Here is a 60,549-nt window from a genome sequence, read left to right as displayed (position 1 = left end):
TCACATTGGACAATATAGATTATATTTAAAAATTCGAGAAAAATTTAAATGGCAAAATATGAAGGAAGACATAAAAAAGTTTGTTAATAATTGCGAAGCTTGCAAGAAGCATAAAATTACAAAACACACAAAAGAAAAAGAAACTATTACATCCACACCCGCCAAACCATTCCAAGTTATATCCATTGATACAGTTGGACCATTACCACGGACTAATAATAATAACAGGTATGCTGTTACAATACAGTGCGACCTGAGTAAATTTGTTGTCATAATACCAATACCCAACAAAGAAGCTAATACAATAGCTAGAGCATTGATTGAAAAATTTATATTGGTATACGGAAGTTTTATGGAATTGAGATCTGACCAAGGACTTGAGTACAATAACGAAATACTAACAAAAATATCGGAGATCCTCAAAATTAAACAAACTTTTGCCACAGCCTATCACCCTGAGACTATTGGATCACTTGAACGAAGCCATAGAAGCTTGAACGAATATTTGAGAACCTTCTCTAATGAGCACCATGATGATTGGGATGACTGGACACAGTTCTATCAATTTGTGTACAACACAACATGTCATACTAATACACAATTCACTCCATTCGAATTAATCTTTGGAAGGTCACCAAATATACCACAAGATGTTTACAATGGCAAAACAGACCCAGTGTATAACATAGAGCAATACTACTATGAGATGAAGTATAAACTACAGAAATCTAATGAGCTCGCACGTGAAAATTTAATAAAAGAAAAAATAAAAAGACAAAGCACTCAGAACCAAAATATAAATCCCATCAAGATAGGGCTAGGCGATCAAGTGTATTTAAAGAACGAAAATAGGAAAAAACTAGATCCTTGCTATATAGGACCATATACAGTTATACGAATAAATGACCCAAACTGTACAATTAAAAATAAAACTACCGCTAAAGAGGTTATAGTGCATAAAAATAGATTAATTAAGAAATGAAAAGTATACGTAATTACACTCATAATCTTCGTTCCATTCCATACACTTTTCATTTTTTTTAAGGGGAAGGATGTAATATACTTTAAGTAATAAATCATAATAGAATTTATTTTTAAATTATAGAAAATAGAAAACGATCAAAACTGTTTGAAATTATTTATAGCTAGATATTAATTATGGTAAAGGATCAGGTGTATAGATTAAAGGTGTAAGATTAATAGTTTCGTTAAGATAAGGATAGAAGTTAAATTGAACTAGGCAGTCTAGATAAGATAGAACGGTAATATATTAGAAAGAGACAGATAGTTGTTTCCCCGTAAATAATAAATTATCCATAAATTTCGATTCAAATAATATATTAATTAAATAGGAGACACTCTCAACAGATAGGTAATTTAAATTAGGTTAGTTTAAGATATGATTTAGGTAGGATAGTACTATTAGTAAACATTAAAAGTAAAAAGATAGGATCAAATTGCGCAGCATACTCAAGCGGTCACCTTGCGCGCAATTACGCGGTGCTACCAGGCTTTTGTTCAAATTTATATAAAAACGCGCTACGAACGATGTAAAAATTCATTCGCAATAAAGTTATCGGTGAAGCTCGAACAAGCTTCGAAGTTTAAAAATAAAGTGTTTCTCCTATCCGAGATAAATCATATTACACTTACTTTGCAAGGCACTTCTTTCGTATAATGAAAAAGGCTCAGCGTGAATACAAAATTCGAAAGCTTTTATCATTTAGCTTAACCAATGTGCATGTTCGAACTGAAGAAAACTGTTTAATGTTTTGAAGCAAGTAGTTTTTCAGCAATTTTTAGGAAACATTGTTGATAAATTCTTTAAATAGACGCTGGGATTTTATGAGAGTTGTTGGTGTGAGTAGCACGGTTGCTGTTGGTGTGAGTAGCAGAGCAGCAACTACATCGTAATTTTCTTCCAGAGCTGGTTCGACTAATTACAGTCGTAAATGGCGAGGAAAAACCAGTTGGATCATTTCCAATGCTCGAGTGTTTAGTTGACGTAGATTGGGCGATGTCAGAGTAGATGCTTCTTGCAGACGTCTTGTACCGGATGGCGCTTGTCGGGAGCTCATCAGTCATTAGCAAATGGGCTTTAGTTTGCGCTGGCAATGAACATCGGAAGTGTGGAGACCAGTGGAGCGTAATTTTGCACGCTCATTTGTAAGCCCTCTTAAAAACGCACGGAATTTCGCCCGGCTCCATTTAGTTGTTGTTTCAGCTAGAGTGTAAGATCTCGCTCATCTTCCTTGGTGTTGGTAAGCGATGGCTTGTCCATACGCTGGTTTGCTCGTCTCTGTATAGTTACAGATTCGGATAACCTTTTGCAGTTTACATTGCACCGACGAAGGAGAAGAACCATCAAGAAAAACGGCCATGATCAAACTCTCGAAAGCAAAATAACCGCTTGAGAAATGGCGAAGAATAAAAGAACTTAATTAAAACTAAAAAATGGAGCTAAAGTGAGCAAGCAGTGATACAGAGATGCAGTAGAATGCTGTGTAGAAACGTTAGGTTCATACTGTGACGGAGAGACCAGGGAAAAGTATTAATGATTTTTTGAAACGTGGATCGACGCGGCGTAGAAAACGGAACTAACTATTTTTGAAACAATTTGATTGTTTTGGGTATGCTGGAAACGCAAACAGAGCAGAAGACAAAAATTCAAATTATCCAAATAGTTTGTGCACTTAAGTAGCCTCGTTGCATTTGTTTTCCGCTAATGGAGGCGCCTAGTTGTTTTCATTTGAAAACCGTTCAATTTGCAGAAAGGCGATGGTGTAGCATGCCTTTACGTCAGTGACAAACTTTTTAACTTTAACCACACAAGCGCATCAAGCTATTTTTAATTAAATTATATCTAGTAGTGGTTGACATGGAAGGGAATATAAAATTTATCAGTTTTTGTAATATATATTAATTCATGATGTTTACTGTATTATGTTAATTACATAGAACCTTTCACCATATGAGAACACAGAATGCCTTCTCGAGCTGTCGATAAAGTTGACAAATGACTATGTTTTCGACGAGAAAGGAATCCCTTCCCACACAATATGGGTTCATTCAGCTTACTAATGAGCAATCCTTTCCAACCAGTGAAAATCAATAATATACCTTAACTCATTAATTTCCCAAACCAATTTGCAGCCAACCCCATCTTTCCCAATTACATCGTAAAATATATGGCACCTTCCTTTTGCAAAGAGAAACGTGATTGTATTTATTTTTTATACTACCCGTATTTTAGAGATTTTGCCGCAAACATCGTTACATCTCATGAGTTTTGTAGCGTGTCATGAAATGTGATTGCAGTGGAATAAGAAAGTCAGACGAACAAATACCATGGCAGTGAGAAAACATATAAAAGAACGGAAAAGGAAAACGCTCGCAATACTACGCACGGTTACGAAGGGGTGGGTAAATTTTATGTTTCATAATAACTTTTTAGATTGTCTACTTGGTAACTCACCTGGGACGCCTGAATTGAAGAGAGTATCTAAAACCATAGTAGTGTACAAATTGATTTCACAATGTATAATATTTAAAGGGCTTCGAGCTCTAACCCTCATTTGCCTTGTTAAGAGCAGATGTGGACTAAGGAGATTATTTCGGCTTCAAATAAAAAGACTAAACGAAAAATAAATGTAGAGACTGATAGAATAAATGAATAATATTATAGAGAGAACAGGTTGTTCAGTCATGCACAAGGAAAATGCGACCACAAGCACCAGTGGCGAATAGCATAGTGCCATCTGCATTACCTGGGTTGCACTTTGGTGCTTCACAGGGTTAGTGGAAAAAGAGTACTGGTTTATGCGGGCTCATTCGTTTCGTAGTCACCTTGCACGCCATGTTAATTAAATAGTGTTCCTAGGTCCGGTATCCCAATTTTTCATTTCTATCATTAAGTCCCAGTGGTTGGTGGTTACAATGTGCGCCCGCTGGGTTCACTGGCTGGGAACTGGGAATGTATGCGTTTTGTTTGAAAATCATGTATGAGATCGTAACAGCACTATGAATATGTGACACACTTTTTTTTTGTACATTTTACACAATTTTTGCATGATAAAAGAATAACATTCAAAGGTACCCACCATGTTCCTTCCAACACGAATGTACACTTTTAGAACCTTCATCGCCACGTTGCGTTTACGATGATAGAGCTGTTATATGAAAAGAAAATAATAATCTAGTCTGCTTAACGAGTTTTCGCAAGAATAAAAAATGCTTCCAAAATGTTCTCGATGAAACCGTTAATTGCAAACACTTTCGTATCATTCGTTGAATGATGGTGATTTCTTTTTTGTTGTGGAAAATTTTCAATTATAGAACAGAATTGAAGTTTTTTTCGCCTGAACCGTAGCAGCTTACAGAACATGGATAAACATACGCTCTAGGGATATGTTGTATCCTCCTTCTACTATTAGCTTGAACCGCAAGTATCATCACCCATTCGACCTGAGAAGAATGTGCGGCTGAGAAGGGATATAGCCAGGGCCTTAACTGGTCGGAAGTCTTGTGAAATATGGTAATGGAATATTCAAAATGAAGAATTGTTATGTATATTGCAAAGCATCGTGTTGTTTGCACTGTTTGCTTTCTATTATTCGCCTTTGCCTACGGTAAACAGCATCGCGCTAGGTTGATTAGAGTTGGACAAGTCGAAAGGAGGACATTTAAGCCGTGTGCATTGGACAGTGCAATATGCTGCGATATGTAATTTACCCTGCGTCAATAGCAGTTGCAATAATTATCAGGCTCGCTGCAATTAAATGCATCAGCGACATTTGCTTTCTGCAAGCATTGAACGATTAAGCAAAATCTGTTCACAGGCCATCCTGGCTATCGGATGAGCCAAATCACAAATACGTTTTCAACCCGATGGCGTTACGCTTAGGTTCTTCGGGATTGTGAAAATAGTCGAGTAATCTGGCCATAAAATCGAATATACCATTCCCAACCGTAGTTCTCGTTAGCGTATTTGTGTGCGCACCATTGGTAAAAAATGAATCAAGTTGAACCGATGCTCCATCTACTTCCATTTGCTGACATGAGATTCGTTGATCTTTTACACCATTTTAATTACATTTTTAAGCAGCGCATAGCGGCAGTCCTGAATACCAATCCATACCAGCACCATTTCGAGGGCTCTCGAAGATTGGAATGATTTAATGAAAAGCTCGATCAGGGACGGAATGAAACGATATTCCTGGTAAGAGTTTAAGTTTCAACTCCTTTAGCTGATTTTGGTGGAAAAAACGAAATATGTGGAATAAAGACATTTCAGCAGTTTGTATCAGCTGAAAATATCCGATGGTTGGAAATAACTCAAGAATCTGTTTTGATGATGTAGCGAAATATAGTAGAGCAGCCAAAGGAATGGAAAGTGTAATCAACGCTGCTGATCCAACATTGGAAAAATGAAATTCGACTGAAAGTAAGCTTTCAGGATGCTGGATTGCAAAAGTAAAGTCTGCAGGAATTTAAGTGTAATGGAAGATCTCTTCGGAGCAATGTTGCAGATTTTGAGCAAAAAACCGAAAACCCGTTAACACATGTATGATTGAACAGTATGTGTTTGGTGAAATTGTGGAAGAAGGATAATTGTTTTTATGTTGTAAAAGATATTATTTCTTAGTCACACTATGAAAAATAATGGCACCAACGAGTCAAAGAGGAAAAAAACACATGGGTAGGAATTAATATTTTACCGTGAACAGGTCATAAGCGTATTCTAACTCGTATACACCTTTAGTCTCTTCCGTTTTGTAGATGATACTGTACTTCAGCGGGTCGTTTTGATGACACGTTACTAGTTTTCAATTTTGTCCTTATAGGTGGATTTTCTATCATCTTCACCTGCCTCTATTGCATCTAACTTCGCATCTGCTATTTAATAGCCTTAGGAAGGTCTGGTACAGGATCAAAGGTTTGGATATGCATGTTACCTCCTGTGTAAAGTCATACACATCATCATCAGCGACAAAGATGACAGTTTTAGTGATGGCTCTGTAAGAAGCAATCATGCTATATTGCATTTTCGCCTGATAGCTTGTGTGTGATGGGTTGAGAAATCGTATGAGCGTTATAGAACCTGGCACCGCTGAATAAGTCTGAAGTTGACAACAGGAACAGCGATTACGGATAGTGAGAAATTGTGAATGTTAAATTAGCTATCGAACAGCATTAAGCGATTTGAAAATGAAGCATACTGGTGCTCAACTTGATTGTTGAAATGAGCAATTGTTGAGCACCATTCCATAGGTTATTGCACTTGTTGCGTATGTGCCTCATTAGTTCCGGCCACTCCATTGTCTCGGACTCCCGAGAGTATCTTTTCAATTGAACATTCAGGAAGAAAGTCGAAGTGCGGTCCGGAAATCGTTTGGAAAACAATGTTCCAAAATTTTAAAGTTGGTCATGAATAAAGGCAACGTTGTTGAAAACTTTATTTGCTTCGATGTAGACGATGTGCAATTGAATGGTTTATGTGCTTTCGTGAGCATAGAAGCTTGTTTAAACTGGTTTTCCACTATTTGGTCACTATGGAGTGCTATGGTTGTTAGTGTCAGTGTTAGATGGTGGATCTGTGAATAATGGTTGCTTCTACATGGCTACTCGGCTTCCTCAACGTTGGAGTTCATGGCATGGAAACGCGTTTGGTCATGTCGTTATTTTATATTGTATGAAAACTAAATAAACAAGGTAGGTTGGACCGTTCACTCTAATGGGTTCGTGGTGAATTTATGCGGCAAAAGAAAATCCAATAGCTGTTCGTTGTTATTTTTCGGAATAATTTTATTATCGCTAGCTTGTTGATTTGTGGCTTGTTTCAATTAATTAATTAAGTTTACTGTTAGACATCGTTTGTTGCTGTCATACTTCGCTGTGATTATTAGAATATTTCGTCCGCAACCTAAGTGCGACTGTGATCGTTCATTTCAAAAACAAATGACACCCGCATGTTAGCGCCTTAAGTCATAGAATAACCGTAGCCAAAATGGAACTGGTGCACACGATACTACACATTGATTATGAAACTAATTATGCCTGCGACTGCGGCGCGATAAATCGCGCCAGAAACCCTATATTCGTGGTATTCGGATTCTGGGTAGTTGTTGTTGCTCTGTTTTGGTGCCTAGGGGTTGTTTGTCGAGTTGGCGTTCGTGTCGAGGGAAAGTGAGAAGTCGTACGATGAGGCACATGTCTTGCCTGCGAACTAGCATAGCTTCTGGCTGTCGTTGACGATGTCATGTGACATTCTATCGGCAGCAGCTGTGTGGATATTTAACAGGTTATTTATGGAACTAGCTGCGTTCCACGATAACATGTTCAGCATCTAGAATAATTTCCTCTAAACAGGAGAAAATGTACGCTGACTGATAGAAATGCTCTCTTTGTTGCTTACTTTCGATTATTGCTATTACCGATTAGCCTTCCTCTGAAGTATGATTCCACAAAATGTTTAACGGGATGTCTATATTTTTTCTTCTGTGTTAAGTTTTTGAAAATTAGAAATGAACAGAAGTAAAGCTGTAAGCTGAAAGTAGATTGGATAAAGTAAAGGATTGTATTATTCACAAACATATTTTCGTATGGTTCGAATAAAATGTATGATTCTAACGAATTATTTGTTGTGTGATTCGGGTTTGTTAATATTTCCGAGTATCTTTCATTGTAATTTAAAACTTAGCCAGTAAACTATAAATGTAGAGAGATACACATCAAACTTCAAGAATAATCATACGTTTAGAAGTGCAAATGAAAACGTCCATTCTTTCAAGCGTTTTATTGTACTAGCTCACATGACACACGGTAGTTCAATTAGATGCCCTCATGCGAAGTTTAATTAGTGAAGCACAAAGGAACGAATGTTGCATTAAAAATTCCCAGGAGGTACACCGCCATGGGCGTATGTAGACAGTCATGTGGGTAGTCGCAACATGTGAGAGAGTTTGTGTTAGCTCCCTACACTCGTCGACTGATAAGCTCCCAGCCCATGTGCGTTTCCTATGTTTGACTAAAGTCCCACCCGGTATTGTAACGATAGGCAACATAAGCCGAAATAGCTCAGTTGGGAGAGCGTTAGACTGAAGATCTAAAGGTCCCCGGTTCAATCCCGGGTTTCGGCAGTAGTAAAATAATATTTTAAACATATCACAAAATTATGGGATATTTTAAAGAATGCGAACAGTGTGTTCAAACTTATCACCACTATTCCATTAACCATATTTCTTATAGTTTCCACGTTGAGCATATGTTTTTTTTATTTTTATGGTGCTAGATGATTTTTAAATTGATGTATAACGAATCTGGTCATTCTAAATGCATAGAGAAATGCGCATGCAGCGTACGTGATAAAAATACCATTTAAATGGAATCAGCGTATCTGCTGCGCCATTGCGATCAGGACCAAAGCTAAAATCATCTGAAGTTTCACTCATCATTTTGAAAAATGTTTTAGTCCAAGAGCGAAGAACGGGGATGTGCAGAGGGTGCAAAGCGAAAGACAATCTTTCAACGTATCGAAAGTATCTTTGTTTTTACAGCATGACTCCAAGTATTCACAATTGAGTTGTTGCCAAGGGTAGCGTTTTTACTCGCTCTAACATTCTTTTTATTTCATTAAAATCAGCGATATCAGTTCCGCTTGAATGGGTTCGGGATTTTTCTATTACAAGAAAAGAGTTGGACGATGAGTTGTAAAAAATTCGCCATTTTTTATTTTACTACGGCGTTTGTGGCTAGTTCCAATAAATGGCCATGGGAGCCATGGCTTGATGGTAGGGAATTGGGGATGAACGAATTGCGACATGGCGTAGAGTTTGATAGCATATTTTGCTCTGATAGGTGCCAGCAACACCATCAAGGAAGTATGAGGGGGTATGTATCGGCGTATGGTGGTGTGCAGTGAACTCCTAGCACAGGAAATAGAAGCAGTGGATATAATAATGATGTTTTTCCAGCTCTTTATAACTATATTTCCAGCATGCACTTCCAGGCAGCGTCAAAACCCGAACGTGTAGAAATCGTTAGGCATTGAGAAGTTTAAGCTGCACTTTTCCTTCGTCGGGTCTCGCCTGACGATGCGAAGCGCACACTGTGGAAAGCGTTAATAGGAAAAACCAGATGAGCTTTTAGTACGCTATGCAGTTGGGTGAAAATATTTTCTCCATGATGGTGGCTTTCGACGTCCGGGTGTGTTTCCAAATCGATTACCGAGGGTTCATGATTTTTCTGGGATACGATTACGATTTGCCAGTGGGAGAACTTGGAATCTTTATTACAGAAAGGTGGAAACGATTTTCACAGTAACTGGCCGGCGAGCGCATAGTTAAGAGAAAACCGCCTGAAGCAGCAGATACTCCGTGTCATCAATTATCTTGCCTGCAAGGACCGAGAAACGACCCGGCTTTCCATCGACCAAACTGTTTGTGTCTTTTGCTGCCTGAAACTTAAGCGCTTTGTGGAACACGGATGCTTGTGGCCTGTCTTGAAACCGTCTTTTATTCGTTGGAAGCAACCGGCAAACGTGTGGTGACTGCATTTAAAAGTGCATCATCTTAGACACGTAAAATAACACTGTTTTTGGAGACGTTCCAATAGAGAGCCATAAATTATAGCTCTCCGTTTCGCATTAGGCAAGTAGTGCATTTTTTGTCGTTTTGTATGCAGTTCGAAAGAGGGGTGTGTGCGTTGTACCAATTTGGGGCTAAAAGGATTAGTATTATTTATTACAAGCATGCATCGATGTTTTGATCATAAGAGTGACGCAATAAATTCGAAAATATTTTTCAGTGTGCTACATTCATTAAAGGAAAAAATGCTTCGGTTTGTGCATTATGACTCTCAAACGTAGCTTAAAGTTTACCTCACGCTTGGCCAGGCATGCAAGCAACGGCTGTTTTCGTCGCAGTGCTGTCGTCGAACACATAATGGATGAACTTTCCGGAGGCAAGTGTTGCCAATATACGCTTGTTCAACATCAACATGCATAACCGATGCCACGCTTGGTGGAATCGCTCGTTACGCTGGATGATCGTTGGAGTGCCGGATGCGATAAAGGGGAGGGTATTTTTCTTCGAGCATATGGCCACAAGTCCTGACACTCGTTTTACATCGCCTAACGACGCAGAGGTATAATGGTCGAGTTCAAATCAATAATGTGCCATTTTGCGAATGCAACGCGGCCCCACTTCACTGTGCAACTGATATACTCTCCCGTTGGTTTCACTTGTGCACAATCACCAGAGCAATGCCGTTTTGCACCACGGACCGGTTCAGACTAGTGGCAGCGATGATGCGGCATAAGCAAAACGGCTACAAACTCATCGGTTTGGAGGATAAATGGATGGCACTTAAGAGGTTGCAGATCTTCAGCTTAAACTGGTAGCGGCTGCACACAGGAAATGCAAGAAGGTACAGAAAAAAACTCTATTTCAAATGCTTAAGGCCAGTGTCGTGCAACCTTCACTTTACACCTATCTGATGTTTATCACTTCTGGAAATGTCTTCGAGAAACCATGAAGTATGGAGTTAATAAAATTTACTCTTAATAGAAGCATGCGTTTTTTTGCATTGAGTTTCAACGATGATAAGAGTTGAAGACCACTGCATACGAGGTGATTTGTTGAACGATTGCAACCGAAGTTGGTGCCAAGGATGTTCTTCTGACTGCCATTATCCTTTGGTGTATTCCGCTAACAAGGAGGATTACCGGAAAAAGAATCACTTCTGTTAGCTTGAGATAGAAAAGTAGCGTAAACTGGAATCAGAGTTATCCGAGGTTACGTAAATTTATCATTGTGGGTCACATATAAATTATTTTTCATTGAACTTTTGAAGTATCCTGTTTTATATCAAAAACGGTTATAGTACATTCATTAGCTAAAAGGCTAACAACATTTTTAAACACGTCAGGGCTACTGTGGCTTACATAAAAAATGTTGTAAAAGAAATCAGGAATCACCAAGCAAAGACCATGTTTTGTGGGATGAAGATTGCGAGCTTTAGGAGTTAGTAGATGGAAGGATGCGCTGGGGGTCCATAAAGGTTAAAAGGTTTGCGCTGTAATTAAGAGTTTTCTGGCAATGTGTTTGCTGTTACTGGGCGGTCGTTCCATTGGCATTTGCTTTGTCGATCCGAAGCTCCTGCGATGGCCACCGGGTTTGTTTGTCTGGAGTTGGAAACGTTGCAGAAGTTTGTAGGATTTCTAGCAGAAGATGGTTGCCTCGGGGGTGATTTGGGGATGTAAGTGGGCAGAGTAATCAACCGTAAACATTGGGCCAACGCCCTTTATTAGTGCAGATTATACGATTAATTTTAATTCGATTATGGCCACACAACAGCAAAAGACTCATTCCCAGGCGATAAAATTTGCAGTACAATTCAGCAGAACTCGCTATCCGAAAAGGATTGAAAGAACTGACAAATTAATGGAACGTGTTTTAAAAAGATATCCATTTGATAAAGCACAAGTGTTTTAAATCCTGCTTGAAGGCGATAAAAAACTAGGGACAATATAAAATAGCATAGCATTACGTTTGATACCGCTTTTTAATTCACGAGGGATTTCTTAGTCATCTCGAGCAACCAATAGGGCAGAAAGTATACATCAAACGCATATTTTCGGGTGTGTTGGTGTACCTACGCTTTCGGTTTCATATTGCTTTGTAGCAGCAGAGTACGAAAAAGCACCCTAAAAAAGGGGTCTAGGAACGTACTTTTATGTTCCTTTCCTTTTTTCGATTTTGATGAGTAGCCTATTCACAGCTACTATAAGGAGCAGGTTTTGTGCGGGTCAGATAAGGGCTTGGCGCAAGGATCAAACGCAATGCGTCCTATTTTGATGGGGAGTGACGAAGGAAATTAATTCTAATTTCACGAGTACAGCGACCAGGGCTGACATGAGCACGGCAGCTTGTTGTTTTGCATCGGAGCTCGGTGAGTTTTCTCTGTAGTGAAATTAACACGACGGGCATGGGCGTGTTGTGGTTCTGTACCGGCATTCGAGGCCGTCCGTGTAGATTATTCTACCGGTAGGCCAACTTCGTGTTTGGCTGACGGATCCCGACGGCTTTTTGCATTTCTCTTGGGTCAGCCCGCGTTATCAGACGGCCGGAAAGTAATTCAATTCACTGGCTCTTCTTGAACGGAGGGTTGAGGTTGGCGTGTAAGGGAAGAGGATATTTCGGTGCTGATTATTGGAAAAGTAGCCTGAACGGACCGGTGCGCGGTCAGACTGGCAATGGAAAAGAAATGTCTGGAAGGATGAGGAATGGCCAACGGCTGACTAGACACGCCACACGGCTATGGAGTGAAAAATAATCAACCGTATCGTTCTAGGCATTCAACCGGAAAACTGGGCCTCCGTTTGCGGACACAAAGAAACCCTTGCGCTGCCACATGGAGACGGAAATAGATGGATCGTCGGACAACCGACAGCCGGATTGGCTACTTGGAACCGAGCGGTATGCAAATCGAGTCTCCAAAACTCGACAACTTGAGATCCTTTGGGATATGAAAAGAGATAGAGAGAGAAGAAGAGGGAGAGAGAAAGAGAGACAACGGAAGGAGTATGATAGTGAGAAAATTGTGGCGGGGGTAAATGGCTGGCGGCAGTGTATGAAAGAGCATGATGTACTTCCCAACGTGGAATTGAGGCGAGCCAGTATTCCGTTGGTGGTTTGTGCTTTCTCCATTTCCCTCACGAAGGTTCGTTGGTTCGAAGCTGGCCAAAGTGACGTGGTTGAACGAACAAGGAACGGTGGCAGCTGTAGGCGCTACCTCCTGACATTTCCGGGTACGCGCTTGGTCAACATGCGAACGGGCATATTCTTTCTGTCCATTTTGCAAAAGACACCGGTGCGGCGTGCATAACGCTCCGGTTGCTTTGGGACATGGTTGGGAGTGTCTCATGGTCGAATATCTCTAGGGAGCGCAAGAAGCAAATTCAGTTGGCAAGCCTTTTTAGTGTGCTTGCAAAGTGGACGGTCCCTTATGTTTTGGTGGACCAAAGCAATAGGACCGTGACCGTGCACATTGGCATAAACGTGGTATATACTTTCGCAGGTATCACCACGGAATCGTTAGTTCTATGTCATAAAAGTCTTAACTGCAGAGAACACACAACAAATGAACATTATTATTAAACAAATAAAATAGTTGAGAAATTTTTTTAGCAGTTTGTTCAACTGATGTTTTGTACATATACAATGTTTTTATAAATATAAGATAATAGTGATTTTGAATTTCTTGTAGCAAAGCGTGTCGATATCTTGTGTGAAATATGTTATTTAATTTCTCATCTTTGGCCAACCAACTGTCGTTATCGTTTGGTAAGGCAACGAACAGGGTTGATTCTATAAAAGATTAAACGTTCAAGAAAATAACCCTAGTAGGATGGATCGGCTTTGAGTAAACTGGTGCGCTTTAGGTATTGCAAAGTAAAGTAAAAACCACAGCACGTATCAGCACTTTCTCGTACATGCAAGGCACGACAAGCTTGGCCGGAATCCGTTGTGGTCGGTATTTTGCCAGTTGGTAAGTAATCTAGCAGTTCGGAAATGAGAACAGTTGATTTGTCGGCGTCGGAACGGTCTAGACACTCTAAAACGGGGCATATCTGTACGATTAGAAACAGGAAATCGGTCTGAGCTAGAGGTTGATCGAGGTGCAGAACGCAATGGGGCGAAAGATCGGTTTAGTTGGTTGAAAAAAACGGGTTGTAGGTTTTGAGATAACCACATTCGGGCCCAAAAACTCCATTTGAATTCGATTGGATGAAGCTATAATTGTTATTCACTTGGATTATTTGAGAGTATGTTCCTCTTCATAGGAAGGAAATACGTATGCTTCGACATACGGGACCATGATGGCGTAAAAATGATGAGGGAATTCCTTACCAATAACTGTCGTACCTTACTAATAAACTTACTAATAAAACACCTTGCTATCCGTTGAGAAAATGCAGCATCCATGGCCATCGACATCTTCAGCACCATTAGGTTGTCATGTCACTAGAAAGCATTTGAGCACGTAACCTGATGCAGCATAATCGTGTTTTCAACGCCATTAAACATGATAACAACCAGCATGTCAACAGAGTAAGCAGTGAAAATAGCATCACGAATGTTTTCAGCTGACAATCTAAGAATACGGTTGAAGTATATTTTTACTTTTTATTTGTTCTGCTTCCATGCTTTCCTGGATGGTTGATACAAAAAGACATTCAAAACAGACAAGAATGATATTGATTATTTTTGTTAACCAATTGTACGCCTTTCATTAAACGGGGTGGTTTTTGAAATATACTGATTTTAGTCTGCGAGAGCCTGTTAATGCTACAGCTGTTCTCTTTTGAGGTAGTTAAACAACGTTCAACGATTGTTTTACAAGTCAATTGAGTTAAACTGGGGATTTATATACACATATGATTTTTAGCATCATGGAACGCAACTATTTAGTTTCGTAAAGTCTGTTCTAATTAATGTCATGAAAAAATGATAAAACCATCCTGTTAATAGAACAAATCTCATTTGTGCAACTGTGCAAGAGCAAATTTATAAGTGCATCATGAAACTGTCCACGGGTAAATATTGTTTAACGTTCATGTTCGATCCTTTTTATATGCAATTTCAACAAAACTATATTGCTGAAACGTACACGTAAGTGGTGCAAGCAGTTGGAATCGATTATAGTAATTTATTTGAAAATTAATTAAAATTCAACACTCACGCGCCATTCGCGAGCTATTCGCATGCCAATTCGCGCCACTCTTCTTCTGCCGACACGTTTCAGGGGATGTGGAGATTTTCGACCAGTTCTCCTGCGCCTGTTCCGGTTGCAAATACCTCTGGGGATCGGGGTTTGCGGTATAACACTAGAATGGGTTGAGTTTGATTTCGTTACAGCGCAATTACGATGCGAGAAAAACTCCCTTTTTCCAACCCTTGTGCGATGGGAGGACTAACAAGATAAAATCCAAAGGGACCACCCGTTGAGCATTGGGACGGATTCCCGCACGACAAGGGGACCGACCGCATCCACTTGTGACGATGGAGCTCGTTGCACCGGATCCTTTGTTAAATCGTTTGGCAATGTAAATTACTGAGCGTTGAAAACAGTTTTTGCTCCCTTTACCGTAGTTATTTTTGCTCGTTTTTGCTACAGTGACCTCACCTTTATTGCGTAAAGCTTTTCAACACTTTATCGCCGCAAATTCGACACGTTTCTGGCATGCACACGCCATCTCGTCTGCCTGCCAATGATTCGACAGGATTTGGTGATGTTAGCAGCATTTTTGGAGCCAATCGATTATTCGAGTGCGAATCGAATTATGCAAATGTGAAAATGGACCCATCAGCGAGTTAAAAGTGATAATTCGCACACTGTAAGTAGGTTTTGTGATTGCAATATACTCACAGTTGGATACGAGTTAGATCTAAGTTAAATAATAACGCAGCGACACTTCATAGAAATTGCTAAACTTGTTACAAACCATGCGTTGTAGGTTTTTGTTCATGGTGGATCAGTAGAGAAAAGAATGTTAATCATATGTTTGCATGATTTTTATTTCCTTTGTATAATGCCACTCTACTACTTCTTGTTTATTTTCTTTCATGTAGTGTTTGACCAACGTTTTGAACCATATTCTTATCGCATCCAGTCACCACACTAATGGTCGTACTCATTATCGTTATCGTTCTAATTTCATTATCAAAGTAAACATGGTTTACATGGAGTTTGTTTCAGATTTCGTATTTGGATCGTGATATTGAAAATCAACCATCACTTTATGTGTTTCTTTATATTTTTCATACTAAACATGTGAATGAAAGTTAAGCATGCAAAAACACGAAAGTGAACTTTTAATGTTAGTTTTTATTTTCAACCCTTTTCATTTGAATAACCTTAGATTATTGGATTTGTAAATGATTTTACTTTGTTGAAAAACTGAATATTCCACAGTTAATCGTGGTAATGTTCATTCGTTAATGTTGCTTTCTTGGCCAGTTACTTTTGTTATCAAATAAAACAAGTTTATAAACAAGTCATGGCACCGTGATACACGTGATACAACCATAAAGGTTCAAAGTTTGTATTTCACATGCCACGTTAAATACATACATGTAGCGGTCTAAGCAGCAGAACGTGAGCCTAGAGTTGAGGTGAAATTGCCCCACTAGTTGGCAAATAACAACCAGTCACCGCAAAACCACAGAAAGATAATTTTCTCTATTTATTGTTGGGTGTGGAAATCGATACAAGATTGGTTGAAAGTTGTGCCAGCAGTTTATCAATGTGGTACAAAACCAAAGGAAATAACAGTTTACATCGCTGTTAGGAAACTTTGCACTGCGAGCTCGACAATTGGGGATTCCAGGATGTTCGGGTTCATGATATTCTCGTGGCAGTTTTGTGTAACGGATGGGGCATCTGTTGTAAATATTTGATGTTGCATAGTTTTAGACTTTTAAGGAACACATTTGATGCCGTCCACATTGGGTAGGTGTGAAATGAACTCATTCTGCTCCAAAACTAGTTTGAGATGACCCAACAGGTCAACCAGATCGTAGCAACGCACTAAGCTGTTCTGGATTCCAAAGTTTTGCAGGCTCTTGTTACGGATAAGTTGTTTGGCATTCACGTACGGTAATTTATTTCCATGCAGCAGCAACGTCTTGAGGTACTTCAGCGGCACAAACACGAGAAAGTTTAGCTCCGTGATCTGGTTGTAGGAAAGATCGATTTCATCAATCAGATCGTACTTTCGCATAGAAAAGGTACCGAACTCGATGTGTTTTATGAGATTGTGTCGCAGATTGATCGAGTTCAGTGATTGCAGCTCCGCAAAGATCCCAATTGGTACCTCAGGAATTTGATTGTGCGAAAGATCGAGAGAAGCTAGTGAAGCGAGATCGTCGAACATATTCCTTGGCAGGCCTTCAAAAGAAAAGTTCATGTGCGACATATCGAGGTCGTGCAGCGATGGGAGGTTGTGTAAAAAGTCAAAATTTTTCAGTTGCCTGTTTCCTGATAGAACAAGCGATTGTAGACCCGTCTGGTTGTCGAAGGCATACGGACCGATGCCTGATATTCGGTTTTGCCTCAGATTGATCCTCGATGCACTCAGGAAAGCATTATTTTCGATAATGCTTATATTGTTGTAGGACAAATCGAAATCTAACGGTGCATTTTTCACAATGGCTAGCGCTCCTGCAGCTATTTTGGTGATGGAGTTTCGACTCAAATCAAGATTCTTCAGGCATGTGAGGGGAGAAAACATCCCGACAGGTATTGATGTGATTCGATTGTCGCTCATATTTAAATTCTCAAGCGAGTCCATGTTTGCGAAGGTGTTAATATCGATGAGCTCCAGTTCCATCTTCATTTCAGTCATATCAAGCCTCGTTAGTCCAGTAAGCTTGTTGAGGAAGGTGAAGTCTTTCAGAGTAGGGTTTCCATTGAGGATGAGTACACCGAGCTCGGTAGGGTATTCAAATGCAGTGACGGAGATCTCTCGTAGACGGTTGTACGACACATCCAATTTGTTGATCGTACTGAAAGTGTTTTCTTCAATTCGTACTAGATTGATGGCATCTGCTTTAACCGAGCGTATGTACGGAATTGGTGGTAGCGTGTGAATGTGGCAGTCGAAAAACTCGATAGAGTCCCGATATCCTTCGTTACGGATTTCCTTGAATCGATCATCCTCGGTAGCATAAACATTTTTCAACACACAGTTTCCATCAAAATATTCGCAATTTAGACGAATTATTGCTGCTTCAGTTACTGTAAGAATCGCTGCAACCGCAATGCAGCTCGCTAGAAAATAGAACCACACTCGAAACATATTCCGGATGTACTGAATGAGCCAAAATGTATGAAAGACCACGAGTAGAGTGATCAGCGTTTGAGTTGATAGGTCTTATCAGCTAGAAAGTCAATAAGGTCGGCGACAAAGTCAATTCTCATTCTTGGCGTTTCTATGTGGATGATCTATTTCGCTTGTGTCGGACGATTCTAAGCAACTGCGAGATGTTTATAAATATAACATACAGCTATACTTACTTGTTAATCAATACTCATACATTTGTTTAAATAGAAAACAAGTTTAAATAAAACCCAGCTACTGGTGTACATTGGTAATCGTCAGTTTTCACTTTTATTATTTATTTTCAATCCGTCTGATTGAACTCAATTTGTTACACATCTGAGATACAAAGTGTTGTATAACTTGTTAGTAAGTTGAAGAATTACGTTCTTCACCAAGTAAATGAGTAGCATCATTTCTGTGGAAAGTGCTAATGTTATCGCTGTTATTCATTTTCGTTCTGATTTTGTTTCGCCCGAATATATTACTAACCAATGCTTTTCACCATCAGATATTGTTGATACAATCAACCTCCTCTCGTAGTTTAGTATTAAACAGATTTGAACATACGTTTCCATTTTATGGTTTTATCATTTCTAAATCGTACTTGCTCAAGTTTCGTCTCGAGCTGTATTATCTGAGCTACCTACTTATCTACAAGATCCTGTAGCGATATTGGGTTTAATTTTCGGTTTTGTTGAAAATCGCATGAAAAGTTCATTCAAATGGCAGTTGACGCTAGCGACGTGATCCTACTTCACCCTTTTATTTTCACAATGTACATGAAAGTGGGTGAGTTCCCTGGAATGGTCAACTAACCTGCGTGTTTCATTTTGTATCTTCTTTTATTCTTTTCTTCAATTTTGAACTCCAAGGGTGGAAAGTTTGGCGAACTTAATTTGAGCAGAACCGGCCAGTTTCGTTTACATCAATTGTTGTTCCGTGGCGCTGTCGATTACGTGCCAAACCCGTTTCCGCTAACTTTATTTATTACTTTAGTAAGGAAGTTTCTACCTTTTTTATAATCGTCTTGTCTTGTGACCATTTACCACCGAACTCCCCATTGCTTGTACTTTTAAAACAATAAAGTAGGTTGAAACGAGAATCGAAGTATCCTTTCCATACATTTTCAAATGAAACATTTGCTGTTTGGTTATTGATGCCGGTTTTTTTGTTGTAATTTATACTCTTGATGAAAATTCTTTGTTTCTCAAGCAAGCCTTCTTCTGTTTTTAATTTATTGTGCCATCTTTAAATTGATAGCCCGTCTGAAATCTAACTTGCATTTCACTGTTTGTTCTGCCTGTTGGAGTGTTAAGGTTTTCTTTGTGTTTCGGACTGTTACATCTATTTCACCCAGGGCAAAGTAATATTTCTGACTCTATTGCGTATCGATGCCATATGACATCTACCCTAATAGCCTAGGGAATCTAAACAGCACATATTGAATTGCCTTGTTCATGAGTAACATGCGTCACATTAATGCTCGGTTCGTTTTGCAAATAGTTCATGCTCACGCCTTGACGAATCTGGTATTCGGTTTGATATGTTAACAATTGTAGAGTAAAAAAACTAATCCGCTCATATTTCCCATGTGCTCACACAAGAACAATACTCTTGTCGGTCGGTTGGACACTCAGCTTATACCGTTTTATTGATAAGAATGACAATTTCTTAATTTACGTTTTACTTCTTAACGCTGAGTAAAATTCTTAAAATCTTCTTCCACAAGTGTGAAAGAATATAAAGAAATCGGTTTTCAAATTTTCTTTATACGGTATCAACTTTTCGAACACAAAAATTGGTTTTTTCTTGCCTATGGCCATGGTTATAATTTTCCTAATTTAATTATCTTCGAATGATATAACTTAGTAAATATACTTTTTACAGTCTGTTTTGTATTAAAACGAGATCTATTTACACATCTTACGCTGTACAAATAAGGTGAATGGGATACCACACTCTTTAAACTCTTTCCATAACTCGAACTATCATCGAGCTCAATTTTGCTCGTTGGCATGTAAAGAATGACTCAACAACTTGAGTGAAACTGAATTAAAAGTAAAAGGTTTCAGAGCAATAAGGAAGTTTAGATTAGTTTAAAACAAATGAATATTATGGTCTTATTTTTGATTTTTAATAACAAGCATAAGGTTTATTTGAAGATAGTAAATCATAAAAAATACATGAAACAATATCTAATAGTACAATGTCATTCTATGTAGATCCCCGTCAGTAGATAAGTTAAGTCGTACTGTTGCACCGAAAAGCAGTTTCATTTTTTTTTTTTTTAATGAATTGTAGTTTAAAGAACTGAGAGAGAAAAGGTGGGTTTGTATGCTTTCAATGGCGGTTCAAACGATCATATCATATGAACGTTTTGCATTATAATGATCTGAGATACAGTGAGAAATGGTATTGCATTACAAAAACGGAATCATAAGCACGCACTCTTACGCACGCCAACGCACTTTGTACAGGTAAAACAGAAAGAGGGGGTGAACGACACAACTAGATGGCTTTACTACGTCAGTCGGAAGTACTTCCACCGGATACTGTGATGGTAGAAGAGCAGGATGGTAGAGAGCACAAACGCGACCAAACTGGGCCCGGAGAGAATGGTAGAGATGCCGTGATGCATGGCCGCGGGGTGTTCTCCTGGAACGAACGGTGGCAAGGGGGAGTTTTCCACTAGCATATGTCACCGGAACAGGTATGAGCGGCATAGCGCCGATGGGGTCACACTTACCATTTAGTATGTGCACTCGCACGGAGGCCGGATTAGCGTTCGAGGGTTCGCAGGTGTATAGCCCGGAGTCACTCGCGATCGCCTTCTGCACGAGCAGTCGGCTGGTCGTCAGGATGCCCTTCTCGGTGACGAGTGAAATGCCTCCCCGGGGCGAGTCAAAATTAATGTCCTGCGAAGAGCGAAAAACGTGGTTGACGGGGGAAAACGGAGACCTTTCCAAGATCCCGCGGGGCGGCTGAGTACTTACATCACGGTTGTGCTTCCACACGACAGCTGGTGGCGGCTCGGGAGCGTACTTCACGATGCAGGTGAGATTTATCGTCGAGCCTTTATTGATAAATAAATCAGGGCCACCGTTAATCTCTGTCACTGGTTCTTGAAGGAAGAATTGTTGACCAGAAGAGTGTTGGGCGCGGGTCGGAAAAATGGTTGTATTTGATGAACGCGTAATGGTTCCCAATCAAACGACGGAGTTGACATTTCAAATTATGTTTTCGATGGAACGAAAAAAAAGCAATAAAAGAAAAGGGAAGTTTATTAAATATACATTTACAATCGCATTGGCCACGCAAATACAAAAGACCCACAGTTTGTCCGGAATAAGTAGGGCGGATAGCGGACGATGAAGTTGTTTACCGTTGCTTGATCATAAACGTAACGCTAGAGAAAATTGGACCATTACGTTGCATGAAGATTGATTTTACATGAAGGCAATTTGTGACACTGCATTCACAGTTTATTAAACGACATTGGCTCTACGGGAGGGTAGAATGTAGAGCACTTAACAACTTTTCTTAATGGCAGGAAAAGAAACATGCGTTTCAACCAACTTCAGCGTTTTGATAGAGGCGTAAGGTGTTTATTAATCATTAATGTGGCACTCACGTGACACATTTGCAGAACATTGAATAACCTATTTAGCATTTCACAATTATTTCCATGCAAAGCAATGCGAGCAATCATTGCTTCTTAATGAGCAGAGATTTCCTGCCAAGATGGTCGTTAAAATTTAACGAACCTCAAATGTGGATTATATTATGCCGTCCTTACTTTAATTTTTTTACTGAATTTACCACCAGAAAAAGGTCATTCTCATGCACCAAAATCAAAGAAAGCAATATACCATACTTTTGGCATATTGCTGAAATCTGGATTGCTTTGTTTATGTTAGTATGTGATGATTCTTGTAGCTGAAAGTATAGGCTTACCATACTCGATGGTTCTTGTGGTTCCGTTGTGGACGGGTGAGTGGTGAGTGAGTTGTTAAAATTTATTCCTTCCCTTTCCCGTAACGGGAACAAATCGTAAATCGTGTGGTTGTGGCATCCATAAAAGCAACAGCTACAACCACAGCAGCTGAGAGTTATGTGGTATTTGTGTGCTTTTCTGAGATGAATTTTGAGAAGTCTTGCATGAGTATGGGCACGAGAAGAGTGAATAAAAATACGCCAAGTCCCCGCGGGCTCTAGCTTGAGAACTGTCAGCTGCTTATAATATTGTACATGTTCTACATATTTCATAACATCCGGAAGCCGTATGTTTTCTACGACCTCCTCCCTACAAAAGCACCCGGGACGTCGTTTTACCGCGCCAAGGTTCCGGTTCCGGTGAACTGATTTGTCGATTGCTCCTGGGCCGCACGGGCTGTCAACAGATTCTGGCTCGTGGAAAATGTTATGTTTCATTTGGATCAGTAGAGTCGCTATGGTGGGAGCTGGGTTGCCCATTTTGCAACGACTGGCGCCGGAAACATATTAGAAGAAATGCTTTTAATGTAGCTTTCTCCTCTTCTATCCCGTTAGGCGGTTGGTAAACCACGTAGAAGATACGGAAGACGGCTTGGTCGAAGGACGGTATGTGTATCAAGCAAGCTGTTTTGTACAGGATATACTGAGAATAAAAAAACATTTAAAGGTGGAACATTCAAAGCAAACCGGACTGATTGAAATTAATTTCACCTAAACGAGTCACAAAAACACGGGACCCTCCGACATCTTTTCCCGTTTAGGATTGCTTTTCTTTCTGGCCGTGGGAAACATGTTTCGCTCGCGGAAAGTCACGTTGTTCGAAACGCTTGGAGCAAAAACACCAAAATGAAACATAGCTGCCACAACAAGGCGTTCTGCTATCGAAGGCGCAGGCAACAATGTTAAAGTTCGAAAGTTGGATGGTATTGCAGTTTTCCAACACAAAGACCAGATGATAATAGTTTTCTCTTGGCCAGTTGCTGGCGCAGCATTTGGTCGAGATTGCGCTGGCGATGGCGTCGAGACAAGTCGTGGCAAAAAGTGCACGATAAACAAGTTTGGGGCAAAGTATACAATAGTTGAAGGTTTGCCGCTTGCCGGCAAATGGAAGCAACATTTTTCCCGTTATTGAAAATTGTTTGACGGTATGTGCCCTGGACAGCGCGGGCAAAAGTGAAAAAAAAGCTAGGCCCTGGCCTCGCGGTTGAGTGGAAGGATTGGCGTCGTACGGTGTTACGTAGTACTCACCCACTATCGTGAGATAGACAAAGTGTCCGATTGGTGGCGTGGTCGATATTTGACACTCGTAAATGCCGGAGTCCTTGCGCTGCGCATACCGAATACGAAGGGTCCATTCCTCCGTATGGGGAGAGTGCATGGCCTCGAAGCGCTGGTCGGAGGTGTAAGTGTAGCGGCCGACGGTGAGCAAGTGGATGTCCCGATGTCGAACCCAGGAAACCTGCAAAAAGGAAAAGCGAAGATGGGTAAAGGGAGCGGATGCATCGGAGATCGAAATCGAAACGAATAGAAAGCGGCAACACTAGCACTTCCGTTCCTAAAGCGAAATGTCAGCCAGAAAAGCTAGATTTTTTCCAAAGATTGAGAATCATTGGCAGTGTGGGCTAAACGTTCGGCTAGACGGTGGGCTAACATTGAGCCAAACCCTGAACAGTACAGAGTAAAAGGGAAAAAAAACGACACAGAGCGAGTCGTGAGACAGAAATAGGAGCGAACCGGTCAAAGTAGCATAGGAAAGGTATTGCTTACGTCTCGGAGAAAGACTGGCGTCTGGTTTTCAAATATATTTTCCTGCTGCACAACGGCTCGATTGACGGATATGGGAAAGCATGAAAGTGAGCGGGTTCTTGATGTTGCTAAATCTCGGTTAGTTTCTGCACTTTGCGTTTGCAAACAGCTATTTTGGATACGATAGTGTGTGTATGTGTGTGTGTGTGTGTGTGTGTGTGTGTGTGTGTTTGTGTGTATGTGAGGCCATTGAGCCATCAGGAGGAGTTCGGAAAAGACCAGAAGCTCAAATATCTGCTTTTCGTTACCGTACGGGGGATTTATCCTACAACCGTTCTGAATGTTTGTGCCGGTCGATGAAAGCACAGCAAGTTGGCTCCATGCTTTGCAAGTTGTTTATCGTTCGTAATGTGTGCAGGATTTATTATTTGCATCAGTGAACTGTAGGGCATTTAGTTTTTAAAACAATTCCCCGAATAGCATGCTTTCGTTGAAAGCGGTAAGGGATGATTGAAAAGAAGAGTGATCAAGAGAATTGAATAATTTAATTGAAAATATATTTTGTTAGCTTTCGTATATCCTGTGAGGTAGACTTTTTTCAACCTGTTATGCAGTATTGCATTTCGAATACTTTTACAATTTTACTTTCAATGAATACATAATATTGAGCTTTGATGTTGTAATAAACCCGATTGGTAAGTTCTGTTATCAAACAATATTTTTAATGTTCAACTAAACTACTAACTAACTAAATCCAAAAATCCAATGCTTCTCTGTTTCTCTGATATGAGTTTTAAGAAATTAAATACAATTTTAGATTTATATGGCGGAGTCATGCCTTTTGATATCCTTGCTTGTTTATTTTAAATTCTGCAATCTTAACAACACAGCTACTCCATACCTTCTGTGCTGCTCGGTTATGCAAATATCTCTACCAACCATGACACGGCTTGTTTTCAAAGACTTAAAAACATGTGCCTCCTATTCAGAAAATAGTTAGCAGCCTTGTATGCGGTCATGAGGTTGAAAGCATAGCCGTCATATTCAACTCCTCCTGTGGCAAGTTGGGCCAGCCGCGCTGTGCGTTCTATACAAGGGTGCGGGAATGGGTTTCTGGGCTTGCTATGGGGCACTGTCGAAGCTGTTTAGAAATCTCAGTATCACATCGTTATACTTCGCACCTTCTTTGGCGGTTTCATCGCTCCTTGGCCTGGTGCCGGCTTATTTTTTCTCATTAAGTGTGTTAGACGATGAATTATGGCAGAATAAACTGTAGCACATACACATGTTCAGCGAACCGGTAGCAAGTGTCGACGGCGCACCGCCATAAAGGAAGACAATCACAATAACAATAATAATAATAGTAATAGTAGCTATGATAATAAGTGGGTAATTTTTGCTCTCGCCATGGTGCAACTTGAGGCTACAAGTAGCATCAGAGGAACAAGTGAAGGAACCGACACTCTGCGTTTCCCATAGGAGGGGAGTGAACCAGAACATGAGGCTCTAAGGTTTCTACTATACACTTTCCTGGTTTGTTGAAGCGTTTCCATACGGCCTGGAGCATTACTCGTTATTTAAGCGTACTGCATTAACATGGTGGCATAGGTTACGCATGTAAATGATGGCGATAAAAATACAATTTTCAATCGTATGTGAAATAATTATTTTCAGCAAATTGGTTAATAAGGAGCAGAGCAAAGGGTAAGGATGTTTTGAAACAGCATCAAGTAACATATACTTAGCATATCTACAGTTGGAATAAGACAATTTTACTTTCCTTTAAAAACAGTGAAGTCTTGTACAATCTGTGAAATGAAACAGTATTTATCTACAGTTCTAGGTTTGGCTTAAAGAGTAAACATTACTGCCTTATACAACCATGCTGAATATAATTAAAATTCTCTCTTTGCAGTTTTAAGCAGGGTGTCTGCACCATCTGGTGCTTCCGAATTAGGCTACCATTTTCAAAGAATATAACTGCATTCTGCGGCCAAGGGGAATCCAGTGCACCATCATTAACTAACGCTGATGTTTAGCCATTGCCTACGATTATCCTTAAGGGGTAGTGGGTTGATAATCCCAACAGGATGAAAGCAGACGGGGTGAGTTGGTGCCCCGGAAAATAGAGAGTTAACCTCAACAGGACATGACAAAATAAGATGGTTGCTCGTCTACCGTGGCGCAAGCAAGACACAATGCAGTCAGCGTTTTCATTCGCCAATTAGAGAAGATTCAAGCAGCTTTTGTCGAACGAAAGTAGAAGTCCAGCAAATAATTATCAGAACCCTAATCCAATCTCAAACAGCAAATGACGTTCCTTCATCCTTGAAATTCAAGAAGAATCAACAAACTGCTGTAAAAATGTTGCTTAGTCGTGAACCAAAGATTACACCACAAGCGCTGGATTGCGAATGGAGCCATCATGGTTGTGGTTGTTCTGGTGGATGGTGATTAGCACAATAATCCCGGACATTGACGAAAGTATGCGATTTATCCTGAGTCTAATTAGGATGGCATTTTTGCTTCCGTTAGCCAATTTGGACAGAAGAATATTTACACGGATTACGGAGTATGGCTATGTTTGGTACCTTTGAAAAGGATGTAAATAGACGTCCCAGAAAATGTTTGGTAAAACAGGACGCTTTGGAATGTATTGCAAATCAAGATTTTTTCGAATATATTGAAAAACAAATCTTCATTATCTTACCGTTCGATTGCCGAGGTTTTTCACCTTACAGTTGAGCATGACCGTTTTGCCCACGAGCCCCGTAATGTTTGTTGGGACGGAGGTATCAAAATAAGGCCCAGTTCCTGGCGTTGGCCACTCTTGGAGGAATTCGGTGCGAAACTTTCTCGATCCGCCGACGAGTTCGCCTGAAAAAGAAAACAAGGTAGAATTTCTTGCGTAAGTGCGTATAATCTAGGCAGTGTGTGTGTGTGTGTGTTGCTCAGCGCAAAAATTTGAGCAGTTACTTGAGGTGTTTTCGAGTGTTTCGAGGAAGAGGCAATTGTGTGAAATGCACATTGAGGTACGCGATGCTAACAAATTGAAACATTAAAGTTTTCCGCTTTCTACACCATAATCCCCCTCTACCACCTGCCTCTAGTGGCCGGATTGCTTTCCATAGGGTCGAGACAGTCTCTTGTGCCGTGTCTGGCTTATGTCGATAATTCTACGAGAAGTGGAATTTAAATATTAACAAGTACCATCATCCTGCAGGGCGTTGGAAGCATACATTCACACACATACACAACTCAGCATAAAATCGTACATTCTTGAAGGCGAAAGAGAACGTGCTCTTTCTGCGTCGTTGAGCCAAAGACAAATGAAATGACAGTACCATGAGGAGCTTCATTTTCTCGCCTTACTTTGGGCAGAAAGTTTCCTGAGAATATAGCTCGAGGAGCGCAGTTTCGAAAAGGGTATGGGGAAAGCCAGTCGAATTTTGCAGCTATGTTTTTAATTTCGTTACAGAGGTTCGCCAGAAGGAGACGCATACAAGATATTTAACATAACCATAACCTACATGTTTCATGGGCTGGATAAGACGCATGGCGATGTGTGTTAAGTGGGAATGTGGGGATAGAAGTTGTACTAAATTATTGTACACAAGCGAATGACTAAACCGATTTTAATCTGTTCCTGTTATTCGAGTTCTCGTATGGCATCTCAAGACTGCCAAAAAGTTGAAAAGCATTTTATAAGTTAGCTTTTTCCACCTCAGCGCAGGAAATTGCCCTGAATGTTTATTTCAAAGTTCATTATGGGACACGTTGTTAGCATGCTTGTTTTATGCGAGTCCGTTTGGGTTGGAGTCTAAAGAATGTGTTAGGTGAGTTTTTTTTCTTGCCCTTAGGGATCCTGTTTCGTATGTGAGTGTGAAGTATTTAGGGTTGGTAGGATTCCTTCCAGCATCGTAAGAATCCCGTACAAACAAGGGGTTCCGGCTGCCAGGTATTGGTTTAGAAAATGTTTATGGCTTGAGGAAGGGATGCAGGAATTATACAGATAGCTGCGGATGATCGCCCCTTATTTACGTATCTCTGCCACTTTGACCGGTTTGTATATATCGGTCAGAATTTTTAACTACGTCCTAGGAATGATTGATACGATTTGGTTACTGGAACGGCGTGACGTTGTTAGGTAAATCTCTCATCTGTTGGAACTGAAGGTTCTACCATTTCCGTGAACAGTGAATAGTTAAATGAAAATGCTGATTGCAATCATCGAAAATAGCAAAGTAAAAAAGCACAAAAACATCCCTCATTGTATGCGGAACATAATGGTTCGGTCATTTCGAGCTTGTTAGGCTTTTACAGGATTTGAAGTCGGTCGTTCTGCAGGAAAAGTCACAAGATTACCGTTAAATGAATAAACCGACCCGTTTCATGCAGGCACGGGGTAACCAAGCACTCGCCGAGATTAAATTCCCGACAACGAACGTGAAAGAGGGGATGCTTTCCAAAGGTTGCATGGTAAATTGGAAGAATAAAGGGTACATGGAGAGCGCGGATCAGTAATTGGAAAATCTCTCATTTTGACTTTAGCGACGCATTGACATTTCACCCAGTGCTCAACCCGCAGGTCCCGTCAGATGGTCGGCATTATTTATTTTATTTTAATCTCCATTACCTGCCCTCGCCTCGAGCGATAGCTTTAACATTTCCGGAGGAATTTTGATTCACTATCGATGGTGCTGAATGTAAATTCGGGCTTGTGTTTGGACCCGTATGATTTTGCACCGGCGTGCAAACAACACAAACATCGGCTTTTACGATCTGGCAAGAAACTAGGTCGAACCAGGGGCGAATGCAGTGTAAACAGGTCCCGTTGATAATGAGAATAAACTGCCGAGTGTTGGAGGGCAGGGGTTTTGTTGCTAAGCCAACATCCATTCAATCGCGGAAAATCTCAAATTTAAATCGGATTTAATTTGGGGAAATGCAACCACTCGCTGATTGCAACTCCATGTTTTCACCATCCCCAGGAGATTTTCGATTTTCGAGGCAGAGCTGTATGTGAGTACATTAAATATCTGACCGGTATTTGTGTATGTCCCTAGTGTGCACTTCGATGCTGTTGTCTTAATCCCGCTCGGGTGGAACAAAAAGCATGATATGTTATTTACATAAATTCAATTTTGCCGTTGCGTTTTTATCTGTTAGCGTTTCAAACGCATGTGTGGGAAAACAACATGATGAACAATAAATGTTTTTTCTGAGGCTTTTCCATTCTTAGTTCTTTTAGAAAGGAAAATTTCAATAAAATTTCGGTTTTTGTTGTGTTCAGTTTAACACAAGTTTTAAACGATTTGTTGATTTTTTGCGTTAGAAAGTGTATCACATCATCCTAAAATAGATTTCGGCTTTCAACAAAAGGTAAAACAAAATAAATGTATTTTAATTTGGCCTGTCAAAGAGAATAAAAAATGCCACTAAGTACAAAATATTACGTTATTTATATGATATAATTTGTTAACATAAAATGTAAATAATTGTTGAATGGATTAAAAAAATATTAATGTATACGATAGCAGGTCCTATACAATCCCTGTTAGGCTGACTGGGTATGTAAAATTATTTTCAGAATGCATGCTTACTTTACACGAAGACTGAAAATACACGCGCAAATATCAGTTTTGTTATCGCTTTTATTCGTTTCGTGTTGACGTTAACATTCTTGAGCCGATGCAGATGTAAGCGCATTCAGTGTTGATTTGAGTGTTTAACTGTAAAAAAACAGCACAGATTTAGTGTGTACACCAAAATCTTATCAACAACCATTGTACATTATCAGAAACATTTAACTATTTCCCATCCACTCGCACTCTATATCAGGTGCGCAATTTTTTTCCAAATCTAATTTCACTCATTGAGCAAAACACACATTTGTGCACATTTTGACAGTTGACTGACCAACTGACTGCATTTTGCCGTTTGCAAAAGTTATTTTGCACTACATATAAACTAAGTATTATATTTTTGAATAGTTTTATTGTTTATTAAACATTATAAATTATTCAGTTGGAGGATAACTGTTTAATCAGTCACGAGAGAGAGAGGTTAGGAATAATTGCGAATGCAAGGCACACAAAATTTAGCTTTTGTCACATAGTTTTAAATAAGTTGGTTAAGATGCCACACCACCTTACCAAATCAATAAAGGGCAAATACGACGTCCTTAATTGGTTATTTATTTCGCGCCATTTAACAAAATCGGAAGTTAAAACATCATGCAACAATCTGTAGCAAAGAGATTTGTCAAAATACCACGTTTTCAAAAACCTTTCTCACATTGAATAATAACAAATTAGATGTATTAGATTCAGGAGGATTTGTTAGATTGGATAATGCTGTTGGTACCCTTTTTCATACATTTCTTTGAAGTGACAATCCAACCATTCATTTGTTATACATCCAGGATTTTTTCTTCCATTGGTAGAAATATATGTATGTCACATGTTCATCCATGTGTGTTGGGATTGTGCTTTCACGCAAGGGATCTTTTTCGCTGTGCGATTTCTCCACAAAAGTAACTATGAGTCTGCTTATGCAAGCTTTCCGTTTTTCCAACCGGGTTTCTTTCAATTCCAGTAGCAAGATAAGTAGTGAAATGGAGCAATGCCTGTGTGTATCATGGCAACAACGAATTTGCTAGGATAAATATACACAGCGCTGCTTCTGTTTGCAACAGATAATAAAATATTTGCGATATAAATTCGGCGACATTTATTATTCCTGAGGCAACATGCTATGGCAAAAGCGATGATAGCACAACTACGAAATCCACTTTTTCGTTGCAGGATGAAGGTGTAGGTAGAATGAAGCACAGTGCTTGTCAGATACTCGCTTTGAGCAAGTTGCTACAAATTCACCCTCTTCAAGGCTTCAAAGGTCTAGGGCCCAAAGGGGAACATTGTATTTCTTTGTGACAGGTTCGCATCAAAGTACTAAAAGGTTCATTTTTAAGCAGTCTTTTTACTTCAAACGTTGACTACCCAAACGTTTGAATGCACATACATGGAACATAGATGGGACATGAATAAGAATTTGGTAGAAAACATTTACATTACCGAGAGTTCTAAAAAACTTGCTTTCTTTAATTTTGACTTGTGATTTTTATGTTCAACCCATTTGTCACTTTATGTTTTTTATATGATAAATCTTAAATCTTTTTCTCACGATCTATTTGCGGCTAACATGTTCATTCCGAATAGTAAAACTTGCCTTCAATGTTGTAAGAACATTGTGGACCCATTTTGTATCTTCAATGGAGCAGTTGAAAATGCTACAGCATGTCAAGCAACCCAATGTCGCACTTGAACAATCCCATCACATCCAATCCTGGGGATAATTTGTACTAACCCCGGCGATCTGCTCCAAAGAAAGCCTTTTAATGGCGAATGGCACGACACGTACTGAAAATAAACGATGTGGCAATAATCATAATCATATACAAATTCTCCCAGATCGTTTAGAGTGGGAAAAAATGAAAGGGTGAAGGGATCCTTAGTTACGCAATATGAAACTAGGCAATGCGATTCGGGCTAGCTGAATGGTTTATATTATTATTTTTCGTTCTAAAATTCAAAAGGACAAGAAGTTAAAACTAGAATAATAAAATGAAGCAGAAGATAGCTCCAATAATAAAATATAGACGTTAAGTCAGGGTAAGTCATGTTTCAAATCTATTTATAGATTCTATTAGAAGAACAATAGGTTAAGAAAACAAATTTACTTTTCGAATGATTCTAACAAAACTGTTTTTTTCATGATTCATATAATCACATGAGTTATTTTATTTTCTCATTGTGCTTAACGTGAGATGTAAACAACAAGTGATGCTGGCTTTTTCTGCGTCAGTTTGCGGTGAACGAGTGGAGGCGCCCGGTTGTTTTCGGATATGGACTCAAATGGGTTTTCAGCGTGTGGGTATGGGGAGAGCAGTTGTCAGTAGTCGACTGTTAGAAATGAATATGAAGACATGCTTAAACTGCTTGACTGGTTCTGCTACGTATACCGCATTGTCAAATCAGTGTTTAATTATGCTTTCATCAATTCGTCGTATATACGACGACTCGATACAATAATAGTTGTTTTTAATAATAGTTGACTTGGTCATAATGTTTGTTGCAAATATTTTATGCCAGGTCCATTTAGAGGTTTATTTGTTTTAGATAATATGTTTTTAATGTGAAATGTAATTTAAATCTATAATTGCCCTAAGTATGAAAATCTGTGTAACAGGACTGAGTTGGTTGAGAAATGCTTTGCACATACATTTTTCGGTTGGATAACGTGAGTGGAAATATGATAATATGGTGCATAGTACGGCCTCCTGTACAGGGAAACTTTGATCAAATGAAATGTGAGTGCTACGAAGGGAAAGTTTATTAATTTTGCATTCAATTTCTCACGAACAACCGTGAAGCGAGATTTCAATTAGCTTTCTTTCCCAGCTGGCGATATCGTTACAGATATCGCGGATACATTTAGCTCGGAGATAGCACAGCTGGCACAAGCAGTTCTTTCACATTTGCACTCGAACGATTGTGTATGGTTCACTGCAATTAGTCGATGCAACTATCAATCCTCTGTTCAGGAAAATCCATCCGAATCATGGAAACACAAAATTGCCGCCACTTTGCATGCGCTTGCCGTTTTCTTTTGTGCTTCTGATGAATGACATGCATTAGCGATACGTGCATAGAAATGGAGAATCAACTAAATTTGTTGAACTGATTGAACTTTGAACCATATGTTGATTGCAAGAGAGTATGAAACAAAATATGGAGCAGCTATAGCTGGCGTATCGAAATCGAAGAAGGAGTAGCAAGTAAGACAACGAGAAAGAAAGTAGAAATAAAGCTACTGTTACAGTTCGATGAATCGTTGAACTCTTGGCATAGTATTCAACAATGTTAAAGTTTGCCACTTTTCAGAGCGAAAGGTGACCCATTTATTCAATCTTTGATAAAAGTCAGGTCATGGCTTCGGAATTCTTGAAAAGTTTTTGAGTTTTCAGTTTAGTAAGATTGCACGGAACATTAAAACCATTAGTAGCCGAGCACAAGAGAATCACAACAACTTTGAAATATCGTCGAACGTTTCGGTCAATGGTTTGATAAAAGTTTTACTGGTTGGCAGTAATTAAAGCCACGGGTGACAAGCGAGGCGGTATGGCTTTCTACACATTCAACCAAAACTTTCTCATTCTTAATTCGTTTGGCGTCATCACAGCGAAAGTCACACAACAGTTACACGCGTTACTCTATATTGTTAAGAAAATTAAATATTATTGTAGTTGAGTGTTTTGAATGGTGGTAATTTTTTTATAATTAATTATATACATTTTGTTGCTGTGGATAATTCAATTGAAGCTTACTTAAAGAATTGTAATTGCTGCTATTAAACAGAGAATTTGTGGCTGGTCCAAAAAGGTTTTCATTGCCAGAAGCATGTAAAGCGAATACTATATAAATACTATTTTCGACTGGAAGCTGTATTAAAGAACATTTTGAATTTTAGATTTATGCTAAGGACAATTTGAAATTGATGACTTCCCTGAGCAGTGGATACTTTATAGACTACGTAAGGTGTTTTGAAAATGTGACTGGGACAAAAATGTAGAAAAAAGAAGAGTAAACATTCCTGTGCCAGAACCGAACAGATAAAATCGTATCCATGCAGTAATCGTGCGTAGTTGGCTGCTTTGAGAGGATAAAACAAAAAACTCTTTCGTTGGACTGATACCATAAGGATCAAAATAACTTGGGTTGCTTACGAGGTTCGTATTTTTTCCAGCTCCCTTCAAACCCTAATACCTCTTTGCTTACATCGACGACCGGGCGAGGTGCCTTCCAATGCAGGTTACGGAGATGGTAGCTATTTGATAAATTGCGTAATTCCGGGAGCGAGCCAAGTTTATTACGTTTATGTCTGAGACATTTTCATTTTGCCTGAAAGGTCCTGGAATGATGCGAGTGGTCGATGGTTGATGTGGTTTATTGCGTAAAAAAACAACCGGTCCCAAGCACGTCAACCAACAGTTGCGTTGAGACGAGTCTTTCAAGTTTCAGTACTGCTGTTGTCGATACGCACGAATGCGGTGTGTGGAAATGACGGGCTTAGCTTGAAAATAGGAAATGTCGAAAAGATGTTTTATCTCTATCAATTTTGTTTGTCTCCGTGGTATGTTGTATGCAAGAACTTTTTCCTGAAGCTAGCGTACCGATGTCTTTGGTAAAAATTGGCAAATTGTTGGTTGGTTGAAGCGAGGAAGGAAAACGAAAAAGCCGAATGAAAACAGTAATCAATATAGGAGTCGACCCTATTCGGCATGTTATTTATCTTTTTTTGTAGATGGCTACGAAGCAAAGATAACGGTTTTCTTTTGGCTTTTAGTACGGTTTTAAATAGCATTTCATTTATATGTTTCCAGTACCGGTCATAGTATTAAAGGATAGAACTTCCAGTATAAGATAGCGAGACGTTGACAATCTATTTTATTCTTCATATACTTTTTTCCTTGTTGATATTATGACTGCGGTATGGTGTGGGCTCGCCTGATCTCGTTTGATAGAGTGAAGGTGTTTTAATGATTGGATTTGTAAATATCTTATGCTATGAAAATTAATGAACTGGCTTAGCAGACAGACAGACAGTATTGGCAAAATAATTTTTCTTTAGTTGGTGTATTTTAAAAGTTCCGTCTTTTTTTTGCATGTCCCATGAGGCGCTTACTAGACATTTTCCCTTTGTGTACGTGAAGCGTCAGCCCTCTCGTGCAGGGCAGGGTCCAGTCTCGGTTGGGATACGAACCCAAGCTGACGGGTGAGCCTTGTCTTTGACGATCGTGGTCAGCTTTTCTAGCCGGTGTAAACGCTCGGCTGTCACGGACCCCCAAGCTTCACTTAAGTTGTGTGAAAATTTATTCACTTGTGTACTTGTAAAAGACAGGTGTTGTTTTAAAAGCTATTGGAGCATTGCATGATTAACAATTATTCTAATTAGCGAATTTTTGAGTGGCCAACTATATAATCCACATCATTGGAAACAACGATCGTGTGATTGATCTGGATATACTCGCGTGTGCGGACAGTCACTGTCGCCTTATCCAAACTGCTGTATTTTTTGTATTCCTTATTATAAAACTCTATAAAAATATGCTTTACACACTATAGATTAACCATATTTTACAAAAAAGTGTTGGAATTTGACTCGTTTGAATTTTCAATGACTCATTTAAAAATACTCATTCGTTCAAACCTTGTATGATATGAAAAAATATCCAGAAAATATGTACGTATTAAAAAATAAGTACTATATCGCAAAGTTTAGTATGATTTGTTTCTCTATACACCAGGCTTGAACAATTATTGTAGAATGTGATGAGTAACGAAATAAAAGAATCTCGTTTTGATATTCTCGTTTTGAATGCTAATCTGGTGATGATGTGGTGTGGTTCATTTGATTACTTTGTTTTGTCCTATCCATAGGGCCATCTCCGTACAGCTAGCGAAAAATGTGTGATGTGGTTTTCGTGGAGAACATTCCTCGGTCCCGTTAGGGACTTCAATGTTTCTAGTGTTCCGGGGGACTTCAACCTTTGTGGCTATTGTTGTTTCAGATGTGTAAACTGCTGAATGAGAGTAAATGTAGATCTTGTTTACAGTATGTACTTTATTGAATATAGTATAGTATGTCCCCTGTACGAGAGGACTGACTATCCACGTACAACAGGGAAAGTCTCGTAAGCCTTTAACGGGCAGGCATGACCAAGAGGTCGTTACGCCAAGAAGAAGAAGAAGTATGTGATATATTCAATAAATCGTAATTTTGTTTTTCTAGGGTCGCAGAAATTCACCACCTCGACGGCGTGGGTTCGAATCCTAACCGAGACCGGAGCTTCCCCTGTACGAGAGGACTGACTATCCACGTACACATAGGGTAAAAGTCTCGTAAGCCCTTAACGGGCAGGCATGACCAACAAGTTCGTTACGCCAAGAAGAAGAAGATGAAGAAGTGTTTTATTTAAGCTGCTGCAACCGCATAAAAATAGCTATAAATTAAGATAATCTTGGGTACGTGAGATGCAATCTTGAAAGTTTTGTTAATATAGGTTTTACTTTATTCGGACGATACGCAACATCTAAGCGCCCTGAGCAACTTATTGCAAGACGAACTTTTTAATGAGATTCAAGCGCCTTACATTTTAAATTTGTGGCCATTGAGATTTCTGAATTGAGCAAACCTGTGGGGATCCATCCGTTGGATCAATGACTATTTTTGGTAAGCTCGATTGTCGCTGTAAATTTCGTCGGTATCCCAATGGGAGCAACCGCAGGGATTTAGGAAGTTAGTAGCTGGTCGTAAATTAGGGATGCGATAAAAAATATTGATGTTTAGTAGACTTTTTAAAACACCCAAAATTTCTTACACTTCTTTCACTCATTCATCCGTAATATATTGAAGGAGAGAAAGGGAGCGTGATTGAAAATAGAACCGTGGTGCTAGTCGCATTAAGACTCAGCATGAACACTCAAATCCTTTTAACTTTTGTCGGGCAGAAAGATATTCCCCGTTGGGTGAAAATTGTATTAAGAAGTTTGCTTTAACACCTCGTTATCGAGTCTCTTCTGTAACACGGTCAGATCGAAGTCTACTAGCTAACGAGACAGAGTGAAAAGTGCGATCAATGTGTGCCATAAGAAGCGATAATAGATTGGTCTGGGAGTTGCATAAGTTATATTTAAGATTTTTTTCGTGATTTATATATAGCCGGCGCATATTTGGGTGAAGTAGATAAAAAGCAACGTTCCATTAGAAATTGCAAGCGTGGATAAAGTGGAGAGTATCTCAAACCTGTTACTTGACCATGAAAACTGTGATTTTCTACGCAACAACTAAAGTTATTATTATTTTTACACGTAAAACATGCTCGTCTAAGTAAACTCTTTAAGAAAAAAATCGATAAAAGTACATCAACGCGGAGCTAGCCACGTACGTACATATGTCTTGGATTTAGCAGTATAACAACGTTTACCAAAATGTTGAGGCGTGAAATATGTTTTACACAGATATGCACAGATTTTGATTTATCCGGAAACCGGTAAGAAGGGTGGAAACATTTTATCGTTTTACGGCTGCGATCTGTGTAAAGTTTGCTCTGGATTTACTCTTCAAAAATCCCATCTCCAAAAATTGACTCCGTAGGTATATTTTGATATTGAAAGGTGTACAATGAACTCAATAAAGATAAAAAGGATTTCCGTCTGCAGTTCCTCCCATCCGCCACTGGCGCTACCTCACTAGGCCTCGTTCGATAACAGACGGAGCTCTAGCAAAAGGTGAAAGATTCAAATGTAATAACACACCCGGAGTTAGAATGTAATTTTATTGATGCTTCGTCATCGTGCGAGTGTGGGAAGGTTCATTGTTATTTTATTTGTTCAAAGTTTGGCATGTGTGTATCCCTTGAGCGAAACGAGAGCAAAATGAGCAAAATGGAGGACCTGCTCTGTTTATGTTTATAGAAGGGACTTTCCCACGAATGTCAGCATTTTCCCTCAACCATGCTGAACTTGAGCCTCGTAAAATGAGCGAGAGCGGTGCATGATAAACACCATCACGTATATTTTTTACGCAGAAAATAAAATTTATTTCACAAAACTTCGGTCTAAAATTCAACACCGGCCTAAGCTGCTCTTTATCTAGAGGGTATCATCGTACTTTGGCAGCTTGCTTGCTAAGGTACACACATATGGAAAATTAAGCAAATTTTCGAACAAAGCCAGAGAAAATCATTGCACAGAAACCGTTCTGTTTTCGGTTTTTTCGTACGAGGGAAGTGGATATCGAAAAAAGGCATGTTCGCAGCATTATACTGAAGAGAAACGATAGAAATTTGCTTATCCATACAGAAAACGTTAAATTGTCAACGTTGATGCCAAGTCGGCATCTTTTCAGCCCCCTCCTGCGAAAGCATTTACGATGTCTCAGAGAATCGGCACGAGTGCACGTTTTGAGATTTGCACACATGCCATCACATTCCCTTGCTTCGTGTGAATTAGCATCGCTGTGGCAATAGCCTTCGGAAATTTTACCTCATGAAACGTGCCATTGCTGGTTCACTCATCATTAGCAGGCGTTTTCAAACAAGGAATGTGCATGACTACTAGTTTGAGATTATTTATTACGATAATTTGTTTTGTTTATATATTTCAGTCACATGAGGAGATAAAATGTTCGCAGGCAATAAAAAAAAGAATAATTAACGTTTTTTTAACGACGACGTAGTGCTGCGAACCGGGAAATTGTTTTTACAGCTTTAGAATTGACTGAATTGTTATGTATGGAGACAGAAAATAACATACAAGTGTGCTAATAGGTATATTGAAAGCGTAGCATTTTTATTTGATTGCTAAAAATGATGCGCTAATGAATACATCTTTTCTCTAGACTTTAGTAAAACAGAATGATCTAACACTTTGGTTTTATGCTGTTAGTAGGCAAATAATTTCTTGATGTTGTTATAAATTGTAATATCTCTGTGAAAGTAGTTTAGATTTCAATAGTTTTGATTATTTTAATTTTTGATAGCTTTGTACCATACAAAAGGCTTAAACCCATTAAGGTGTTTTGAAATATTTTCAATAGATATATAAATCACAATATAGTTGCAACAACACGTAGGCTACGTTATATTTGCTCTGAAATAAAATTTGATTCCATCATCATGCATAAACACAATCGAGCTTAGACAAATCGCCCAACATAGAGCAAGTGGATAAACGAAGCAAGAGCAGCATAAAAACGAACACGTAAAGTTTTGAGTTTTGAAAACATCCAGGTCCAGCTCATACCGTTCACAGTTTTTATTTTTCTCTGGTAGTGCAAATCCGGTCAGGGATTTGAGTTCGCGGGTAAGCGAACAGGGATAAATAATGGCTAAAAAATTATTAGCAAAATGTAGGAGTGACGGTTTTGCAGCTGCAGAATACGATTCGTTTGTTTTGAAATAGAACCGCAAACACATCATGTGAATGTATATCGTATTCCCTGTTTTTGGTAAATGTAGAACGACAGAGCGAATAGCGACGAACAACAACATAACAGAATATGTTTATACTACAACGCCAGCATTAAATTGTTCAACAATTTGTGTGAAATGGTATGACACGATAATTCATTAGTTTAACGCATCTCCGTCGAAATATTATTTTCATATTTAGTTTGTAAAGGATGAATAAAAAGTTCCAATTAGTAGTGAAAATGACACATTCACTGACTCATCATTTGGAATCAAAACATGAACCTAAATAAAAAAATAAAACAATTTTCTTAACTTTAATATCCATATGAGCTAGTAAAAACATTTTTGTTAGCGGTAAACAAAGCGACTAAAGCCCAGCTGAGTAAATACAGGAAATTTTTGTAGAATATGTCAAGTAATAGATTTCATATAATTTTACATGTTGTTCTAATACTAAATTCAACACTGTTGGTTCAAAGCAAGGAAACACAAGTTTATTTGATCGAAAGAACGCAGCTGTGCTACTCTAGCTTCACAATCACGTCCTGAGGACATTGTTGCTTATAATTTATCCTACCACTGATTATTTCCCTTTTGAAGGGCCCGCCGGACTCGCTAGGACGTGCCTTTGTGAGGACTCATTCTTCACACCGGTATCAGCTTAAGCCAATGTCTTTGGCCGGCCAATGATGAGGCAATACAAACGAAGAAGCTGGGCAGTACGTGAAACGTGCATTACAGGAAAAAGGAGCGTTGAGGAATGCTATGTGGGTGGGAATACATTTATCACGTCGCAAACAGTTAAGTCCGGTTAGCTAGACATTAGAAACGATGAAACGAAAAAAAACCAGAAGATACTGACGATGTTCTTTTACTTGGATTTGTACCATTCCCAAGTGTGATGATGTATTTAATTAATCGCATTATCTTGCCATGCTCGGTCAACCTAAATGGAAACTACAGTATTTCAATGAATGATACAGGCAGTTTTGTGCGGTGTGGAACAAACTAGCACTAAGAAAATGTCCCATCGATCTTTAGTGTCGAAATGTAAATAGATGTGTGGCTTTTACATGATGATATATTGTCTCCAATTATAATTGGTATAAATCTCATAATATGGCTTTTCGCAATGCCTTTGTCGAGTCAAATAAATGATCCGGTTGAAAATATAATGAAACACACAAACCCTACATATTGGAAAGTTGAATTTAGAACAAATTGAAAATGTATATATATAGAATATAATATTTTTTTCGAATTTTTCTTCGTCGAGAACAAAGTATCTGAGGGCGAACATAGAGTTTGAAGAGTAAGAAGTAAGTTCCGCCACAAATAGTAAGGCGGTTATCAATATCCTTGCCGTTTACGAATCTCGCCATCAATCATAATTTCAACTAAGCATCGTTAGTCGCAATCGGAAGTGTAGCAATCCAAACGAATACCAAAGAAATCTAAAAAACACATTTCAAATCAAAACCAAAAGCTATCTTGAGTTTTAATGCCACAAGGGCCAAAAACCCAACAACGGTCGATTCACGTGCTTGAACAGTTTCACATTTTGTTTTTGTGGCCACATTGTGAGTAGAACGAATGTCGTTGGATGTTGTTCTCTTTTCCTCCGTCCCCCACCATAGTAGAAAAGTTTTGTGTCCATCGGCTGGCAGCGGAAAGCGAGGAAGGAAGTCTCCAGCACTGAGGTTGGCCTTTTGCGGTTGAAACGTGGTTTCAGTATTTTTCAATTTTTCCCTCCTGCCATCGGCTTTTCCTGTCCGACTCCGGCGGACGTACGCTGTTGCAAGCTTTTCGCAACGAGCTTATCGGCCCGCGATGCTTATCGGATGGCATCATGCTGGATGTTATCCAATAAATCTTCCTGAAATCAATTCCGCAGGCTGCCAGCTACAAATGTTGGGTATCGCTCCCTTTTTTGCCGTTCTAGTAGTGGATAAGATTTTGAAACGACTTTTCAACGACCCCGTAACACGCCAAAAGCTCAGTTACATAGTACACATTTTACTGATATTTACCGGCAGGAAGGCGATTTCTGAAATACACGTTTGAAGAAAATGTAGGATCCTCTAGGTCAAGAGACCAAGTGACAGAATGAAGCCTCAGGTGACAAATGAGCTAATAGGAACAGAATGTAAAGATGTGTACATAAATAGTCACAATGTATGAAATTATCAAATCGATTGTATTGTCACCTTAGCGACCCGTACACTAAAGTTGCATTTTACAAGGATAATTAAGGAATCCTATCAGAAACAGTATTGAAAAGTAAGGGTGAATGAAATGACTTTTGTTCTATTTGCTTCTGTATTGTTTTAATCTGTATTTGAGGATGGGAAATTTTAGTAACACTTTTTACTACATGTTTATTACAGAATTAAATGCGCCACTGCCACCAGTGTAGTGCGGATCTTTGCGGAGTTTTATAGCTACACTGAAAAGTGGTTCATCACCCGTTTACCCAACCCCTACGTTTTTCCCCATCAGTTCGTTTAGAAGGATCTTGAAGGTCGTTTCATGAATGTTGTCGCTTCGGAAGGTTGTCGTGGGCGAAGCTCAAAATGTATTATATTTTTATGTAGGGCGTTGTAAATTTGCCTATTTTACTCCAGCAACAGCGACATCGCGAACCAGCTCCGCAATCAATGTTTTTCACTGAAAATCAACAGCCCGCGGCGTCATTGGCGACTGAGTTTTGTCCCCAGCTTAGAAAGCTACCCCGCCGGAAACGCGATTGTGACAGCAAAAGTAAACAATAAAAATAAAAATCCTCGCAAATACAGCACAGGGTCGAGTCAGCGAACGTGCCAGAAGCACCGTTTCACTCAGCGGGCGTCGGTTTGATGGAGGAAGTGGATGGCGTTGTAGGAAAGGCAGAAAACAAAGGACTAAAGGACAAGTTCAGGGTATAGGTGGTATCGAGGGAGAAGCGAAGATAACGAGAGACAGAATTTATTCTTCTCCACAACTAACCTCACTCTTTCGCCGCCATCACCGGAGGGTAGTTGTTCGTAGTTTGGGCTGGCCTTGTGGAACAGTTTCTTAGAGTGGATCGAAGAATCGTTTCTTGCATTCAGGCCGATGGTTCACCGTCTTATCCTGTCTAGGACCTGATGTCGTATATTTTTCCCTTTTTGCCAAAGCCTTGGAAGAAGCTCCAATCGAATAAATAAAATTCAGTTTAATGTATACCAGATATCAGATCAGCCACAACTTTCCTTGCTTGTTCCAGAATTCACATACGATTTCACACACCAACATATACACGCCCCACGATGTGGGTCAGAATGTTTTATGCGTTTTCCGTTCAGAGCATTCGTGCAAAGCCATTAAGAAAGGGGTTTGTGATGGAGGCGTCATTGGCAAATTTTGCTCACTTCTCTCGCCTTCAACGGGATCAGGGCGGGGGAATTCGAGGAGCTCTAAAAATTGGTTTCGAACTGTTTTGGGAAAGTCGCCGTAGGGTCAGCGGGTGAGCTCTCCGGTTCCCGTTTTGCGGTCTAGTGGATTTCACTTGGTTTTATTTTCTTCCACTGGCAAGGAAAGAAAAAACAATTTACTGGCGCCCTTTACTCGGAATGGTCGAAAAATGAAATAGATCCTATTGGTTTGTGGAACGAAACGAACCGAATGATCCGAACAACCGTAATCGTTGCAACATTAAATGTACCGGAACCTTGGCAGGATGAAGTAGATTGAGTCGTTGTCTTAAATGGCGTATAATTCAATTAATCTTAGGAAATATCCTTCAACCGCACAGCACAAAAAAACAACACAAAGTGGTTGAATGCGTTACATGGCTTTTCAAGTCATCCTGGTTTCCTTGTTTGCCGCTTTACCTCGGCCAGTAATGGTTTGTTCGAATCTAAGAACCATAATGGCAGATTAAATTTTGAAGAAAAGTTACACACTTTTCGGTGTTTTTTTATGGTCTTATATACTATCCATTCCGTTACGCAGGAGAACGTGCTTTGCTGAAGTATTGGACACTTTTGCTACGGGCCTTATGTTGAAAAGTTTCTTTTCGAAAACAATTTGTACACAGCAAAGTGTTTTATGTCTTCTCTTTTTTGGCCGTTTTCATCATCTGTCACTTTACGATGCACCAGGGTATGGCATGGTTTTTGCCCATTTCCATAAACTTTTCTCCCGTTTCCACGCTCAAGAGCGAACGACAATCGCTTTTTCATTGGTTTTCCCTTTTGGGCAAAAGATATAATGAACTGTTGTTCATTATCACTTTCAAAGACCACATCAATTAAAAAGTGAGGCTTTAGTCCTTCATTGCTATGCATAGCACTCAGAGTCCGCGGACAAAGGAACAACGCATCCATGAGCTCGGCAATATTTTACCGGAGCGAAGTAAATACGCAAAAAATTCTTCGGACGATGTTTTCTCAGCATACAGAGAGCGTAGGATACTTTACGATTCTTTGTGTGCAGTAAGCAAAAATGGTTGGTAAATTCGGAGGAAAAAATATTTTCCCTTGGGTACGCTTTGAATTTGGAGCAAATAAATTGACCCCTCGGATACTTCATAAAGTAAACTCCAATACCAATTAGGCTGAACGAAGAAACGAAACTTTGCGCCCATAAGTCGTTTGGAGCTGGGAGGTTTGTTAGGGTAGAGAAGAATCGTTTAGAAAGAGAAAGCATTTGAAAGAGGCTACGAATTTTCCATAAGCCTCATGACAGCATTCGTGAGACGTGCTCAAGCAAGACACGATAAGCTGCTCACGCCTCCGACTACGAATTGAGGCGGTAGATTAAAACTTCTTCCTTTTGAAGAAGGCCTCGAGGCCACGTGTGGCGTGTTGTTCGATAGTTCGTACGACCGCTTCGATAATAGACAAAGGGAGAAAGAAGCTTCCAGCAAGGAAGCAGGCAAAAAGTTACGTCCAGGATCGTTCTAATCTTGATTGCTGTTGCTTGTAAACGGTATATTCGTGTTGCACACTCGGATTAAGGCAGGTTTATGTTTCTGGGGACCGAAGCACAGGCTGGACGACATCGATTTTCACTGGTGCGTATCGAGTCGATCGTCTGCAACGGCACTGATGATTGGTTTCTGTGCCAATAAAGGAAGATGAAAAAGTGTCAGCGTGTATGCAATGGACCAGACACCGGCAGTATATCAGAGGGAATAACAACCAAGTCTGGAAAGACAGGACATCTCTCGGACGGGCAAAACCATTTCCTCGTTTCGTGTTAATGGTTGGTTTGAATCAATTACCGCTCCGTTGTGTCTTGCCTGCGGATGCGTCGGTATGATTTACACACTTCCGCATTTATGTACCACTTCCGTTTCGGTCCGAAAATTCTTCCACGTGGCACGTTCAGGTGCCTCGAAACGGATCCCAGGGTGGGACGCGAAATTAGCCGGCAACAAATTCCATAAATTCAAACGATTCACGACTGTATTCATCATTTCCGTCATCACCCGAGCGACCAAAACCCGACCAAACGAACCGTATCCCGCAACCTGGCATGTTCTGCGTGCGTACCCCTCGAAAACGTGCCAAGATCATTACGATAGATCATCATAGCATTCATTAAATTAATGGTTCCGCATGTGAGACTCCAGCGGCAGCTCCGCGTTTGACCAGCGTTTTTTAGGCCCAGTCCTTTTTCGGCTCGTTTCATCCGTTTCTCGCGTCCGGAGCGAACGACTGGATAATGGACCAAAGTTTTCCCACCGCGATCACGAAGTCAGTCCACTGCATTACAATACGCAAGCCTCAATTCGGATTGGGATGCAGAAAGCGATAGGGAAAGCGAGGCCAGCGAGGCCGAAAATATACCAGAAAATGTCCTATTTGCCAGTTCACGGAGGATGTGGAAGCAGCTTGAGAGACCCGAAATCCGTTTCCCGTGCACCACTCGCCCGCTCGTCGGATGGTAAAGGGCAAAGGGCAATTACCCGAGAATTATGGTGGTAAATAAATCATAATTATATCCTGCTACTCATCGTAGGCCTAGTGGACTGGCCTTTGCATTCCCGAAATATGAAGAACCTACGATGCGCAGTTATGCATGCCTGCTAGCACAGTTCACACACCTGGACATGATGAAGGCACTCGCCTGGAATTCAGATCATTTAAATGGTATAGTTGTGTCAAACATACCAACAGGTGGAATTCGGGGACGAAAAGTGGTAATTGCAAGAAATGGAACCAATGCAATCATTGGTATTTTCCATGATTTGTTAACAATGTATTGTGTTCGGTTGTTGCTATGATTATACCAATACTGTATCATACTCCGAGCCGGAATCTCGCGGCGTTTATTGTGTTCGTGACTGTACGAGCGGAATGGTGGCCCAAACGCAATCCTAAACATGAGAAATGGTGGACCATCGACGATACGATCTTTTGGGCAATGCGAATCCGGGAATACCGATGGGATGTTTATCATTCCACTGGGCACACATGGATTTATCGCTTTTGGCGTTGACTGACCCAAGGCAGTACTCGTTGAGTTTAGGACGTGCCTTCACAACAAAGGAGAGAACGCTTGAGTAACAATTCTTAGAGATCAGTTTTTGTAACACGCTATCCAATAGCTAAATGCATGGAGTCGTATGTCTTAAAAAAGTTTCGTATCACTTAATGGACAATATTTGAGTAGTTTGAATTTGAAGAAAAAACTTTTAATATTTTCAGAAAGTTGTGAAGCTCGTACAATAACTCACCCTTTATAGCACCCAGGATTGGGTGGTTATTGTGTTCACATATTTCTGAAACATTGCTTGCTTTATTTGGCGTTTTGAAATTGGTAAATTCTTTGATTCTGTTGATTTTAGTTTGAATAACAAGAATCAATCCCAGTATTTTCTCTTGAGGGAAATTGCGTTATTTTCACAAGACGGACGTAACTGGCGAACATTTCCAACATCATCGGCATGCAGCCTTTGGATGCCAGTAGCATGAAAGAATAAAGCATTTTCGTTTTTTCCGCAAATTGCCCGCAAAGCATAGCATGTCCGTTGTGGCGCCGAATCTTGGCAATTGAAAGGAAAGCGATTGTTGTATCCTTTGCAGAAGCTTCCTGCTGCTTCACGATGGTGCTAGAGCCTGCCCGAGGCCAACGGAAGTAGTTAAGTAAACTTGCATGTTTGTGGCGTGTATTTCTTCTTTCTTGAGCTGACAGTTCCAGTAGCTTGACGTGGAAAGTTCCAGTGTGTCGAGGGAGCATTTTTTCGTGCAACAATTTTCGTTGAGAAAAGTTTATTCAGCTAATTTATATGTTTTTTTTCTGAATCCTTGTTGTAATAGGGTTCAATGTATTTTTCTCCAATCCTTCTCTATAAAAATACTATCAGTTTTAAAAACATGCTGCACTTTGATTCACCCTGTTTACAAATACAAATTGTACTTAAAATCCCTTAAATCGTTGACTTGTCGGTTTTGGTTTTGTTTTCACTTTAAAGTGGGGAGAACAATTTGTGAGATATTTACTTTGCGTTGCGAAGATGATTTTAATAGTAGTATCAGTAACCATTCACGCGTTAACATGTTTTTTAAGCATATTTTCTTGTTTAGTTGAAAGAAATATTGGCACTTTTGACAAACTGTGCAAGATACCAGGGAAATTATCAAAGAGTGCAGCGTGTACAGGTTGAAATAAAATTTTGTATCCTGTCTACAGGACTAGCTAGTCTACAACCAAGAAAATATAGAAGCAAGCCACGCAAAAGGGTCATAATCTCGAATCAGTCATTAAAAAGATAGAGGACAGTAACTCATCGTAAAACCAACAGGGGAACCATTCATTGAAAGTTTTTGTTATCGCTCTATGCGGATGGATCTTGCAAAAGTTTTATTCCTTGAAACGGTGAAACTCCCGTAATTTTAGTAAAAATTAAACTATTACAAAAATTACAGAAATTACTAACAATTACAGAAAACAATAATCTAAATTTCATTAATTTATTTTAACCCTTGGCTAAGGAATGGTCCCAAGCCGCTGCATCAATGCCAAGTAGTGTTTGTATTTGAAACAAACTTACACGATTGGTGTTAGAATTGCATATGACGAAAAATTTAATGATGAGTTTAAGATTTACCTTAGAGCAATAATTTACACGGTGTCGCATTGTCTCATTTCCGGTCTTGCGTTACAGTGGCCTTATTTCCTTAAGTAGATAGGTAGGATGCGCAAAACGGAAATAAATTTTACTGTTGCGCATTTAATCAAGAGTGGTGTAGACGTTTGGAAGAGAATATACCAGAATCTGAAGCACCACTGTGGCAGCACATAAACTGTTAGGTTTATGAGAAGGATGGAAAGATGATCTCATAAAAGTGCCTCTTGCTACATTGAAGGAAATTAATGATACAAGAGGTGATATTTTATTGGTGAGAATGCTCATTTTTTCACCCTGGCATAAAGTACGCCCGCAAGATAACAGATTTATAAGGGCGCTAATTTCATAATCAGTCGGATGCGACAAACCCTTTGTCTCTTTGTCTTTGCCGGACTGGGTGAGTTTGATGTATGTTTGTATGAGTAAAGACGAATTACAGTTTGCCGGAAAATGGTGGCGAAGCGTTTTCTTAGATTTCTGGCGCGAGGCAGTTAATTTCACGCTTGCCTGCGCTTGCTCTTCACGAGAAGAATTTTATTGGCATTCAAATTAAATGATTGTCCGAGTTTGCGCTTCCATCCCCAATGAGGGTGCGTTCATGGTGACCCGGTAGAAAGTTTTTAATTAATTTATAAAGGGATTAATATAGGGATGAAAACCAGAACCATTAGCCATTCAGCGCAATGTCAACCGGCTACGGAGAAACTTCTCTGGCATTCGAGGGTGTAGTGTGAATCTTGAGAACGTTTCGGTCCCTAACATGGGTAGAAATTGAAAGTATTTTTACGGAAAAATAGCTTCGGGTGAAGTACATGCCGAAAAGGATGTATTTTAACGGATTTGGCCTCATTGTAGACATCAGCAAAGATAGAAAGTATCTAAATATATATAAATATTATTTAATAAAAACTACTCGTCTAGATATTCTACTAACGACTGAAATGTAACTTCATTTCCTATTCGTTTAGCTACTAGCAAGACATAATAGAACAATTAAGCGCCGTTTTGCATTATGTTTTTATTTTTCCAAAAGATACCTTGCAACTTTGTTAAGCAACAAAGGCTTGTCTAAATTGACTGTTACCTACTGTTTTTTTCGGAAAGAGACAAAATTGTGAGTAAAGTTTTGGCTCATCCGCATACGAGTGTGCTGTATTTGCTTTTGACCTGTTCACCATCCTAAATATCCGGGGGCCATTAGTGAAGTATTCTGGGAATTGGTTCGTCAACTGCTAAGTACTCAAGCTGGGGTTGTTGCGAATTCGCTATGGTCCATTCGTTATGTATGCTTTTCTAACAAATTTGATTTGATTCAATTTGATGCTACTTTTTTATTTACATTACCGTCTAGAATGTGGAATGGAAACCGAAGTCCGAAGACCCACCAATTGGGAGTGTAGGAAAATTGAATTCGTCACTGTTGAATGAGATGAGAAGGTTGAAGCGCAGGTTACAATTGATAAAACGAAGTAGCTTCCGACGAAAACGTGCTAGGCTCCATCGAATGGAAATAATCGAATTTATTTTGGGTGGTATGTGCCACAAACATCAAACTTCCCGCATCTAAAGCTGGCTGTGAAAACTATATGCTTGTGATAGGCTGACCCCTGGGTGACCGGATGAATCCTTCCCTTTGAGGCTCGTCGGTCACCCAGAGGTGAGTGCTGGTTGCTTTCAAGCGCGTCAGATTTAGGTTTTTAGCTTCGAATTCGTGTTTGCACACTACACGAAGCGAACGGCCAGATCAGAGAGGCACTCTAAGCTAGCTTTACTATGGGCGTTTCAGCAGCGGGGGTTGTAGTTTGAACATGTGTCGCCCAAATTTGACTTAGCAAAACTCCGCCAGCCGTATCAAAAGTAGCCGTGCAGTGCAGTCACCGGAAAGTAAGCAAACGAACTAAAAAAGACGGCGAAATCACAACACACCGGGAAGCATCGTCCGTTGCTTCCAGTGATAATAAAAAGTAAACATGTGTATCGATATCAGGAGGTACTCCAATGTTTGCCTTTCTGATGTTGTGCACCATATCAGCAAGGTGTAACAAACGGATGGCGACAGCAAATCAACGGAACGACAAAATACCAAAATTGTAATACGCACAACACGCGTCCTTCACCGGAATTCAAACATTTGCACAACATCGTGTCAAAGGAGCGTATTGTGTGTGCGCATGTTTTTGAATTGTAAAAAGCCCTTCACATGGTATAGATCGTCACAAAGCAAAGAAAAAATAAAAAAAAGCGTTCAGAAATGAGGGGAATCGTGTGAGAGGAGGAAGTTACAAAACAGGTATTTGTATGAATGATTGGATGCTGACTACGTTTGTCAAATTTCATTCGTAAGGAACGACGGAAGCGAAGTTTATAAAATTTCGACGCCAGGATATCATGCTGTTTGAAATACCTGGAGCGATGCTATTCGATCAAAGTTTGTAGGATAAGATCTGCCAGTAAGGGCATTGGCACAGTTTATCTTTGCTTACCGTTGGGAGGAAAGATGGAGAAACTTTCCATGCTCATATGTAGGAGATAAGAATAATGCGGAATTTGATGCTTCCAACTTGAAATGTAGGCCTGTCTCGAGAGTATCGAGCATTTGGTCTGTTTCAACAGGCAGTAAAGCTGCTCAAAAAAGGAACGCGATAACTCCTTCGGCTAAGGCATCAGTGTTGGAAGATGTTTGTGTGTCTTTCCGTAACGTATACGATGATGATCAGTGTTGGAAGATGTCGGTATGTCTGTCAGTGTTTGTATCTAAGTGAATCGGTGGAAGATGTTTGGTGGGTAAAAAGTTGTTGGCTTACCGACTTGTGAATCGACGGAAGCCGACGACACACGCCGAGAGGTTCCAACTTTTTGGAAGTCATTTTCGTTTTCAACAGCTTTCCCATCTGCCTTCGTCCCTTTGCGTCCCTGATCCTTCGATCGTTGTAGGAATGATGGATTTCTTTTGGCATGTTTCTCGAACTGTTGCCAAGAGTACTGCGTTATGTAGAAAACGTTGGAAAGGACGATCGTATGTATCAGCATCCAATGAAATCGGCACCTCCCACCGTCACTGGCAAGGGAAAGTGATGAGGGGGGGGGAGGGAGAGGGGGGTTTGTACGAAGCGGGGCAATCCAACAGGAATCGCAAAATTCATTCAATATTCATATTACGATTCCATTCGACCGAAATATCCGACCGAGTTTTGGCATGGTCGTGAGTTCTCGTGGGATTGTGAGATCGGTGGTGTGTTTTTTCTTTTTCTTGGCTGCGGTATTTTCGCCCATCGCTGGGACTGGAAATCGGTGGGTTGGGATGAAAATTCGATAAGCCGGAAAGACGACGAGTTTGCGGTATGAGCGGGCAGAACGCGACGAGCCAAGGGCTCTGGGACCATATTTCACGCATATTGGTAAGATTTGTTCTGAAATACGCCATGGTTGGTTCCAGCTCAAGGAAGGAATATGTTTTCTTTCTTGGGATTTTAAGCTTTCTCCATCACCGTTGTGGTATGCCGAGCCAGCATTACAACCCCAAGGGAGCTAAAAAGGTTGCCCCGGATTTGAATTCATCGTCGCTTGCTTTCAATCGACGCGACTAAGGTCGTTCGATGAAAAATCGGTCTCGGCTTACGGAAAGGTTGGACTATTTAAATTGTGGCAAACCCTTTCAGGGTCTCGTCGACGAGCCCGTGTGGTTTACCTCTGCCCGATTCAGGGTGGGACTTTGTTTTGATTGAAACGATTGGCTTTATGGATGGATTTGAATCGAAAACTGTTCGTAGATTTGATAAAGCCATTTAGTAATTTGGAGTTTTGCTTTTGTTTGTTAACAAAACCTCAATTTCCTGCATTTCTGACGTAAATCGTTTAACTACATAGAGCCGAAATGTCCCAAAAAAGAAAAAAAAGAAAGAAAAAAAACTGTAGACCCATGATGATTGAAAACTTAACCTATTAGAGATTGCTTTTTTATACAAACGTGCCATCACAAATAAAATGTCCGCAAATTGCTTCAATAGCTCAGGACAAGATTATAGCATCAGTCTGCTGCTGAAAGTTATTTTGCTCCACCTTGGAATTCCTTGAAGATAGAAGCACATACATAAAAGATAAGCCCTCAGCATCGTCAGCTTAACGCAAGAAACTGCAAAAGGAAGCAGCACATCTTAGCTGTTTTGGAAAAAGACGGAGTCTTATCTGGAAACGCTGCAAATAAACTCGTTTATCTGTGTCCACTCACCTGCCTGATGTTTTTGGTAGTGATGGATTTTCAATTTTTTCTCTCTTAAATGTGTCAAACTACCAATCAGAAACATGAAATTAAAGTGATAAAATCATATGTGGTTGGGCGTATTTTAGAGTGCAATTGTTAGCATGTTAAGGGACTTTCAAAGGCAAATATATGTTTGCCTAAGTATAAAGTAATTATTTTGAAAATTACACAACATTGAAAATATATAACATTTAGCAAAGTTGGTTTTGCAAATTTGCTAAGAACGTTCTTGTATCACTGTCATTAGCAAAGAAAGTTAGTCTTCAACGGTAAATCAACTTTTATTCAATAAGTCAAGAGGGGGAGTTTTAAGAATAAACTTTTTCCCTCTTAAGTTTCAATATCCTGAAAAAGGATCAGAAAAGTTTAAATGATCCAAGGATATTCCCGGATTATCTCAACTAGGCAGCGGATGGCAAAAAACTTGAATCGGAAATTGTCGGGTTGTCATGATTAATTGACCATGTCATTCAACAACACCTGGCCCTTCAGAAATGAAATATTTAAATATTTAGTCAGCAAGAGAAGGCTGTTTCTTTCAAAATAAATGATTCATCCAGTGTTTGTGGTAACACATTTGAGTATATATAAAAGCGGTTAAAATTTTCCTTTTTAGGGTTTTGTACTTTAGAGTTGTTTTATTGAAAGAACCTGTGACAAACATATCATACTTGAATAATTATGTTGTGCTAGTTGGAAACATATCCATAATTTATAAGCCTAGATTTGTTATTGCAATGCTCAGTTGACATCCTTGTGCCAAACCTTTTTCAAGTACATTCAGTAACACCTCGAATGCAGGTCAATACGACCGATTGCATGGTGTTACCTATTTGCATTTCGTTTTAACACACCCACACTGTCACAACTAGCTGCATTGTGATTCATGTGAAATCGATCCAATGATGCAACCCGATCACGCGCACGCATGGATACGACGATGGAACTGGAAGCAAGCAAAAATTGATTCCGCAATCGAGTTGCGCTTAAATTCAATATGTTCCCAGGATTACGATCTGAACGTTGTGGACCGTCAGTGTTGACTGCATAATGTAAATAAATATACCGACGAGGAACTCTGATGACTGTCACACTGTTAAGGTGGTGGTTTGGTCAGTGCGAAGTCGTGATTGAAATGCAGATCTATAGATCTGAATGTTGCTGGCGAAAACCGATCGAACAGGTCGCTACGTGTGTACTTAGAGTTACATGTGTACTTCCGTTCACGACAGGAATTGCTTGCAATATTCGATGGTTTAATATATTTTACTAGTCTGAAACATTTAATACTGTTCGGATCCGCAGATAAGTTGAAAAATATTAAATTCGTAAGTTTTTTAGATATATTTAATAGTATCAACAACATTGAAAGAAGTATGCTTCTTCTCGGTAAGCAACTCTAAGTCAACTCTATTTGATCTGCGCCAAAGATCTCTTCTATCTAGTCGGAAAACTGATAAGTTTTGCCACCCCAATAGCATACTGGTGACATCGTAGTTTATTGATTTAAATAGGATGGGAACTTGATTTAGTTCGAAAAAACTAGCACACCATATTTTGACGAAACAAGGCTAGAGAACTCCAATTTTTGCTTTGGATCATAAATGTAACCGAAATAAGAAGAACGCATTTCGGGAATTCGTGGAAAAGCTAAATTGCGTAGGAAAATATGCAGTGCTGGGAACCAGTTAACTGGTTTTGGGGAAATATTAACTTAAGTAGAAAAATCGAAAATCACGTGAATGTCAAATCAGACGCTCACGCACAATCACTTCGCCAGGTATGCAAACTGTATAATTAGAATGTTATCTAAGGTAGATAGAAGAATCATATGTCCGCCAATATACCAAACTGCTGATAATCTAACTTATTTTATAAACGAAGTACAAGTGATGATCGTTTGTAGATAAAAATTTAGTTGGTTTTACCGACGGTGATAGGAAAGTTACGATTAGTTACACATGCATAATCTCGCATCAGCACATGGGCCGATAACGATTGTTAATAGCGACTGCAGCAAACGTGTTACAATGTTTTGGACATCCCGTGGGACGATTGAAGATTACTTTTATTGGTCATATGGATCAGCGCTGGATCACCATAAAACAATGTAATCAAATATAAGAGAGGCTCGGCAAGGCGTATTGTCAAACAACTATATTGTCTAGCAACAATCGATGGGGCAAAGCCGAAACCAACTGAATTGGTAATCATCATAAATCTCAGCAGCTGGAACAGGCTGTTTCGCGAAGTTAACATGCTTCTTGAATGTTGGTGCCTCGTTGCCTGCGAAAGACATGCGTGCTACCAATTCGGCATGCTAACTACATTCGCCAATTTCTTCCGTAGGCACCCAAGAAAGGGAAAAGCGCGACGTAGAGTGTTGTGCGTAAATTTTCCATAAAATAACAATAAATTATCCGGTGCATGTTTCCGTTACTCGGGGTGTTTCAGGGTATTGGAACAGCATCCGACACAGGATGGGTTGGGGACTTATTGGTGTAAAGGTGAAATTTCCTTCGTTTCTTGAACTGGTGTTCGGTTCACTGCACAATTCGTTGTAAAATTTTCCGGTACCGCTCACTGAAGAAGTTGGAAAAGTAGAGAGGTTAGACTTCGTAAAAGTTACGCGATAACGAAAGCCAAAATGCTGTGTCTGATGGTTTATTTGCTTGAGAAATTACGGCTATTCAAAGTAAACTGGGGAAAGAATTCGAACAAGGACATACTTTTTATAAGCTCGTTACTCGATGGGAAGCAAGCTTGTTTCGGCGTTATGCCTCGTTGATTATTTTTGGTCCGGCCGTTAGCAACCGCAACAGTGACAACAATGATTTATTTGCCGTCATAAATTAAAAGCAATTCATCACGACATGGCCACTGAATGCATCATCGAGTAGCGTTGAGTGCTTTCTCCAGGACAACTAACACTGGCGTTACATTTGGTTAACCTTCCATTCCATGAGCGATTATGTGACACATTTAATCCGTCCAGTATCCGATTGATGAGATTGAATTAGTGGCAAGTGTTATGATACGAATTCACTTAATTATGGCCAAATCGGCACTCTTTCTTTCCGGGACAAATAAAATCGTATCTCGTCTCCATGAGATACAAACGTTCATTTGTTGTTCAAAATTCTTTCCGAATAGCAAAAATTTCCTGGTAGAACAATAATTCTCTCGGCTGGTGGTGCAATTGAAATGGAAATGAACGTTGAGAGTTAAATTTAATGAATATGAAAACGAATTTAATTATAGCCATGCCGGTTGCAAACCATTGTATTGTTCTTTTAGTTGTGTTCTCGGCACATCAATAGCATTTGTAGCTGGTAATAATTTTGCTCATAACAAATCAGGGTCCTTCATTAGTACCCAAGTGGGAGGGAAAACACTGATTTACAGAAAATTGTCGGTCAAACACATTCATTGTGTATGTTTGTCAGCACTAATATCCCTTCGCAATCGCAAATTGGAGAAGAAAAGCTAAAGATAACTTAATTTACTTCCTGCTCTGGATTAGACACCATTTCATCTTGAGAATGCAAGCATACCTCTGTTTCTTTTTGTCCTTCAGCATCGTGAAGTGCCAAATGAAATTTGTCCTCTTAATTCGGTCCAATTTTGCGACGTTGGCATGAAAATTTGTGGCTCATTGAGTTGTACCGGAAGCCTCGCAAAGAAATGTCCACGTTGTACAAGCGTGAATACTTCCAGTAGCTTGATTGTCAGATACGTGTCCTTCTTTCTCTGTCCTCACTTTTTAACGGGTTTCCGACGAAGAGTCTTCCTTCCTGGATTGCACAATTGACACACATAATCTAATTAACGACTAAATTAAACAAGCGAAAAAGTTGTACTCCTTGGTTTGTCATCATTCTTTATACAACTTTTCCGCAGGTACAACTTGCCTCCACCTCCAAGGTTTCATCGGATCCGGCCAAAGTGTGGGATCTCAATTTAAATATATTAAAACTACGAATCGCGGCAAGTTAAAAAATCCGCACTTCATGGATGTTTTTGTGCCTTATGCTGTAAAAGAACCTTTACGTCTATGGGATTTCTCCAACGAGTAATTCAGGTAACCGGATGAAAGTCCTTAAGGTGGCTGTCGCAGGAAGGAAGTACAAAAACGAATTCGGTCGGATCAGAAAAGGATGTGCGATGCTCAATTTGCTCAAGACTTCACGCAAAATCCAGGACTAGGGTAAATCTGGTAGGGGAACAAACGGAAGAAATAAAGGATGAAAACTTTTGTCACTCAAACCTTTTTGCTTCTTTTCACTGTTCCACTAGTATGACCATGAAGGGATATTCTTTGCGATGTTAGAGAAGATGTTACAATGACGGAGTGTTTTTCTTACGTTGATCACACACTAACGAATTAACCAAGGACTCTGGTTTGCTGGCTACTGTTCTAGGGGCGATGGAAAATGGTGGTGTGGCACAGCTGAAAGTAGGAAAGTTTATGAACACAATTTTCTTCAGCTCCACCATTGGATGCAGAGAACAACGATGCTTTCAATGCTGTTAAATGTTTGTGTGCGTGTGTTTGTTTAAGTGGTTGCGATAATTATGTTTTGCACCGAAACCACAAGTGCGTAAAATTTACTTTAGTAAAATGCATTTCTAAGTGATTTAAGGATGAAAGTTCCGTGGCATACCACACGTTAGTGCATCTTTCAAAGTTATGTAGGTATAGTTATACGGTGTACATAAGAGTACAAGGAATCGTATACCTTGTGGTTACCATCGTATGCAGTGAATCTTATATGTAGTTTTTAGTTCATCATCTTGTTCTATTCTAGGTAAAGCTGGTACGCGACAAAAAATAAAATGAAGACAGATGTAAAAACACAGCCAACAGTGGAACTTGTATTTGTCTCTCATGTGACTGCGTGAGGAAAGGAGCATGATTAAACATCGCCTAGGACGCTTCGCAGCAATGTGGTTGCCCCATTTATGCTCCAGGAAATCCAATCAAGGATCCGTACATGAATGAACGAACACGGAAATGTGAGGGAAGGCGCTGGGCATTTTTCTACTGCCAGCAAAAGTGTATCATCTTTACTATTCAGAGAGTACAACAGGAAATGCGACAAAATCTACACCACGTAAGACCGGTTATCTAAGAAATGGGAGCAGCAATGCTTGCATTCCGGAATGAGGGAGAATGCGTTTTGGGAAAGTTGAAAGGTGAGTATGTGGTGGTGCCATCTAGGATTTTCCACGTCACAATCAAGGATGGTGATGGAATAAAAGCGCGCGATAATGCAATCACTGGCGCTGCGGTTTACTGAAATGCATCTTGCGACATGAGAAAATGTTTCAGGAAAGAGGTAAGAGCAAAAATGGAAGTTTTGAAAAGTGCTGATGACATTCATAGTGACAATCTCTTATGTTACAATGAACGGCAACTGCCGCTGATGCACAAATATGATGAAAGTTAAGAGGTAGGGGAATAAGATCGATACCGACAGCAATTTTCTTTCTCTGAAACTAGGCAAGACTGATTTACTGATTGTTTCCTTACAACAGTTAACTGTATATTATTTTTAATTAAATCCTCCGAAAACGGATTAATCACCGCAGTATTTGAGATCCTCTTTCAGCTATTTGAATTCTAGCAAATGTTTTGCTACAATACACGATACAACCAACTCCAGCTCCAAGTAGACACAGTCAGAAAAAACCTGTTAAAATCGTTGGTGAGAAAATAATGTTCATGTTTAAAAGGCGAATCAAGACCATAGAATGGTATTCATGAAGAAAATTTCCTTCTGCTATTGCTTTGGGTCGTTGGGAGGTCGTCAAAGCGAGAGAGAGAACAAGAAAAAAAAACAATGAAAGCGGTAGCTATGTCTCCGTTAAAAGGACATCTGGAACCAGGCTTACTCAAACAATTAGATAAATAATTTTTATTCACCAAAAGGGAGACAGCGCATATTGGTGTAAAGGCATATACTTTTGGGAACATGTTGAAAATATAGAGAAAAACAAAAAACTCAAACGAAGTAAGAGAATGCCCTCGGAGCATAGAGCTAAAACGGCTGAAAGTCGCACCAGAAGAATACATGAATTAATTATCATAATCAGCTCTGTTAAAAGGTTGGCATTGTTTGGCCTGCCTTGCGGAGGGTTGCAAAGTTGTGGTGCCATTTTCGTGTTTGGTTTCGCTTTTTCGTTATTTTTGTCTACCATACCCGGAAGCACCACGTTGTTAGTGAGGTTCTTTTTCCGCCGTTCAACACCGTTCCAAATTGCTCCAGTACGGTAGAAAGCCGTTAAATTATGAAATGTTGATAATGCCTCATGTTTATGATTTTGTAGAAGGATACTGCATTTTTAACACCCAGATAGAGTGTTGCAACCATGGGTCATACACCAGCTATCGTATGCATACAGTTGCATCAGCATAGGAAGTAAAACAAAAGTACAAACGAGTTGTATATGCTAAAACTAACTGAAATAAAACAACAATCAATGCATATTTGCAACTATCAATGTAATTTATGTGTTACGAAAGAATAGTACACACTATAGTATAAAATAGTATAAAATGTTATGCAAAATCAATTGAAGAAGAATGGACAAAACACATGCAAATGTTTCTTAATACTCTAGCTATACTCTACTCGCGAAGAAAAGCCAGAAAACAGGAAAATTAAAAGAATAGAGCCTGCAATGCAACGTGGAAGCAGAATATCGTAGATACCTTCTCGGTTTTCCCTCGTCTCGTCGACTCTTATGCTGCCAATCGTGAATTCTAAGAAAAGGAAGTTAAGAAAGGGGAGATTGAAATGAGAAAAGTAAACGAAGGTAATGTTGCTAAAGATCAGAATTTTTTCATTGATTTTTTAATAATACGTTGGTACTGTACAATACGGCCTGGCCGTCCAAATATATATATATAAAAAAAAAAAAATACGTTAGTACTGAGCTAATTCTTGGCCAGGATGCAACACATCAACCTTTTCATTGTGTTTTAAATCGACGGTGCGATCGTTGTTGTGTTCCTACTATTTCACAAAAATATAGGTTTAAATAGCAAGGGTTTTAAAATGTTTTAGATACACATATCATAGCTTGTCATATTACTTCTTTAAAGCACATACAACACAATACCATAAACCATTACGTGATGTAAAGGTTCTGTTGTTCATTTTGTAATCAATCATATTTTTATACACATTACAATTGGTTCTCAACAGTATAATAAATAAGCTAGGTTTGGGAGAGCGCGACCTCGTTACTTTGGAATATTTGGCCATCATTAATCACGGAAAAAAGCTATTCAGAAAGTGATATCCAGTATTTGCTATACGTTTCGATAAGAGGTCTAGTATTATGCTTAACTTCTTGCTGTATGTTCTTGCCACGTTGTATAACTAATTTCTGGAATTTTCTCATGAATTTTTCTTACGTTATGGTTGTAAACGCAATCAATTCATGTTGGAATAGAAAACCTCGAAAACAAATTATAAGAAATCTAGGAAAACATAATTGTTAACTATCAGGAATATTTTACAAACGTCGCAAACATTATCTGTTTTGTAATGTAAATATAAACAAAAAGACAAGTGACTTGATTGTGATGACATCTCAGTGGATTTGATGCATTGAGTAATTCATCTCTTGTTAAAATTACAATTAAGCTTTAATAGGATAAATCAATCATCATTGGCAAATCACGATGGTTTGAACGATCGATTAAAACATAGTTATTAGTATTATATAGCTTACGCGTGGGGGGTCCGCGACAGCCGAGCGGTAGCGCCGGTTAGAAAATCGGCCCATGAGCGTCGGGGCTCACCACCTCGACGGCGTGGGTTCGAATCCCAACCGAGACCGGACCCTCCCCTGTACGAGAGGACTTAACTATCCACGTACAACAGGGAACCAAGTCTCGTAAGCCCTTAACGGGCAGGCATGACCGCCAAGAAGAAGAAGAAGAAGAAGCTTACCCGTGAGTAAATTTTGAGGAATTTTTTTTTTTTTTTTTTTAATTTTAGAGATTTTGACCTATTCGGTCATTCATCTCTCCAATTTTGAGGAATGATCTATTGAATTTATTATTGATAAGTTGGGTGTATAGCAGAGTGAAACTATGTCATGATTTTAATCGCATATCAAGAGAAATACGTGGAAATATTTTGTATCTTAATAATTTGTTGATTGTTTACACGGAAAATATTGCTAAATTTTAAAAATATATAGCGTATAATATAGCAATTTGTATGTTTCGGAACAAAAAATGGTATAATTAAACTGCTAATTTTGGTTATGATGAGTTATGTTTTCGGTCCAGCGCTTACCTCTACTCAATATCAGAAGCAATATCGTCGTTGAAATCGATGCCATGTTCCGCAACATTTTGTCGACCATGTGCGCCCTTGTAAGGACTATTTGTTTACGGTCTTTTGCTTTAAATACTCCTTACTCCGATTGAGAGGCAGGTATAACAACATCGACCCCGACGGAAACTAGAGATGTCAATGAATGTTGGAGATTTGCGTGTTGTTGAATTGTATTTTTGAGCGAAATTTTTTACACCACAAACACAAACGTACGATCCTGTTGGAGAATGCACAGGATGTTATACACGTCCTACTAAACGATTTTCAGCACACACATAAGGGACAAGGTATACACAGTGTTGCACACATTCACAAACACACAACCTCTGGCCCCCAGCACCTTTTTCTTCATACTTTTGTATCTCAGCACTCATTCTAAACACGTCTGGATTGCTATCACTGAGGAAAGATGTGCGAAATGAAAAATTTAAGCACTTTTCACTTGCTATTCCCCAACCTAGAACAGAAACTTTTTCCAAGATAGTTTTTTCATACACTTTTTTCATCTGTTCAGACACTACGATGTTTGGATTCACTGGTTGTTTTGCTACAATTTGTTTGTAGCTTTTTGTCACACGTTACAGGCAAGAGGTTGAATAACTATCCGTCGTTTCACATCGAATATATCTGTGTTATCTTGCTACGACGATGACTTATTCGAACCATCCTTTCGTCATATGCCACGACGTAGAATTTTTATTGACAGTCAAAGTGAATGTTCAGCGATCGGTTGTACACTTGGTATCCGGGTGGAAATTTCTGGCCGTTGCTATGGCGAAAAGTACTGCAGGAAATCGTATTCGATAGCACATGGGACATTCTTTAGCTACCTCTCATCAGTGCAAAACATGGTTGCCGTTATCGCTGCTACGCAAAAAAAAAACGGTTACAAAACCTTGTTAAACTCAATTTGAGGGAGCCGAATTCCCCATTGAGCTGCACTGCGGGATGCTCACCGGCATGCCTCGGTTCGTGTTGATGTTGGTCGTTGGCTGAGGGATTTACGGAGACTTATTTTCATAACAGATTTAACCGAAACTGCTCCTCTCGTTGGGCGGTGTTGTGCGAACAAGTGTTGATGGACTTTTCTGACTGACCAGCAGTAGGATGATGACCCATCTTTTCTGCTTTTTGACTTCGTTATGCTGGCAAGCCTACGGGAAAACACGCAGT

The 60,549-nt window shown here is 39.6% G+C and overlaps 2 protein-coding genes and 1 non-coding gene across 3 annotated transcripts; 1 reads left to right on the top strand and 2 right to left on the bottom strand.

Annotated features, from left to right (window-relative positions):
* The first annotated feature begins 8,065 nt into the window (after nucleotides 1-8,065).
* On the top strand, nucleotides 8,066-8,138 carry Trnaf-gaa (transfer RNA phenylalanine (anticodon GAA)). Its single transcript has one exon. It is a non-coding gene; the product is annotated as a tRNA-Phe (tRNA).
* An 8,342-nt stretch (nucleotides 8,139-16,480) lies between these two features.
* On the bottom strand, nucleotides 16,481-17,860 carry LOC131271736 (platelet glycoprotein V-like). The gene has a single exon (XM_058273257.1). The coding sequence runs from the start codon at nucleotides 17,858-17,860 to the stop codon at nucleotides 16,481-16,483; it is 1,380 nt and encodes a 459-aa protein (XP_058129240.1).
* A 2,545-nt stretch (nucleotides 17,861-20,405) lies between these two features.
* On the bottom strand, nucleotides 20,406-59,392 carry LOC131271737 (zwei Ig domain protein zig-8-like). Its single transcript, XM_058273258.1, has 7 exons — nucleotides 59,335-59,392; nucleotides 57,735-57,785; nucleotides 26,334-26,500; nucleotides 23,126-23,336; nucleotides 20,878-21,005; nucleotides 20,631-20,799; nucleotides 20,406-20,539 (listed from the first exon to the last, which is right to left on the bottom strand). The coding sequence occupies exons 1-7, from the start codon at nucleotides 59,390-59,392 to the stop codon at nucleotides 20,406-20,408; spliced, it is 918 nt and encodes a 305-aa protein (XP_058129241.1).
* Nucleotides 59,393-60,549: the final 1,157 nt, after the last annotated feature.

Source organism: Anopheles coustani, chromosome 3 (assembly GCF_943734705.1).
Source record: "Anopheles coustani chromosome 3, idAnoCousDA_361_x.2, whole genome shotgun sequence".
NCBI lineage: Eukaryota > Metazoa > Arthropoda > Insecta > Diptera > Culicidae > Anopheles > Anopheles coustani.
Note: the sequence above shows the minus strand (reverse complement) of the source record. Positions and strands in the feature narration are given on the sequence as shown.

Excerpts from the sequence above, each read along its gene's own strand:
- LOC131271736 (XM_058273257.1), bottom strand. The coding sequence starts at position 17,860 with ATGTTTCGAGTGTGGTTCTATTTTCTAGCGAGCTGCATTGCGGTTGCA.
- LOC131271737 (XM_058273258.1), bottom strand. The coding sequence starts at position 59,392 with ATGTTGCGGAACATGGCATCGATTTCAACGACGATATTGCTTCTGATA. Across the intron at positions 26,501-57,734 it reads GACGAGGGAAAACCGAGAAG|GCGAACTCGTCGGCGGATCG; the intron begins GTATCTACGATA and ends TTTCTTTTTCAG. Across the intron at positions 21,006-23,125 it reads TGTCTATCTCACGATAGTGG|AACCAGTGACAGAGATTAAC; the intron begins GTGAGTACTACG and ends TCTTCCTTCAAG.